At 45.3% G+C, this 69,627-nt stretch overlaps 5 protein-coding genes across 10 annotated transcripts in view; 2 read left to right on the top strand and 3 right to left on the bottom strand.

Moving 5' to 3' along the window:
- Positions 1-7,469, bottom strand: part of LOC143522719 (interferon-induced protein 44-like) — a 9,294-nt gene extending 1,825 nt beyond the window's left edge. Inside the window, exons 1-5 of the mRNA XM_077016481.1 lie at positions 6,775-7,469; positions 6,641-6,689; positions 2,326-2,521; positions 713-865; positions 1-138 (exon numbers count right to left, since the gene is read on the bottom strand). The exon at positions 1-138 is cut by the window's left edge and continues 34 nt beyond it. Coding sequence (XP_076872596.1) covers positions 1-138; positions 713-865; positions 2,326-2,521; positions 6,641-6,689; positions 6,775-7,273 — 1,035 coding nt within the window. The 5' untranslated portion in view covers positions 7,274-7,469. The remainder of the gene's footprint in view (positions 139-712; positions 866-2,325; positions 2,522-6,640; positions 6,690-6,774) is intronic.
- Positions 7,470-7,788: 319 nt separating this feature from the next.
- Positions 7,789-11,018, bottom strand: LOC143522718 (interferon-induced protein 44-like). Its single transcript, XM_077016480.1, has 7 exons — positions 10,505-11,018; positions 10,363-10,414; positions 9,876-10,071; positions 9,595-9,747; positions 9,183-9,354; positions 8,796-8,896; positions 7,789-8,470 (listed from the first exon to the last, which is right to left on the bottom strand). The coding sequence occupies exons 1-7, from the start codon at positions 11,016-11,018 to the stop codon at positions 8,264-8,266; spliced, it is 1,395 nt and encodes a 464-aa protein (XP_076872595.1). The 3' UTR covers positions 7,789-8,263.
- Positions 11,019-31,606: 20,588 nt separating this feature from the next.
- LOC143522717 (interferon-induced protein 44-like) lies at positions 31,607-38,721 on the bottom strand. Its single transcript, XM_077016479.1, has 7 exons — positions 38,040-38,721; positions 37,898-37,949; positions 37,438-37,633; positions 37,157-37,309; positions 36,760-36,931; positions 35,533-35,633; positions 31,607-34,271 (listed from the first exon to the last, which is right to left on the bottom strand). Exons 1-7 carry the CDS (start codon positions 38,602-38,604, stop codon positions 34,050-34,052), a joined length of 1,461 nt encoding a protein of 486 aa, XP_076872594.1. The 5' UTR covers positions 38,605-38,721; the 3' UTR covers positions 31,607-34,049.
- On the top strand, positions 36,827-47,007 carry LOC143522721 (phospholipase ABHD3-like). Of its 6 annotated transcripts, none has more exons than XM_077016485.1 (10): positions 39,363-39,586; positions 39,923-40,134; positions 40,456-40,616; positions 40,867-41,049; positions 41,191-41,236; positions 41,528-41,640; positions 41,915-42,088; positions 42,312-42,360; positions 42,752-42,917; positions 43,948-47,007. In XM_077016485.1, the coding sequence occupies exons 2-10, from the start codon at positions 40,021-40,023 to the stop codon at positions 44,151-44,153; spliced, it is 1,212 nt and encodes a 403-aa protein (XP_076872600.1). In that variant the 5' UTR covers positions 39,363-39,586; positions 39,923-40,020; the 3' UTR covers positions 44,154-47,007. The 6 variants fall into 6 exon arrangements, with proteins under 6 accessions (XP_076872603.1, XP_076872598.1, XP_076872597.1 ...); XM_077016484.1 differs by having other exon boundaries at positions 39,364-39,586; positions 40,016-40,134; XM_077016488.1 differs by lacking the exons at positions 39,363-39,586; positions 39,923-40,134 and adding an exon at positions 36,827-36,957.
- A 3,345-nt stretch (positions 47,008-50,352) lies between these two features.
- prkg3 (protein kinase cGMP-dependent 3) lies at positions 50,353-66,909 on the top strand. The gene is made up of 22 exons (XM_077016478.1): positions 50,353-50,438; positions 51,680-51,775; positions 52,111-52,173; positions 52,503-52,632; positions 52,723-52,889; positions 52,997-53,110; positions 53,422-53,527; positions 53,772-53,835; positions 55,369-55,446; positions 56,896-56,984; positions 57,210-57,275; positions 57,449-57,496; positions 57,684-57,722; positions 58,168-58,279; positions 58,372-58,508; positions 58,593-58,682; positions 59,066-59,207; positions 62,557-62,720; positions 64,237-64,353; positions 65,404-65,466; positions 65,687-65,762; positions 66,510-66,909. Exons 2-22 carry the CDS (start codon positions 51,688-51,690, stop codon positions 66,594-66,596), a joined length of 2,040 nt encoding a protein of 679 aa, XP_076872593.1. The 5' UTR covers positions 50,353-50,438; positions 51,680-51,687; the 3' UTR covers positions 66,597-66,909.
- Positions 66,910-69,627: the final 2,718 nt, after the last annotated feature.

The raw sequence follows: 69,627 nt of genomic DNA, 5'->3' as shown, positions 1-69,627 counted from the left end.
GGTGGAGAGCAGACTGCTGGAGTACGACTCCAACTCAGAGGCATTCAGGACGAAGAGGACGCAGTGGACCTGCTCCTTCAGGGAGGGGGCGGTCCTGTGGCCAGTCACCTTCTCACTGATTGGAGTGTAAAAATTGAACTGCAGTAACACAAAACATCCACCAGCGCTTTATAAATCAACCATAGAACCAAAGAAACCAATGGTAACGCAAGTACTTACCTAAAATGGCTGGTCACTGTATAACTGTACATACGTTTCTCTAAAGCCTTTCATCAAGGATAATGAGGTAAACCACTGGGATCTGTATGGTCAGGACTAGTTCATACGAAGACCTCAGAAACATCAGGTCTCTAACTGGTTTCCTTAACACTAGAATCTGAGGGATTCTTTTAATATTAGCTTTTACTCCTGGGCTAATTTTAGCTTTTAACCAGTGCTGCTGGTTAAAGTTGAGATTTTTCATCTCTCTTAACCTCCTCAACTTATTTTTCTTCCAAACAACCTGTGGTTCATACTAAGCCTGTTAAACAAAAACAGAAATATTCACATTTAATTTAATGTCTTGACAAACTGGTTGTTTTAGGACTCCTTTACCAGGCTCAGACAAGCCTAGAGTAAAATGAATCAGTTAAATCAAAGATTAGGTTTAATCCACATTCAGGAAATGACACATGACCCTTAGATATCAGTGAAGGTTTTCTCTTTGACATGCCTTGTATCCCTCTGGAACATGGCCTTTGATGACGGCAAGTGCGTCGGAGAGAGAAAGTCCAGGTGAGTCTGAGTGTCCTACAGCCATTGCGTCACACAGAGTCAGGACAGTGGGGGCGCCTCCCTTCCTGGTCCCTATCTCATACGTCTTCAGCTGGAGGAGAGAAGATACAGGTTCAAGGTAGACATTACAGCATATTATCACCAGGCAAGACAATGACAATATTCCAGCACACAAACAAACAAACAAATTACATTTTACGTTGTTTTCTTTTAAAATTAAAACAAATATGCAGCCTTAATTTAGGAATACATCCATCCTTGATTGGTCTTATGCTAAACATGGATAACAATCACAAAAAGAGGTCTAGCAAACATTTTTCTCCAACAGAAATCCCCCTTCAATGAGATGAGCAACAGTGTTGATGGTAAAAAAAATGAAATAGTACATATTTAAGAAATGTTGTTGCTATTTTATAGTTTATTACCGTAAATTCAACAAACATTTTTACAGTGTGGTTTCATGCGGCTCCCCAGCCGGTCCGCGCTCTCAGCTGCACAAACGATCTGTGCCGTGGCCCGGTTACCTCATCAGCTCTGAGGGCGACACACTGCTACATCTTTGTTGTGCGCGGTTTGTTTACAAGCCTAGCAAGCCGCTAATACTTTTAAAACCGGCATAGTAGAAAACGTGAGACTAGCGGCATGAAGTATTTGTGCTATTGTGATTGTGCTTTGAGTCTCGTTGATGAGACGCTTCTGTCACACGTTTTGGAATAAACCACATACGAGATGCAGCAAAGGCACCGCACACGACTGAAGGAGGATTCAAAACTACTGACACTGTTCTCTACTTCCTAAAGGTGAGCGCAGGTCAGTGGCGTTGTAAAGAGTGCTGATAACGGACAACAGTTGCGTACATAACAGTTGCGTACATAACAGAGCTCGTAGTGTGCGCCCACCTCCTCCAACCGTGCCAAAGTCCTGAATATCACACTGAATATCAGCATATCACGACTTGTTTATATCGAAGTTTGTGTTTGTTTTTTCAATGTGCTGTTCACTTAGCTTGATTTCACCCCGGTTTTTTCGTCAAATGCGCATGTGCGTGAGATGAAAACACCGCTTCGCTGTCAGGACGAGATCATTTCAATAAACAATTTGTGTCAAGTTTGCTCTCAAAATGGCAGTGAAAAAATGCACAGCAAAACAAAAATATGAATATGAACAGAAGACGTTTTGAACAGAGTTGGCAGCCCCAGCCCGGGGACCTTGTGCCTTACTCAAGGACACCTCAGTCATGGCCTCAGGCCTAGGAATCAAACCCAGGACCCATTGGTCGCAAGACCAGTTCCATACCACCAGACCATAACTGCCCCCACATTGTTTGTGTGTGACATTTATAATAAATATGAGCAGAGGTCTGTGTGTGTGTATGTGAGAGAGAGAGAGGAAGGGATGGATGATGTTCAAACATGCCCATATGTATGATGTGGCTCTTTGCTGTAACACAGTAAAAAAAGTGGCTCTTAGTCTCTGACGGGTTGGACACCCCTGATATATGTATTTGTGTGCATATATGTATTCATGTGCATATATGTTTCCGTGTCTTACTTTCTTGGTGAATCCATTTATTGCCTTGCCTACGATTGGCAGATGAACGACGCGTTTGTTCATGACGGAGCGAGCAGAGACAATGAAGCTGGATTTTCCAGCCCCAGCCGGTCCGAGCAGCAGGGCCCTCACCCGGGGTAAAGCGTCGCCCACACTCTTGAATGACAAAATGTCCTCCAGGATGGAATCGCGTTCGCTGCAAAAATGACACAGTATTTTGTCACCTTTCATTTCATCATGTTTCCATCTTCGTTTCTAATCCATCTGGCGACCAAAACTCCACTAAAATCCACCCGCCCTCTTCTACTTGTTCATGTGGGGAACATGTTTTGTGCCAAGATGAAAAACAAACACCACAAGATTATAAAACGGCTCTCTTAAAAAACAAACACCACAAGATTATAAAACGGCTCTCTTAAAAAACAAACACCACAAGATTATAAAACGGCTCTCTTAAAAAACAAACACCACAAGACTATAAACCGCCTCTTAAAAAACAAACACCACAAGATTTTAAACCGCCTCTTAAAAAACAAACACCACAAACTTTTGAAAAGGCTGTTCAAAACAAACACCACAAACTTCCAAAAAACGTCTATTCAAAAACAAACAACACAAGCTTTCTAAGCTTTCGTCAAGCAGTGTTGTTTTTCTCTAACTGTCACGTCCAGCTCCACCAATCTTCCCAGTCCCATGTTTGTCGACCCTAGCCCCGCCTTGTTTTCCCGTTTCCTAGGTTTCCCTTTGTCTATCACGCCTGATGTTCCTATTCACCTGTGTCTTGTTATTTCCCAGTGTTTCCGTGTATTTATTCTCCGCCGTATCATGTACTCCCTGTCGGTCATTTCCTGGTCGTTGTTAGTCTGTATGTTTTTTCCAAAGGTCCTGTTCTCTCTGTGTCTTCTCCTGTGACATTCCAGCTATATTTCGTTAAGTGGCCTCGTTTCTCCTTTTCCCTGACTTTTGTTGCATGTATGTTTTTCGTAATATTCTGCCCTTACGTTCCGGTTTCCCCGTTGTTCACCGTAGCCTGCTCTCCCTATGTTTCTCCTTGTGTTCAGGTAACGTCATGCTACTCTTAAATTTTATTCCCTCAACGTTAGTCTTAACCTGTTCCCTTGAATATTCCCTATGTGTACAGTTAGATTGTAGAGCCGTTATGTTCAGTTACCTTTATTGTTTATACACTGAAAAAAAGAACTTGTTGGATTTACTCAATTCAATAGTGGACATTGGTTGCACACATTTGTTTTGCTTCAGCAGCAACTTATTCTCTCTGTGTGTTGTGTAGTTTTTACACAATAAAATTGCATGTCTGTTTAAAACATGAGGCAGTTATGTAAGCATTTTGAGTGTATCTAACACAAATCCAAGACATGGCTAGTCTCTTTTTTTCAGTGATAGTAGCCTGCTCCTTTGTGTGTTTTACCCTCGTGTTCTGTTTCTCATGTCTTCGTAGTGCTCCCTCATGACTTATGTAGACCCTCCGTGTGCGGCCCGTTCTAGTACCGTTTACCTGGTTGTCCGTTTCATTTAGATATATAATCTCTAGTCCTGTTACTTGTTCGCAAAGTGTTGCGCTTCCTTGTATTTATGTTGCTGCTCCTGTGTGTTTCTCTTTTCTTTATTAAAGTGGTTAATTTCTTTAAATCAGCCTGCTATCTTGCAACTTTATTCCCATTCGTTACATAAACAGTTAATAGTGGAGTCTTTCAGTTTTCATGATTCGGGACACAGATATTTTTTTTAATCACGTTTTCATTATTTGGGCATGGTAATGTTAATGTTAAATGTAAATTTCATTGTGGATTTGAGTAATTTGAATACTGTCACTGTTAGCCCCGCCCCCACCTGTCACTCACGTCTTGTAGCCATGTGGTTCTGTGGGTCAGTTGTAGTCCCTCCCTGTGCTCTGTAACCCTTCCTCTCGTTATTGTGGTCAGGTCTTCCTTGTTTAGTCTCGTGTATAATAGCCCTGTGTTTTGTCAAGTCTGTGTTGGTCTTTGTTTAAATGTTCAGCTCCGTGTGGTGACGTGTTCTTGTTGGATATTACGGTTTGTTCTTTGTGTTTAGGAATGTCTTTGCATGTTGGTTATGTTTCATGTTCGGACACTCTGTCTGATCTGACAGCTGCCTGTTTGCATGACCCTGAATAAGGAATGCCCTTTATTAAATCTCACTCTTCTCAGAGACAAACTGACGGCAATGAATGTGGACTCACACTTGGCAACCTGGATTACGGATGACCTCACTAATAGACCACAGTATGTCAGGCTGGGGAGCTGCACGTCAGAAACGGTCATTAGTAGCACAGGAGCACCACAGAGAACTGCACTGTCCCCTTTTCTCTTCACACATTACACTTCTGACTTCAGCTACAACTCTGAGACCTGCAGAAGTTCTCACATGACACAGTTGTTCTTGGATGTGTGAGGGATGGACAGGGAGGGGAAGACGGAAACCTAGTGAAGGTGTCAGAAGAACCACCTTCTGCTAAATACTTCAAAGACAAAAGAGACGGTGGTGGACTTCTGTCAGTCTGGACAGCCTCCAAGACGCATCTCAATTGAAGGAAGTGATGTAGAGGTGGTCAGTACCTACAGGTACCTTGGGGGACACTTGAATAATAAACTGGACTGGTCAATCAAAGAAAGAGGAAACACGGCTAAATAATCTGATTAAGTTGGGTCAGTTATCGACACTGAGCTAGAATCACTGGTTATAGTAGCTGAAAAAACTAAACAAACTACAGTGAATACTAGACAACAATAAACACCCAGTACACACTGAACTGGTGAAGCAAACAAGCAGGTGGAGAGGCTGTCCACCAGCTCCACTGATAGACTCAGGAAGTCCTTCAACCTTCGAGACATCAGGCTCTACAACACCACAAAGATCGTGTGTGTGTGTGTACATCTACGTGTAACTATGGATTAGACTGGTCGTGTGTGTGTGTGTGTGTGTGTGTGTGTGTATCTACGTGTAACTATGGATTAGACTGGTCGTGTGTGTGTGTGTATCTACGTGTAACTATGGATTAGACTGTGTGTGTGTGTGTGTGTGTGTGTGTGTGTGTGTGTGTGTGTGTGTGTGTGTGTATCTACATGTAACTATGGAATAGATTCATCATGTGTGTGTGTGTACATCTATCTATGTGCCTGCAGGGCTACGCGTGTGTGTACATCTACGTACCTGCAGGGCTACGTGTGTGTGTACATCTATGTGCAGGGCTACATGTGTGTGTGTGTGTGTGTGTGTGTGTGTGTGTGTGTGTGTGTGTGTACATCTATGTACCTGCAGTGCTGTCACATTATATACCTGCTGTATTACTGAACTCTTTACCACTTTACCACTCTAGCATTTCTATTTAATAACTACTTAATATCTTAATCATAATCCGTAGTCTGTATATACTGTACCTAAAACATTCATCTGTGTCTACATCTGGCTGCTCAGTTATGGTTACACTTATTTCTTTTTCTATTATACCTTCTATTACATTCTCTATATTTTATTTTATACTGTATGAATCTTTCTACTGTGTATATATCCATCACTGTTACATGCTAACAACTGACATTTCCTCCAAGATTAATAAAGTATACCCTATTCTATTCTATTCTAAATGCAATCATGCTTCTGTAGGTATTTATTTAGTTAGTACAATTCTTTGTTGCTGTATCCAGATAAATATTTATTAGTGAAAACAGGCTGTCAAACATGCTCTATTACGCAAGCTGTACCTACCTTGATGTCAGCTAATACCAAAACCCAGAATATGACAGCACATCTCGGACGACGAGATGTCAGCTTAACGTGCACCATGCCCTAGATAAATATTAATTATATTTACTGGAACTTAATTAATGTGATTGCAAACTGATGATGACAACTCCTATCAACCTAAATAGCACGATGAGAGAGAGAGAGAGAGGGGGGGGGGGGGGGTTATCCAGCTTTGGTTCTGATGATCTACATCCTGCAGAGTTCAGTTCTAGATCGGTCAAGCAAAGTCCAGTCATTTGTGATCATTACACTGGGTACTAGTGCTACCTTAGGGAAATAAAAAAACAATGTTTAAAGTGGACCGGGTAGTTAAAATATTAATCAGCATCGTTGTCAGCTCTGGGCATTTCATTGTTTTACGTGAGCAGATCACACAGAAGTTTTGCATCCGTGGTGGAGGTCAGGTACAAAATCAAAGCTAGCTTCGAATCATTATTTTAATTTTGTGATTAATTATCTATGATGAGGTAAACATACTGTTTCCTGCAGGTGAAGAAATTAGCTTTTGATATTTCTAAACACCACTTACCATACTGTCCATGACAAATGCCTCCAGTCGGGTATCAAGTGTCCAACATCTACAAATATAAATAACAGTGAATCTCTCTTACACACACACACACACACACACACTTCAGGGACCTCGAGCTAGGGCAAACTTGCCTTGTACTCGATGCAGTTCAACTTCACAGGTACGAGTATTTTCCGTGGGCCAGCCGGTTGAAGTGTAGATAATGTCACTGGAACAGAAATTGACGATGCGTATGTCTTTAGCATCCAATTCGATCGCGCTTCCGAACTGCAATGTGCTCAATGCGATGCCTTTATTTCCATAGTTGCACGCGAACGCTTTTGATGGATCCAACACTGGATATTTTGCTGCCCCTTGCTTGCTTACATCAAATAAGAACGCGCCCTTGTCCGTAGATCCTTGACTTCCTGTACTTAACTTCTCGTTCACATAAATCCCTCTCACAGCGCCTGAGACCAAATATAATATAATGACACATTTTCCTTCTTCATTGAATTTGTTTAAGAGCGTGTTATACTTATATCCGTGAATACTCCCTTTATACAGGAGGCCAAGTTTCACTGGTTGAGTAAAGAGCTTCAGTAGTTGTTTCTCGCGTTCCAGGTCCAGTTGGGACGCCGCAGAAGACATAGTTTCAGGGAAAACGTCGTTCACTCGTCACAACGAGTGTGTTATCCGTTAGTAAACAAGCTTGAATGTTTCACAATTGCACTTCCTTGAGGAAGAAAACGAACAGCCCAGCAAATATCCGGATATACAATACCACTGAATCCTTACAGTTCCTCGAAAACGAAACTTAAGGCGCGGTTCCTCTCGGGGGTCCAACATCTCCAACTTATTAGCCTACAGCCAATCAAAAAAAACGATGAGAATCCAACAATCGAACAGCGGGGAACAACCTAACGCCTTTTCATTATTCACCACTAGATAAGTTTAATAACACTCGAACAAGATAAAAATGTTGTATGCATGCTTCCTGCACATGTTATAAATGAACATAAAACATTGCTTCAAGCGCCGACGATTTCTGGACAGTTTAGTCAAAAACGGAGTGAAAACGTTACATCTTACTTCACAGTAAATTGCTACAAGTAGCCTACATGTCAAATATGAAAAAAAAACATTTTTTAAGCAAAACTCTAATAGCAAATATAAGTATGAACTTTATTCACATGGCATTTGCAGTACATTTGTGATGAACTCTGTCCAAATATGAATAAAAAAATTTTCTTCTAAATTAAGCAAGCTGCAAATGTCCTGACATCAGCAGTAAACAAACTTTAACTTGGTAGATGATATCACAACCTGAAGTGTACCGTGTCCCAGATTAATAATTATGTGACCATTACATTTTTAACCCAACTAGTTATATTTTAGAGAGAGAGAGGATGGGGTACCCAGCTTTGGTCTTGGTGATATAGACTGGATGGAAATATTTATAACATTTGTATATATACAAAGAATAAAATTATTGATAATTAATTGATTAATTACTATTAATTGATTAATGATTAGAATGATTTGAGGAGTGATGAGTCAGTGGCAGGGGCGCAGATGGCACTGGGGACAGGGGGGACATGTCCCCCCCAGATTTATATTGACCCCATCCGAAATCTAGCATCAAGAGGCGGACCGCGGACCGGATCCGAATAAATTACGTTCGCCACCCCCCCCCCCCCCCCCATCATCCACAGCCTGTAGAATGCTGTCGACTACACTGAGGAGCAGGATGTCGGTGTTGCAGTCTACTGCCAGCTGGGAAATGTAGTTCTTCACTGGCAGCACATAGGACAATGGAAGTCCTACCAATTCTGCTGCATTCTGCATCTGTGTAGGGACCAGAGGCAGAGAGAGGCAGTTTGACTACTACTACACAATCAATCAACCAATCAATCATTCCATCCATCCATCCATCCATCCATATTTCACAAATTTCAGAATATGCTTAATATACTGAGCAGATGTAACTAAGATCAAATATAGCCAGGAACAATACTGCATAATGTACTTTAGACCGCAGTAATGTACTACACAGATAATCAGACATGTCATTTACACATCTGTTCAGAGGCAGTACTGGGTGTATTTTCACATGAATAAAACACCTGCTCCTTTATTCTAACAGAAATATTAACGTCAGCACAGTCATTACCTTCTCCTGCAGAGTTCGGCTGGAGTAGACGTGCTTGACGTCTTCCTCAACGGTGGAGCACACCTGGTCTACATGAGTCAGCAAAATCAACCGAGGCACACCTGTGGTGGGGTGCACATCCACGACAGGATTAACACAATTTAACCGTTAAATGCAGCCTGTTAGTAAGACCCCCTCCTGAACAGAAACCCTAAACCCCCAGCCATATAACAGACTCTCACAATATGAACCAGTAAATGAATAATACATAAAAGCCACTGTGAATCTGAGGGAGATCCGGTCATTGTCACACCAACAACCATAAGGACAAGCACAGCTTGTCTGCTGATGACCTGGCCTTTAAGGTGTTTGATAAAGTGTTGTGATAAGTCTAGGACAACCTCTCACCCAGTTCAGAGACAGCGGTGTGGAGCTCCCTGAGGGTGGAGCGCAGGGTGTTGGAGTACGACTCCACCTCGGAGGCGTCCAGGACGAAGAGGACACAGTGGACCTGCTCCTTCAGGGAGGGGGCGGTCCTGTAGCCAGTCACCTTATCACTGATTGGAGCGTCACTCTGGAACTGCAGAAACACCACCAACACAGATGACAACTGGTCAAACATCAATAATCAGTCTGAACAATGTTATTAATAGCTTGTAAAACAATGTATGCGCAATTACTACTTAAAAGTAACCTGCAAAACCCCAAAAACATGTTTAATTTTCAAAGCCTCCTTTGTTGTGTGATGACACAGCACAATATAGTCATGATTCTGGGCTTTAAAGGTCAAACACATAGCTGAAGAACTCAAACCAAACACCTTGTATCCCTCTGGGACACGGCCTTGAATGACAGCGAGGGCATCAGAGTAAGACAGACCGGCCAAGTCTTGGTCCCCTAACCCCATCACATCACACAGACCCAGAGCAGTGGGGGCACCTCCCTTCTCTGAACGGATATCATACGTTGTCAGCTGCAGGGAGAAGAAAGTTGAGGGGAAGACGAGGGGAAACAGTCATGACATATAGAGTCATGATGACAGTACACAATCCACTATGGAACTACAGTAACGTTCATCTGAATATGAAAGACTCCTCCAACCTTCTTGGTGAAAGCTCTCTCTTTGCTGCCAACAATGGGCAGATGCATGACGCGTTTGTACATGACGGATCGGATGGAGTTGACCAGGCTGGACTTCCCAGAACCCACAGGGCCCAGGAGCAAGGCCTTCACCCGTGACAGAGACTCCAGCTTCACCTTGCAGGACACAAGTTTCGTCCTCATGGTTTGCCTGGTTCTAAACCACAGAGTTGTTTTAACCAGTTAACAGGAACCAAGTCCATTCGTCAATTCTTACAATCTTGTTCTACAATTACTGATCTGTAGTCATACACATCATCACCTTAGCAGTGATACAATTAAGACAACTGGGACGTTTCTGACTACAGTTCTGCTGATTGTGTCATCGTGGCTTCATAGTTGCGCCTACACAGTAATTCTTTAATGGCAACACACCTACAATTGCAGATGAATCTAATAAAATGTCTACTGACTAAATAGTTTTTTTTTGTTCTTATCGCTGACTTACTTCTCTGTCCAGCGCACTTCTCTCCAAGGAGGGAATAGAAAGTCTTCAAGTTCTAAACAAGAAAAAGTGGAGTTAGTAACTGTGATGGTCTTAACGATGCCGCATCTGTCTATTATATTCGCAGGTCTTCGGGTAAACGTACCTTGAACACGGTGCAGCTCCACATCAACACAAAGTTGGTTTTCGTGATCCCACCGGGTGCAGTATGTGATGTCTGAGTTGAAGTTCACGTATAATCTGTTCTTCTCTGAGTATATGTGTATACAGCTTCCAAAGCAGACTGAATCTTGTATTTGAAAGAGTGACTTCCCCTGACCTGTTGTGGGCTTGTGCGTGCTCACGGTGACACCTTTGACAGAACCGGACGCCCCAAAACGTTTCGCTTGGTCCTTGTCTATTTCAAATACAAATGCATCTGTGTCAGCAAACTCGGTTCCATTTCTTAGGTTCTTAGTGGTGTACCCTCCTCTAAGCAGCCCCGAATCTAGAAACACTGCAACGACAAACATCTCATCCTCAAATTTAGAGAGTAGAGTCTGGATGTCGGCTCCATGAAAACTACTCTTGTAGAGAAGATGAAGGCGAACAGGCTTGGTGAAAAAACTCTGTATCCTCCTTTCTTTCTCTTCGTTTAGTGATGATACGACAGAAGGCATTTTAATTCGTTTGATAAAGTTCGTCTTTGTAAATCGCGATCGAGACTGGTGAGTGAATAACGAACTATAACAGTAGTCACGTGACTTTATCGAAACTAACGGGGGGTTTGATTATTTCTGCACATCTTCCTGTTCGGGGGAGTAAAGTTGGTGTTGCTGAGCACTTTACTTTACAGACATGGAGGAATTAAAGGAAGTGAGCGTAAATGTGTTAAACATCGTTTTTTCATCTCGATTTTGCGGGTATTAAATGAGTATTGGCGAGATTTAGCACATTCAGTACTAAACACATCAAAGCATCGGAGCTCGAACAGCGTCTGAGTAAAAACATTTGAAACATTTCCACCGCTCATCATTGGCGCGGGATGCTTATTTCGGCACAAGGGGATAAATTGGAATGTTTGTGGATGCCAGTTTAGATATTTTTATTTAGTCTTAATATTTAATATTTGCTAATAATGCCAAGTGGTTGTTTTTGACCACCAGAGGGACACATCTTCACCACATGAGTTCATATGAGGAGTCATTACTGTACGTTTATCTTTGTTGGGCTGCGTTACCTCCTAGTTTCCTCGAAAACGAAACTTAACGCACTGCGATTCTTCTCGGGGTTCCACCCAACATCTAACCAAAATAGACCCCCCCTTTTTTAAAGCTGTACAGAAAAAAAGGTTATGTACAGCTTAGCCAAAAACATAGTGCAAACGTTACGTCTTACTCCTCAGTAAATTGCTATAAGTGCAATTAATTTTGTACAATTTTATGTTGCTGTATCAAGATCAATAAAATGATTGAAAACAGGCTGTCAAGTGTGAAAAAACTAGCAAATAGGACCATGAACTTTATTCATATGTCCATTGCTTCGGTCCTGGTGATCTAAAATCCTGCAGAATTCAGTTCGAAATCTAGTTAATCAAGTCCTCAGTCACATTTGAACACTTAACATAATGTTGAGCAGAGGCAGTACATTGAGCAGTCCATGTAGTCAAGTCAAATTTATTTATATAGCGCTTTTCACAACACACGTTGTCACAAAGCAGCTTTACAATCGTATGGGCAGTGATGGCTGAGTTACCTTGAAAAAGTAATCCGATTACTGATTACTCCTTTTAAAAGTAACTTAGTTACGTTACTGATTACTTGATTTTAAAAGTAACTACGTTAGATTACAAGTTACTTTCTGTAACAGGTGAAGCCTGTGATGGGCTACGAGTGGGTTACGAGTCGTGACTGCAACTATAGTCAGTGTGAGGTGTTTCCATTCTCCTCCTCCCTTCCCTCTACGTGAGCGCCAGGTGTGTCCAATTAAGAGTGGGTGTTGGCTGTAGCATATATACACACGAATGGTGGTGCTGCGGGTAGGCAATATCCTCACTCTGTTGTGGTCTGCTGTGGCTGCTGGGCTGAGTCATTGAACAGGTGTGCTGTTTGGCTGATTCATGCAAGCTTCTATTTTCCACTCCGTGTTGACGGTGCGTTGGCGCAAAGCTCCCTAAACCGGTGTTCTGTCGGATTTTCCTACTTTGTCGAATTTTCCTACCGTATCAGCTGGCAGCGAGTATTTATAGACTAGTCTGTCGAATTTTCCTACCTTGTCGAATTTTCATACCGTGTCCGTTGGCATCGCGTATTTGTAGACGTATCTCTTAGTTTGTTTACCTTATGGAAACGTCGTAATGTAGCGCAAATCAGCGTTTAAAAACTAGTATTGTATACGTATCTCTGTAGTTCGTTTACCTTGTGGAAACGTCGTAATGTAGCGCAAATCGGCGTTTAAAACGTAGACGTATCTCTGTAGTTTGTTTACCTTATGGAAACGTAATGTAGCGCAAATCAGCGTTTAAAAGTAGTATTGTAGACGTATCTCTGTAGTTTGTTTACCTTGTGGAAACGTCGTAATGTAGCGCAAATCGGCGTTTAAAACGTAGACGTATCTCTGTAGTTTGTTTACCTTATGGAAACGTTGTAATGTAGCGCAAATCAGCGTTTAAAAGTAGTATTGTAGACGTATCTCTGTAGTTTGTTTACCTTGTGGAAACGTCGTAATGTAGCGCAAATCAGCGTTTAAAAAGTAGTATTGTATACGTATCTCTGTAGTTCGTTTACCTTGTGGAAACGTCGTAATGTAGCGCAAATCAGCGTTTAAAAAGTAGTATTGTATACGTATCTCTGTAGTTTGTTTACCTTGTGGAAACGTCGTAATGTAGCGCAAATCAGCGTTTAAAAAGTAGTGTAAAGAACCCTTAATTTAGGAAAAAGGGGCGGGGTCTGGGTTTTAAAAGGAAGTGATTTCGGAGAACGGGGACTCCTGGTATTGGACCGGCTGTGGGTGTCGCGACAGAGAGAAGACGGAGGCTGATGGGTTGCGAACTAATTATGCTGCCTGGCGTTTGAAGAGACGCGCTTAACCGGGAAATGACTGTTTGCACCCGGGGGCGAGGACTTCCCAAATCAAGCCGGGTCAGTTGATCCTTGGTTAGACTTTTTATGGAGATATACTCCCGTGATGATAACCTGGGGTTGGGTTTCAATGTGTGTTTCTCATAGCGGATTTCCCGGATGTTTAGTCTCCGTGTCTGATTTTATTTGATAAATGCCGAGTGACTGCTAGTGTTAACTATGACCATATGCATCTCCCAGGCATCTTATAGCTGTGTAGGAAGGCTGAGCTAGGGCTAGGCAACACATATTATATAATAGTGTGCTCCATATTCAGTGGGTGTGGTGTTGTGTAAGTGGGTGGTTGATCGTAAAGTGGGGGGTTACTTTGTGGTGGTCATTAAAATGACGTGCAGTGTTGATGTGTGGGTTATGCATTGAAGTGTGTGTGTGTGTGTATTACATAGATTCTTAGCCCAAATAGATCCTTAGCAGTCATCCGATAGTGGGTAAGACAACCGGGGATGTGATGGAACTTTTTACTGTGGTATTATAATAAACTGTGTATTTTTATAGTATTAAGGTCCCTTTGAATTATTGTTGAATTATCCTGGCCAGACCTTCCTGGCTTATCAAAGGTGGTGGCAGCGGTTAAACAATTAGATAATTGATACACAGGCAAAAACCACTACATTTGGTGGCAGCGGTGGGATAGTTTTTATTAAGTCCTTTTTTTAGAAGGTTACCCTCCCCCCAGTGAAACGTAGAGATGGACACTTCCAGTAATTCTAATTCTACTATGGGTGTTTCTCGGCCCGCATTTATGCCAGAAGTGTTTGATGGTGTTTCCTGTACGTGGCCTGACTGGCTTGGGCAGTTTGAGTTAGCTTCTGAATTGAATGGTTGGGATGATAATTTAAGGGTGAAGTTTATGACCTTATTACTGAAAGGAAAGGGTCGGGAAGTCTTCTTGGGTTTACCAGCTGAGGCCAGAACTGATTATAGGCAGCTGAAGACTCATCTAGAGAAATACTTAACCCCACCTGCTAATGAGGAAGTTGAGCGGCTCAATTTTCAAAGCTGTAGACGTGAGGGTCGGGAATCAGCTTGTGAGTTTGGGAATAAAGTAAGGAGATTGGCCCAGAGAGCTTATCCCGGGGTGGAAGGTAAGGTCGTAGATATGTTGGCAAAGGACCATTTTATCAGTCAGGTGGGAAGGGGTGATATAAGGGTGCAGTTGAGGGCAGCCAAACTGAAGAGCTTGGAGGAAGCCATTACCTTAGCTACAGAGCTGGAAGTGCTACGGGATTTAGAGAGGGAAGACTATGTGCCAGAGGAATCTAAGGTCCGGAGTGTTCAGGCACGTTGTGAGAAGGGGGATGCTGGCGCTCTTACTGAGGTTCTGAAAGCTATTGACTATTTAACTCAGGAGGTTCGGAAGTTAAAGGAGGAAAGAGCCCACTCACCAAATTTTAATGTGGGGAATAGGGGGTCTAGGTTTAGGAGTGATTCAGACCCATCTAGTCGGCGGTGTTGGTGTTGTGGTGACCTTGGTCATATAAGCAGGAACTGTACAAAGGCAAAGCTGTCGGAAAACTAGAACGGGTGGGTGTTCCGGGCTGCTCACCCACCCACCCGGATTTGTCCAGTCAGCCCCTATTGTGCTTGGAAAGTGCTGGTATGGGATTTTATATCCATGGGAAGGTATTAGAACAGCCTGCCAATTGCCTTATAGACACAGGGGCACAAGTGTCTCTCTTGAGCAGCACATTCCTTTCTGATTTGCAGGTTAATGCCCAAGCAGAATTACAGACTTATAAGGGGAAGGTGCGGGCGGCTAATGGGGCGCTGTTGGACATTCTTGGGATTTGGGAGGGCCCTTGTGTTTTCGACGTGTTACAGGTGAAGCACCAATTCCTAGTTTGTAGAGATATTAACCAATCAGTTTTGTTGGGTACTGATTTCCTGTCCAAGTTTGGGGCCATCATCAATTTAAAATCAAATACCTGCTCACTCTTAGGAAAGAGTCTGCCGTTGCTCGGGGCATTTGAGAGAGGGGAGGTTGGGAAGGTTGTGGTTAAGGAAGGTATAGTCGTTCCCCCCCGGTCAGAAGTAGTGATACCTGGGTTGGTGCCAGGGGTACAGTTGGGTGAGGTTTATGGTCTAGTGGAGCCCAGTGAGATGCTCTTAGAAAGATATGACCTGCTCGTTGCTCGTTCTGTTGGTCAAGTAATTCAGGGGGAGATTCCTGTTAGAATCATGAATATCTCTACCGAACCGATAGAGTTGAAGACAGCCATGTCATTAGGGGTTTTCACGTCAGATATAGAACTTTGTCAATCCCTGGATGCTGCTGGAATAACCCCTGATGACCAAGTAGATAACATCATGAGTAACTTGGGGCTGTCTAATAGAGGCTTCAGCAGGGGGCAGCTAGAGGCCGTTAAAGAACTGGTACAGTCAAATTTGTCTGTTTTCAGTATGGGTCCCCATGACCTTGGTAGAACCCCCCTATGTTCGCATCGGATCGACACTAAAGATGCCCCACCCATTAGAATGGCCCAGAGGAGAGTGCCTATTCATTTCCAGGATGAGATGAACCGAGAAGTCCATGCCATGCTGACTAATGGTATTATCAGTCCCTCCTGTAGTCCTTGGGCAGCGCCAGTGGTGTTGGTGAGAAAGAAGGATGGGACACTGCGCTTCTGCGTTGATTACCGGAAGCTAAATGAGGTTACTGTAAAAGATGCTTACCCCCTTCCACGTATTGATGATGCCTTGGACTCTCTTGCTTCTGCCCAGTGGTTTTCCACTTTGGATTTAGCCAGTGGTTATTGGCAGGTGGAAGTGGATGAAAGGGACAAGGATAAAACTGCTTTCGTGACCAGGACGGGTCTGTACCATTTTAATGTCCTTCCCTTTGGATTGTGTAATGCGCCCAGCACTTTCCAGCGCCTCATGGAGTTGACCCTGGCGGATTTGCAATGGACCTCCTGCCTTATTTACCTTGATGATATCATTATTTTTGGTAGGTCTTTTGAGGAACATCTTAGTCGGTTGCAGACCGTTTTGGGGAGGCTGAGTCAAGCCAACCTCAAGGTTAAGCCCAGCAAGTGCCAGTTATTTGCGAGGCAAGTAAAGTACCTGGGACATGTGATCTCCAAGGATGGGGTCCAGACGGATCCAGAGAAGGTGGCTGCAGTCCAACAGTGGCCTGTTCCAAAGAGCCCCACAGAGGTCAGGAGTTTTCTGGGGTTGGCCTCATATTATAGACGATTCATTAAGGACTTTGCTAAAATAGCTAGGCCATTGCACCGACTCACAGAGCAGGGAGCCAAGATGAGGTGGACGGGCGAGTGTCAAGAGGCTTTTGATGAGCTTAAGAGACTGTTGACAATGGCACCTGTTCTGGCTTTCCCAGACCCAGAGGCGGTTTTCCTGCTGGACACGGATGCAAGTGATACAGGTATCGGAGGAGTCTTGTCGCAAAAGGTTGGAGGAAAAGAACGTGTTATAGCATACGCAAGTCGCTCTATGAGTCGGACAGAGAGGAACTATGCTACTACAAAGAAGGAACTGCTGGCTGTTGTGACTTTTATGAAACAGTTCAGACACTACCTGATGGGGAAGAAGTTCACGCTGAGAACAGATCATAACTCCCTACGGTGGCTTCATAGCTTCGACTGCCCTGAGGGTCAAGTTGCAAGGTGGTTGGAACAGCTGGCATCATTCGAGTATGACATTGTCCACCGCCCTGGAGTTTCCCATCGAAATGCCGACGCTCTGTCCCGACTACCGGTTGCTGAAGTAGAGCAAGTCTGCTTGATGGAAGAATGTGAACCTCCAACTTGGGACTGGAGGGTGGAACAAGATAAAGACGAGATCCTTCGTAAAGTGAAAGCCTGGGTGGAGCAAAGTAGGCACAAGCCTCCCGTAGAAGTGAAGCAAGATCCTCAGCTGCGGGGCTATTGGAATATGTGGAATACCTTGAGTCTGGAAGATGGAGTCTTAAAGAGCACCCAGAGGGGTCTTCAGGGAGTCGATCCATGCGAGCGAGTTGTGGTTCCAAAAGTGTTAGTCCCAGAGGTGTTAGAAAAACTGCATAATACAAAAACAGGGGGACACTTGGGGATTAATAAGGTAAAGGAAAAGGTGAGGATTAGGTTCTTTTGGCCAGGATGGAGTAATAATGTTGCAGAGTGGTGTACGAAATGTGAGCTTTGTGCTGTATATAAATCTAGTGGGCCAGAGCCCCGTGCCCCCCTTCATCCCATGCAAGCTACCTACCCATTTGAGAGGGTGGGGATAGACATTGTAGGCCCCTTGCCTACCACGATCCAGGAGAACCGGTATATACTGGTAATTGCTGATTATTTTAGCAAGTGGTGTGAAGCATTTGCTTTAAAAAATCAAGAAGCTGATACTGTGGCTAGGGTAGTGGTCGAACAGTTCATTCTTAGGTGGGGCACACCAAAGAGTATTCATACAGACCAGGGAAAGAACTTTGAATCTGCTTTATTTAGAGAGATTTGTGATCTCTTGGAGGTCCAGAAAACTAGGACTACTCCCTATCATCCTCAATCAGATGGGTTGGTAGAACGATTAAATCGTACTCTGACAACAATGCTTTCCATGTTTGTACATTCAAATCAGAGGAATTGGGATGAGCTCCTTCCATATGTAATGATGGCTTATCGGAGTAGCACTCAAGCTAGTACAAAGTTATCTCCCTATTATGTACTTTTTGGTAGGGAAATGGTTATGCCCTCGGATTTACTGTTCAATGTGGAGGTGAACAAACCATATACATCAGTAGGAGGCTATGTCCAGGAGGTGGAGAGCAGGCTGCGGTCTGTGCATGAGGCAATTTGTAGACACCAACAAGAAGCCTCACTGAGACAAAAGCAATTTTATGATTTACGGGTGCGTGGGCCAAAATATGAGGTTGGGGATCGAGTGTGGCTTCGGGACAAGGCCAGGAAAAGGGGCCGGTGTCCCAAGTTTCAGGGACATTATACGGGGCCGTATACAATTAAAGAAAAGTTGTCTGAGGAGCTCTTTAAATTGTCTTCCCAGGGTAGACCCTTATTTGTTGCGCATTACAATCGCCTTAAGCTCTGTACGATTCCTTCTCTTCCAAGGGGACGGCGGAACGGCCATCGGGAACCGACTGGCAGGATCCCTGGAGAGAGACTGGATTCCCGTTGGAGAACTGCAGGGGTGGAGGACAATTCTATTGCTCCTGCCTGGGGAATCCGGTACCGGGCCCAAGGACATGCTGGGCCTTTGGAGACTGCTGGGGAAGAAGTTGCAAGTTCCCCCACCACTATAAGGGAGGGGATAGCCGATACAGTAGTAGACCAGCGGCCTTCAGGAGTTTCGGACCCAGATGAACCTCTGGCGCGCATGGAAGGATCAAGCAGGAATCGCGCTGGACCTCAAGGGCCAAGTACTTCAGAAACTGTTGGACAGAACACCTCGGGGGCAGCCGAATCTGATGTTCCTCAGCCACCTTCATCTAGACGGGCTAGAGTCCTTAGGGCTCCAGTGTGGCAAAAGGACTATGTGATTGATTTATGAATGACGTGGGGACACGTCTAGCGGCAAAGTGGGGGTAGTGTAAAGAACCCTTAATTTAGGAAAAAGGGGCGGGGTCTGGGTTTTAAAAGGAAGTGATTTCGGAGAACGGGGACTCCTGGTATTGGACCGGCTGTGGGTGTCGCGACAGAGAGAAGACGGAGGCTGATGGGTTGCGAACTAATTATGCTGCCTGGCGTTTGAAGAGACGCGCTTAACCGGGAAATGACTGTTTGCACCCGGGGGCGAGGACTTCCCAAACCAAGCCGGGTCAGTTGATCCTTGGTTAGACTTTTTATGGAGATATACTCCCGTGATGATAACCTGGGGTTGGGTTTCAATGTGTGTTTCTCATAGCGGATTTCCTGGATGTTTAGTCTCTGTGTCTGATTTTATTTGATAAATGCCGAGTGACTGCTAGTGTTAACTATGACCATATGCATCTCCCAGGCATCTTATAGCTGTGTAGGAAGGCTGAGCTAGGGCTAGGCAACACATATTATATAATAGTGTGCTCCATATTCAGTGGGTGTGGTGTTGTGTAAGTGGGTGGTTGATCGTAAAGTGGGGGGTTACTTTGTGGTGGTCATTAAAATGACGTGCAGTGTTGATGTGTGGGTTATGCATTGAAGTGTGTGTGTGTGTGTATTACATAGATTCTTAGCCCAAATAGATCCTTAGCAGTCATCCGATAGTGGGTAAGACAACCGGGGATGTGATGGAACTTTTTACTGTGGTATTATAATAAACTGTGTATTTTTATAGTATTAAGGTCCCTTTGAATTATTGTTGAATTATCCTGGCCAGACCTTCCTGGCTTATCAAAGGTGGTGGCAGCGGTTAAACAATTAGATAATTGATACACAGGCAAAAACCACTACATTTGGTGGCAGCGGTGGGATAGTTTTTATTAAGTCCTTTTTTTAGAAGGTTACCCTCCCCCCAGTGAAACGTAGAGATGGACTCTTCCAGTAATTCTAATTCTACTATGGGTGTTTCTCGGCCCGCATTTATGCCAGAAGTGTTTGATGGTGTTTCCTGTACGTGGCCTGACTGGCTTGGGCAGTTTGAGTTAGCTTCTGAATTGAATGGTTGGGATGATAATTTAAGGGTGAAGTTTATGACCTTATTACTGAAAGGAAAGGCTCGGGAAGTCTTCTTGGGTTTACCAGCTGAGGCCAGAACTGATTATAGGCAGCTGAAGACTCATCTAGAGAAATACTTAACCCCACCTGCTAATGAGGAAGTTGAGCGGCTCAATTTTCAAAGCTGTAGACGTGAGGGTCGGGAATCAGCTTGTGAGTTTGGGAATAAAGTAAGGAGATTGGCCCAGAGAGCTTATCCCGGGGTGGAAGGTAAGGTCGTAGATATGTTGGCAAAGGACCATTTTATCAGTCAGGTGGGAAGGGGTGATATAAGGGTGCAGTTGAGGGCAGCCAAACTGAAGAGCTTGGAGGAAGCCATTACCTTAGCTACAGAGCTGGAAGTGCTACGGGATTTAGAGAGGGAAGACTATGTGCCAGAGGAATCTAAGGTCCGGAGTGTTCAGGCACGTTGTGAGAAGGGGGATGCTGGCGCTCTTACTGAGGTTCTGAAAGCTATTGACTATTTAACTCAGGAGGTTCGGAAGTTAAAGGAGGAAAGAGCCCACTCACCAAATTTTAATGTGGGGAATAGGGGGTCTAGGTTTAGGAGTGATTCAGACCCATCTAGTCGGCGGTGTTGGTGTTGTGGTGACCTTGGTCATATAAGCAGGAACTGTACAAAGGCAAAGCTGTCGGAAAACTAGAACGGGTGGGTGTTCCGGGCTGCTCACCCACCCACCCGGATTTGTCCAGTCAGCCCCTATTGTGCTTGGAAAGTGCTGGTATGGGATTTTATATCCATGGGAAGGTATTAGAACAGCCTGCCAATTGCCTTATAGACACAGGGGCACAAGTGTCTCTCTTGAGCAGCACATTCCTTTCTGATTTGCAGGTTAATGCCCAAGCAGAATTACAGACTTATAAGGGGAAGGTGCGGGCGGCTAATGGGGCGCTGTTGGACATTCTTGGGATTTGGGAGGGCCCTTGTGTTTTCGACGTGTTACAGGTGAAGCACCAATTCCTAGTTTGTAGAGATATTAACCAATCAGTTTTGTTGGGTACTGATTTCCTGTCCAAGTTTGGGGCCATCATCAATTTAAAATCAAATACCTGCTCACTCTTAGGAAAGAGTCTGCCGTTGCTCGGGGCATTTGGGAGAGGGGAGGTTGGGAAGGTTGTGGTTAAGGAAGGTATAGTCGTTCCCCCCCGGTCAGAAGTAGTGATACCTGGGTTGGTGCCAGGGGTACAGTTGGGTGAGGTTTATGGTCTAGTGGAGCCCAGTGAGATGCTCTTAGAAAGATATGACCTGCTCGTTGCTCGTTCTGTTGGTCAAGTAATTCAGGGGGAGATTCCTGTTAGAATCATGAATATCTCTACCGAACTGATAGAGTTGAAGACAGCCATGTCATTAGGGGTTTTCACGTCAGATATAGAACTTTGTCAATCCCTGGATGCTGCTGGAATAACCCCTGATGACCAAGTAGATAACATCATGAGTAACTTGGGGCTGTCTAATAGAGGCTTCAGCAGGGGGCAGCTAGAGGCCGTTAAAGAACTGGTACAGTCAAATTTGTCTGTTTTCAGTATGGGTCCCCATGACCTTGGTAGAACCCCCCTATGTTCGCATCGGATCGACACTAAAGATGCCCCACCCATTAGAATGGCCCCGAGGAGAGTGCCTATTCATTTCCAGGATGAGATGAACCGAGAAGTCCATGCCATGCTGACTAATGGTATTATCAGTCCCTCCTGTAGTCCTTGGGCAGTGCCAGTGGTGTTGGTGAGAAAGAAGGATGGGACACTGCGCTTCTGCGTTGATTACCGGAAGCTAAATGAGGTTACTGTAAAAGATGCTTACCCCCTTCCACGTATTGATGATGCCTTGGACTCTCTTGCTTCTGCCCAGTGGTTTTCCACTTTGGATTTAGCCAGTGGTTATTGGCAGGTGGAAGTGGATGAAAGGGACAAGGATAAAACTGCTTTCGTGACCAGGACGGGTCTGTACCATTTTAATGTCCTTCCCTTTGGATTGTGTAATGCGCCCAGCACTTTCCAGCGCCTCATGGAGTTGACCCTGGCGGATTTGCAATGGACCTCCTGCCTTATTTACCTTGATGATATCATTATTTTTGGTAGGTCTTTTGAGGAACATCTTAGTCGGTTGCAGACCGTTTTGGGGAGGCTGAGTCAAGCCAACCTCAAGGTTAAGCCCAGCAAGTGCCAGTTATTTGCGAGGCAAGTAAAGTACCTGGGACATGTGATCTCCAAGGATGGGGTCCAGACGGATCCAGAGAAGGTGGCTGCAGTCCAACAGTGGCCTGTTCCAAAGAGCCCCACAGAGGTCAGGAGTTTTCTGGGGTTGGCCTCATATTATAGACGATTCATTAAGGACTTTGCTAAAATAGCTAGGCCATTGCACCGACTCACAGAGCAGGGAGCCAAGATGAGGTGGACGGGCGAGTGTCAAGAGGCTTTTGATGAGCTTAAGAGACTGTTGACAATGGCACCTGTTCTGGCTTTCCCAGACCCAGAGGCGGTTTTCCTGCTGGACACGGATGCAAGTGATACAGGTATCGGAGGAGTCTTGTCGCAAAAGGTTGGAGGAAAAGAACGTGTTATAGCATACGCAAGTCGCTCTATGAGTCGGACAGAGAGGAACTATGCTACTACAAAGAAGGAACTGCTGGCTGTTGTGACTTTTATGAAACAGTTCAGACACTACCTGATGGGGAAGAAGTTCACGCTGAGAACAGATCATAACTCCCTACGGTGGCTTCATAGCTTCGACTGCCCTGAGGGTCAAGTTGCAAGGTGGTTGGAACAGCTGGCATCATTCGAGTATGACATTGTTCACCGCCCTGGAGTTTCCCATCGAAATGCCGACGCTCTGTCCCGACTACCGGTTGCTGAAGTAGAGCAAGTCTGCTTGATGGAAGAATGTGAACCTCCAACTTGGGACTGGAGGGTGGAACAAGATAAAGACGAGATCCTTCGTAAAGTGAAAGCCTGGGTGGAGCAAAGTAGGCACAAGCCTCCCGTAGAAGTGAAGCAAGATCCTCAGCTGCGGGGCTATTGGAATATGTGGAATACCTTGAGTCTGGAAGATGGAGTCTTAAAGAGCACCCAGAGGGGTCTTCAGGGAGTCGATCCATGCGAGCGAGTTGTGGTTCCAAAAGTGTTAGTCCCAGAGGTGTTAGAAAAACTGCATAATACAAAAACAGGGGGACACTTGGGGATTAATAAGGTAAAGGAAAAGGTGAGGATTAGGTTCTTTTGGCCAGGATGGAGTAATAATGTTGCAGAGTGGTGTACGAAATGTGAGCTTTGTGCTGTATATAAATCTAGTGGGCCAGAGCCCCGTGCCCCCCTTCATCCCATGCAAGCTACCTACCCATTTGAGAGGGTGGGGATAGACATTGTAGGCCCCTTGCCTACCACGATCCAGGAGAACCGGTATACACTGGTAATTGCTGATTATTTTAGCAAGTGGTGTGAAGCATTTGCTTTAAAAAATCAAGAAGCTGATACTGTGGCTAGGGTAGTGGTCGAACAGTTCATTCTTAGGTGGGGCACACCAAAGAGTATTCATACAGACCAGGGAAAGAACTTTGAATCTGCTTTATTTAGAGAGATTTGTGATCTCTTGGAGGTCCAGAAAACTAGGACTACTCCCTATCATCCTCAATCAGATGGGTTGGTAGAACGATTAAATCGTACTCTGACAACAATGCTTTCCATGTTTGTACATTCAAATCAGAGGAATTGGGATGAGCTCCTTCCATATGTAATGATGGCTTATCGGAGTAGCACTCAAGCTAGTACAAAGTTATCTCCCTATTATGTACTTTTTGGTAGGGAAATGGTTATGCCCTCGGATTTACTGTTCAATGTGGAGGTGAACAAACCATATACATCAGTAGGAGGCTATGTCCAGGAGGTGGAGAGCAGGCTGCGGTCTGTGCATGAGGCAATTTGTAGACACCAACAAGAAGCCTCACTGAGACAAAAGCAATTTTATGATTTACGGGTGCGTGGGCCAAAATATGAGGTTGGGGATCGAGTGTGGCTTCGGGACAAGGCCAGGAAAAGGGGCCGGTGTCCCAAGTTTCAGGGACATTATACGGGGCCGTATACAATTAAAGAAAAGTTGTCTGAGGAGCTCTTTAAATTGTCTTCCCAGGGTAGACCCTTATTTGTTGCGCATTACAATCGCCTTAAGCTCTGTACGATTCCTTCTCTTCCAAGGGGACGGCGGAACGGCCATCGGGAACCGACTGGCAGGATCCCTGGAGAGAGACTGGATTCCCGTTGGAGAACTGCAGGGGTGGAGGACAATTCTATTGCTCCTGCCTGGGGAATCCGGTACCGGGCCCAAGGACATGCTGGGCCTTTGGAGACTGCTGGGGAAGAAGTTGCAAGTTCCCCCACCACTATAAGGGAGGGGATAGCCGATACAGTAGTAGACCAGCGGCCTTCAGGAGTTTCGGACCCAGATGAACCTCTGGCGCGCATGGAAGGATCAAGCGGGAATCGCGCTGGACCTCAAGGGCCAAGTACTTCAGAAACTGTTGGACAGAACACCTCGGGGGCAGCCGAATCTGATGTTCCTCAGCCACCTTCATCTAGACGGGCTAGAGTCCTTAGGGCTCCAGTGTGGCAAAAGGACTATGTGATTGATTTATGAATGACGTGGGGACACGTCTAGCGGCAAAGTGGGGGTAGTGTAAAGAACCCTTAATTTAGGAAAAAGGGGCGGGGTCTGGGTTTTAAAAGGAAGTGATTTCGGAGAACGGGGACTCCTGGTATTGGACCGGCTGTGGGTGTCGCGACAGAGAGAAGACGGAGGCTGATGGGTTGCGAACTAATTATGCTGCCTGGCGTTTGAAGAGACGCGCTTAACCGGGAAATGACTGTTTGCACCCGGGGGTGAGGACTTCCCAAACCAAGCCGGGTCAGTTGATCCTTGGTTAGACTTTTTATGGAGATATACTCCCGTGATGATAACCTGGGGTTGGGTTTCAATGTGTGTTTCTCATAGCGGATTTCCCGGATGTTTAGTCTCCGTGTCTGATTTTATTTGATAAATGCCGAGTGACTGCTAGTGTTAACTATGACCATATGCATCTCCCAGGCATCTTATAGCTGTGTAGGAAGGCTGAGCTAGGGCTAGGCAACACATATTATATAATAGTGTGCTCCATATTCAGTGGGTGTGGTGTTGTGTAAGTGGGTGGTTGATCGTAAAGTGGGGGGTTACTTTGTGGTGGTCATTAAAATGACGTGCAGTGTTGATGTGTGGGTTATGCATTGAAGTGTGTGTGTGTGTGTATTACATAGATTCTTAGCCCAAATAGATCCTTAGCAGTCATCCGATAGTGGGTAAGACAACCGGGGATGTGATGGAACTTTTTACTGTGGTATTATAATAAACTGTGTATTTTTATAGTATTAAGGTCCCTTTGAATTATTGTTGAATTATCCTGGCCAGACCTTCCTGGCTTATCAAAGGTGGTGGCAGCGGTTAAACAATTAGATAATTGATACACAGGCAAAAACCACTACATTTGGTGGCAGCGGTGGGATAGTTTTTATTAAGTCCTTTTTTTTAGAAGGTTACCCTCCCCCCAGTGAAACGTAGAGATGGACTCTTCCAGTAATTCTAATTCTACTATGGGTGTTTCTCGGCCCGCATTTATGCCAGAAGTGTTTGATGGTGTTTCCTGTACGTGGCCTGACTGGCTTGGGCAGTTTGAGTTAGCTTCTGAATTGAATGGTTGGGATGATAATTTAAGGGTGAAGTTTATGACCTTATTACTGAAAGGAAAGGCTCGGGAAGTCTTCTTGGGTTTACCAGCTGAGGCCAGAACTGATTATAGGCAGCTGAAGACTCATCTAGAGAAATACTTAACCCCACCTGCTAATGAGGAAGTTGAGCGGCTCAATTTTCAAAGCTGTAGACGTGAGGGTCGGGAATCAGCTTGTGAGTTTGGGAATAAAGTAAGGAGATTGGCCCAGAGAGCTTATCCCGGGGTGGAAGGTAAGGTCGTAGATATGTTGGCAAAGGACCATTTTATCAGTCAGGTGGGAAGGGGTGATATAAGGGTGCAGTTGAGGGCAGCCAAACTGAAGAGCTTGGAGGAAGCCATTACCTTAGCTACAGAGCTGGAAGTGCTACGGGATTTAGAGAGGGAAGACTATGTGCCAGAGGAATCTAAGGTCCGGAGTGTTCAGGCACGTTGTGAGAAGGGGGATGCTGGCGCTCTTACTGAGGTTCTGAAAGCTATTGACTATTTAACTCAGGAGGTTCGGAAGTTAAAGGAGGAAAGAGCCCACTCACCAAATTTTAATGTGGGGAATAGGGGGTCTAGGTTTAGGAGTGATTCAGACCCATCTAGTCGGCGGTGTTGGTGTTGTGGTGACCTTGGTCATATAAGCAGGAACTGTACAAAGGCAAAGCTGTCGGAAAACTAGAACGGGTGGGTGTTCCGGGCTGCTCACCCACCCACCCGGATTTGTCCAGTCAGCCCCTATTGTGCTTGGAAAGTGCTGGTATGGGATTTTATATCCATGGGAAGGTATTAGAACAGCCTGCCAATTGCCTTATAGACACAGGGGCACAAGTGTCTCTCTTGAGCAGCACATTCCTTTCTGATTTGCAGGTTAATGCCCAAGCAGAATTACAGACTTATAAGGGGAAGGTGCGGGCGGCTAATGGGGCGCTGTTGGACATTCTTGGGATTTGGGAGGGCCCTTGTGTTTTCGACGTGTTACAGGTGAAGCACCAATTCCTAGTTTGTAGAGATATTAACCAATCAGTTTTGTTGGGTACTGATTTCCTGTCCAAGTTTGGGGCCATCATCAATTTAAAATCAAATACCTGCTCACTCTTAGGAAAGAGTCTGCCGTTGCTCGGGGCATTTGGGAGAGGGGAGGTTGGGAAGGTTGTGGTTAAGGAAGGTATAGTCGTTCCCCCCCGGTCAGAAGTAGTGATACCTGGGTTGGTGCCAGGGGTACAGTTGGGTGAGGTTTATGGTCTAGTGGAGCCCAGTGAGATGCTCTTAGAAAGATATGACCTGCTCGTTGCTCGTTCTGTTGGTCAAGTAATTCAGGGGGAGATTCCTGTTAGAATCATGAATATCTCTACCGAACCGATAGAGTTGAAGACAGCCATGTCATTAGGGGTTTTCACGTCAGATATAGAACTTTGTCAATCCCTGGATGCTGCTGGAATAACCCCTGATGACCAAGTAGATAACATCATGAGTAACTTGGGGCTGTCTAATAGAGGCTTCAGCAGGGGGCAGCTAGAGGCCGTTAAAGAACTGGTACAGTCAAATTTGTCTGTTTTCAGTATGGGTCCCCATGACCTTGGTAGAACCCCCCTATGTTCGCATCGGATCGACACTAAAGATGCCCCACCCATTAGAATGGCCCCGAGGAGAGTGCCTATTCATTTCCAGGATGAGATGAACCGAGAAGTCCATGCCATGCTGACTAATGGTATTATCAGTCCCTCCTGTAGTCCTTGGGCAGCGCCAGTGGTGTTGGTGAGAAAGAAGGATGGGACACTGCGCTTCTGCGTTGATTACCGGAAGCTAAATGAGGTTACTGTAAAAGATGCTTACCCCCTTCCACGTATTGATGATGCCTTGGACTCTCTTGCTTCTGCCCAGTGGTTTTCCACTTTGGATTTAGCCAGTGGTTATTGGCAGGTGGAAGTGGATGAAAGGGACAAGGATAAAACTGCTTTCGTGACCAGGACGGGTCTGTACCATTTTAATGTCCTTCCCTTTGGATTGTGTAATGCGCCCAGCACTTTCCAGCGCCTCATGGAGTTGACCCTGGCGGATTTGCAATGGACCTCCTGCCTTATTTACCTTGATGATATCATTATTTTTGGTAGGTCTTTTGAGGAACATCTTAGTCGGTTGCAGACCGTTTTGGGGAGGCTGAGTCAAGCCAACCTCAAGGTTAAGCCCAGCAAGTGCCAGTTATTTGCGAGGCAAGTAAAGTACCTGGGACATGTGATCTCCAAGGATGGGGTCCAGACGGATCCAGAGAAGGTGGCTGCAGTCCAACAGTGGCCTGTTCCAAAGAGCCCCACAGAGGTCAGGAGTTTTCTGGGGTTGGCCTCATATTATAGACGATTCATTAAGGACTTTGCTAAAATAGCTAGGCCATTGCACCGACTCACAGAGCAGGGAGCCAAGATGAGGTGGACGGGCGAGTGTCAAGAGGCTTTTGATGAGCTTAAGAGACTGTTGACAATGGCACCTGTTCTGGCTTTCCCAGACCCAGAGGCGGTTTTCCTGCTGGACACGGATGCAAGTGATACAGGTATCGGAGGAGTCTTGTCGCAAAAGGTTGGAGGAAAAGAACGTGTTATAGCATACGCAAGTCGCTCTATGAGTCGGACAGAGAGGAACTATGCTACTACAAAGAAGGAACTGCTGGCTGTTGTGACTTTTATGAAACAGTTCAGACACTACCTGATGGGGAAGAAGTTCACGCTGAGAACAGATCATAACTCCCTACGGTGGCTTCATAGCTTCGACTGCCCTGAGGGTCAAGTTGCAAGGTGGTTGGAACAGCTGGCATCATTCGAGTATGACATTGTCCACCGCCCTGGAGTTTCCCATCGAAATGCCGACGCTCTGTCCCGACTACCGGTTGCTGAAGTAGAGCAAGTCTGCTTGATGGAAGAATGTGAACCTCCAACTTGGGACTGGAGGGTGGAACAAGATAAAGACGAGATCCTTCGTAAAGTGAAAGCCTGGGTGGAGCAAAGTAGGCACAAGCCTCCCGTAGAAGTGAAGCAAGATCCTCAGCTGCGGGGCTATTGGAATATGTGGAATACCTTGAGTCTGGAAGATGGAGTCTTAAAGAGCACCCAGAGGGGTCTTCAGGGAGTCGATCCATGCGAGCGAGTTGTGGTTCCAAAAGTGTTAGTCCCAGAGGTGTTAGAAAAACTGCATAATACAAAAACAGGGGGACACTTGGGGATTAATAAGGTAAAGGAAAAGGTGAGGATTAGGTTCTTTTGGCCAGGATGGAGTAATAATGTTGCAGAGTGGTGTACGAAATGTGAGCTTTGTGCTGTATATAAATCTAGTGGGCCAGAGCCCCGTGCCCCCCTTCATCCCATGCAAGCTACCTACCCATTTGAGAGGGTGGGGATAGACATTGTAGGCCCCTTGCCTACCACGATCCAGGAGAACCGGTATATACTGGTAATTGCTGATTATTTTAGCAAGTGGTGTGAAGCATTTGCTTTAAAAAATCAAGAAGCTGATACTGTGGCTAGGGTAGTGGTCGAACAGTTCATTCTTAGGTGGGGCACACCAAAGAGTATTCATACAGACCAGGGAAAGAACTTTGAATCTGCTTTATTTAGAGAGATTTGTGATCTCTTGGAGGTCCAGAAAACTAGGACTACTCCCTATCATCCTCAATCAGATGGGTTGGTAGAACGATTAAATCGTACTCTGACAACAATGCTTTCCATGTTTGTACATTCAAATCAGAGGAATTGGGATGAGCTCCTTCCATATGTAATGATGGCTTATCGGAGTAGCACTCAAGCTAGTACAAAGTTCTCTCCCTATTATGTACTTTTTGGTAGGGAAATGGTTATGCCCTCGGATTTACTGTTCAATGTGGAGGTGAACAAACCATATACATCAGTAGGAGGCTATGTCCAGGAGGTGGAGAGCAGGCTGCGGTCTGTGCATGAGGCAATTTGTAGACACCAACAAGAAGCCTCACTGAGACAAAAGCAATTTTATGATTTACGGGTGCGTGGGCCAAAATATGAGGTTGGGGATCGAGTGTGGCTTCGGGACAAGGCCAGGAAAAGGGGCCGGTGTCCCAAGTTTCAGGGACATTATACGGGGCCGTATACAATTAAAGAAAAGTTGTCTGAGGAGCTCTTTAAATTGTCTTCCCAGGGTAGACCCTTATTTGTTGCGCATTACAATCGCCTTAAGCTCTGTACGATTCCTTCTCTTCCAAGGGGACGGCGGAACGGCCATCGGGAACCGACTGGCAGGATCCCTGGAGAGAGACTGGATTCCCGTTGGAGAACTGCAGGGGTGGAGGACAATTCTATTGCTCCTGCCTGGGGAATCCGGTACCGGGCCCAAGGACATGCTGGGCCTTTGGAGACTGCTGGGGAAGAAGTTGCAAGTTCCCCCACCACTATAAGGGAGGGGATAGCCGATACAGTAGTAGACCAGCGGCCTTCAGGAGTTTCGGACCCAGATGAACCTCTGGCGCGCATGGAAGGATCAAGCGGGAATCGCACTGGACCTCAAGGGCCAAGTACTTCAGAAACTGTTGGACAGAACACCTCGGGGGCAGCCGAATCTGATGTTCCTCAGCCACCTTCATCTAGACGGGCTAGAGTCCTTAGGGCTCCAGTGTGGCAAAAGGACTATGTGATTGATTTATGAATGACGTGGGGACACGTCTAGCGGCAAAGTGGGGGTAGTGTAAAGAACCCTTAATTTAGGAAAAAGGGGCGGGGTCTGGGTTTTAAAAGGAAGTGATTTCGGAGAACGGGGACTCCTGGTATTGGACCGGCTGTGGGTGTCACGACAGAGAGAAGACGGAGGCTGATGGGTTGCGAACTAATTATGCTGCCTGGCGTTTGAAGAGACGCGCTTAACCGGGAAATGACTGTTTGCACCCGGGGGCGAGGACTTCCCAAACCAAGCCGGGTCAGTTGATCCTTGGTTAGACTTTTTATGGAGATATACTCCCGTGATGATAACCTGGGGTTGGGTTTCAATGTGTGTTTCTCATAGCGGATTTCCCGGATGTTTAGTCTCCGTGTCTGATTTTATTTGATAAATGCCGAGTGACTGCTAGTGTTAACTATGACCATATGCATCTCCCAGGCATCTTATAGCTGTGTAGGAAGGCTGAGCTAGGGCTAGGCAACACATATTATATAATAGTGTGCTCCATATTCAGTGGGTGTGGTGTTGTGTAAGTGGGTGGTTGATCGTAAAGTGGGGGGTTACTTTGTGGTGGTCATTAAAATGACGTGCAGTGTTGATGTGTGGGTTATGCATTGAAGTGTGTGTGTGTGTGTATTACATAGATTCTTAGCCCAAATAGATCCTTAGCAGTCATCCGATAGTGGGTAAGACAACCGGGGATGTGATGGAACTTTTTACTGTGGTATTATAATAAACTGTGTATTTTTATAGTATTAAGGTCCCTTTGAATTATTGTTGAATTATCCTGGCCAGACCTTCCTGGCTTATCAAAGGTGGTGGCAGCGGTTAAACAATTAGATAATTGATACACAGGCAAAAACCACTACAGTAGTATTGTAGACGTATCTCTAGTTTGTTTACCTTATGGAAACGTCGTAATGTAGCGCAAATCAGCGTTTCAAAAGTAGGATGAGCTTTAAAATAAAAGTTTTATTTTGCGTATTAGTGTATTATTAATAATAATACACTACACGGCTCAATCATTATCATGCGGAAATATCCAAGTCCCTATAGGTAATAACAGACAGTAAAACGGCGCTGTTTAAAACATTTTAATCAACTAGTTAACTTAATGCACAGTTGAAAACATTGCAACTGCAAACAAAGAAGAAATTATAAACAAGAAATTAACTTACTGCACTATTGAAAGGACTAAATAGTACTGCACTGTTGAAATTCGCTAGCAGGCAGGAAAAATCGATGGGTGTAGTAGGCGGCCACCAAAATAGTGACGTAAAAGCGACTTGCGCATGCGCAGTAAGCCTTGGTATGAATTTTCGATGGGTAGGAAAAATCGACAGAACACCGGCTTTTACATTGTAGCCATTTGTTGTGGCTTCACGGCGGTTTTATTATTTTAACCCGGTTGTGCTGAAGCAGCACTGATCCGGAGGTAGGTACGCGGTATTCCGCACAGTTGTTGGTCATTGGTGGTTCATGCAGCTAATACCTGTTCATTGTATAGGAGTAACGGGGGGGGGTGCAACAACTAACAGGGTGTGAGCTGTGAATTGCAGCGGCCGAAGGTCCTGTGTGAGCGTCGCCAGTGACTGGTCCGGGTTGCGATTGGAACAAGCGGGCCTGGAAGCAGCTATTCAATTCATGTTTTAATGAAATATTTTAATACCTACCTAGTGAAATTGGAGTCGCTGCTGTTTTGTTTTGCTTTGTTTGTGCTGGTTTTGCTTCCTTTTGGCTGCGTTGGATACGCCGTCGGTTAGTTTCCTTGTTTTTTTTTCTATTTTGGTTTTTCTGTGTAATTTTATGTAACGTGTTGTCTAATTCGTTTATTGGTTGTTTTGCTGTACTTGATGTGATATTTTTATTTGATTATTAACTGATGGGTTGATTTTGTTCTGTTAACCGATTATGGTTTATTTTGGCAGCAGTTTCTGGTTTAGTGGTATTGTTTTTAAAGCCTTTTTCTTGTCTTCTGGGAAATATTGACTGTGGGGCGTCCTGTGGGTCTAGAGGTCGGAGCAATTGCATATTCTAATTGTATCTCTTCTTTCTGTAGGACATCTGGATGTCCATTCACTCGTGGTTTGGCACCTTAATTTGCAGTGGTGAGTTCACGTGCATTGCACTTTTGCTTGTGTGTGTGTATTGGAGATTTTAGAATATAGACCGGGCGAGACCGCTAGTTCTTTGACACCCACAGCCAGTTTGTCGGAGCTCCTGTATTTCTTTACCGTTTTCTGCGTTGTTTTTAAAATAATACTAATAAATGAAGTGATTTTATGGATGGGTTGTGAATAAACCTTTGATTACCTCAAATCCACATCTCTGAACATTTTATTTAGGTTTGCCTAGGTGCCTCTATTGGCTTTGGTTAATACATGTCCTGGGGTGAAATTCCCCAGGTGGCGTAGTCGGGTTTGCTCTATTGCTACACGGGCCACATTTGGTAGTTACATTCAGCAGCAAAATAATTTTTTCCAATACTCAATTTATTGGAAGTGCATTTTTAACAGTAACAATGTATTGAAGCAGGTTCGGTAACCGAGGCAGAAACTGCTTAATCCAAAAATCCAGAGGGAAACTTTATTGATAACGCAACCCTGGCGCGCGCAGGCCCCGCCCCCCAGTGTCACTTAAAGGGCCAAGTGTCCGTTAGGGAACTCGCCGTGAGGAGTAGTAGTCGCTGACATTACGTTTGTGTAGCTGCGCGGTATTATTTGTACATTTATTTGGTAACGTAATACAAGCGAACTGTTCAGTCAGACAGCTATTTGTTGTGAAACGAAATACCATTACAATTAGCATTTTAAAGTAGGCTACGTTAGTCTAAATTGCAGCACTTTTCAAATGTGGAAAACAGGGCAACATTAAAATTCTTCAGGTAAATGTTCCTTCCCCTGTTTTTGAGGGGTGTTTCTTTACACTACCACATATCGTTACGGGAGGACACTGCACAGAATGACTTGTAAAACGTGCTCGCGCTCTCACAGGGTCGCGCGCAGCGTGTGAGTCGAGCGCTACGGTCAGACGCAAAAGTAGAACTGAGCCAAGAAGAAAGCTAATATATATTTTTACTAGGGAAAATAAAAATAGTAACGCACAGTTACTTGGATAAGTAACTTTAATCTGATTACTGGACTGGAAATAGTAGCGCGTTATATTACTCGTTACAGAAAACGAGTATACACACACACACACTATGGCGAATATCCTTAAAAATGGATCAATTTCAATGTATCAGTGTGCTGACCACAAAAGCAAAGTTTACAGGGAATAATTTTTTTCTATTAATTCAGGGTACAATCAATCAGGAAAACGCACTTAACAACTGGGAACAAAAACATTTTTGAAATTGTTACATGGAGTTATTACTTGATTTGATTATTACATTTTAAATGTCCCCATGTTCATATTAATAACATTTTCTTTTATGTTATTTATTTTGTTGTAGAAATATTTAATACCCCATAGCACTTTTTATATAGCTACTGACAGAAAAACTATGGTTATTCATGAAGAAAGTGGTACTAATAACCGTAGAGTTCTGAGTCAGTGGTTGAACTGGGAAACTCCATGATGGGACCAGGGTGCTGGTCTTCAAGTGCATCATCCACAGTCTGTAGAATGCTGTCTACTACACTGAGGAGCAGGATGTCGGTGTTGCAGTCCACTGCCAGCTGGGAAATGTAGTTCTTCACTGGCAGCACATAGGACAATGGAAGTCCTACCAATTGTGCTGCATTCTGCATCTGTGTAGGGACCAGAGATGGAGAGAGGCAGTTTGACTACTACTACACAATATCTATCACAAATTTCAGAATTAATATGCTTAATATAGTGAGCAGATGCAACCAGGATCAAATGTAGCCAGGAACAATACTGCAAAATGTACTTTAGATCGCAGTAATGTACTACACAGTAGGGGTGTATTCAACTAAGGATTTTCATAGTCGAATCTGATTCGTCAGCTCTAATAATCTAATAGAACACCTAATACTAATAGTCGAATCGGGTTTTTTAAAAATAGTTTTTTATTTAGAACACCTTAAACGGGATCCCGTTCTCATTCATACTTTTTTCCTCTTCAAAGTAAAAACCTAAAACACTCATAAATGAATAAACACGGTAGGTTGGCTTTATTCAGCTTTTATTTATTTACTTATTTATTTTTTTTATGAAACGTTAGAGAACATTAACCATCAGTGCGCATATCGAACTGTCAGACACTGTGCAAAATGTCAAAAATATTTTAAATAAAATATGCCTGCCTGAAAATATTTAAAAATTGCCACACAACAGCAAAAAATATAAGGAAAGGTTCAAGTAACAGGGTTTTAAAAAAACAACAAAAAATGTTTATAGGCCTACTTGCCGAGACGCACCGCGACGAGATGACACTACCGAAACAACAAACGGCTGAACTGGTTTTTTTTTTCGCCTTACGCTAAAAAATGATGGTATGACGTTGGTTGTTGTCGTGCAAAATGAAAGACGTTGATGACATAACTTGCACTTTGCACTTATCTTTTTCAAAATACTTTTGAAGTTTTTTAGGAGCCATAATAATCTCGGCAGATTCTGCGTATTCTATAGCGTGTTCAGCTCCACTCGTTTGGATTGTGCAACTGCAGGGTGTGATTTATTAATGTGTAGTAAGGAAGATGTCTATTGTTAATGCGCAAACATCATTTAAAAATATTTATTAACAGAAATTAGGATGATTTTATTTGACAAAAGGTTATATATAACGAAAACAAAGACATTTCATGTAACAACTAATGCTTAGCTGCATCCTTGGGCACCCCCATGCAGTTAGAATGGTACATTCGACTATGACGTTCATAGTCGACTATAGTCGAATCAGCGACTATTGCAGGTCACCCCTACTACACAGGTTATTATGTGTAATTTACACATGTTCAGAGATTGCAGTACTGGGTGTATTTTCACATGCATAAAACACCTGCTTCTTTATTCTAACAGAAATATTAACGTCAGCACAGTCATTACCTTCTCCTGCAGAGTTCGGCTGGAGTAGACGTGCTTGACGTCTTCCTCAACGGTGGAGCAGACCTGGTCTACATGAGTCAGCAGAATCAACTGAGACACACCTGTGGTAGGGTGCACATCCACGACAGGATTAACACCGTTTAACCGTTAAACGCAGCCTGTTAGTAAGACCCCTTCCTGAACAGAAACCCTAAACCCCCAGCCATATAATAGACACTGTAAGGAATGCCACTTGATCATCCTTTAACCAGTCTCACCTGCCTCTCATCACTACACCCCCTTTTCTGTCATATTCGTACACCTTCCCACCATGTCTTAGTCGTGAAATATTGTCGACTCATGCCGCATACCGAGCGTTTCCATTACCTGTTTTATCTTCCGTGTTCTGACCCCTGCTCACTCCCCAGACCTCGTCTCCTCCCTACCCCTCCTGTACCTCCTGGATTCTGCTCCCCCGTTACGACCCTGGACCATCCTGACCACCCCAAGAGAACGTTAATGCTACTAAGCTTAATGCTAGTGATCCACCTGTCGTTCTCTGTACACGTGATTTACGTAAATAAAAGCGGTATACTTCCGCAGTTGGATCTCTCTCCGTCCGGTCAATACGTTACAGACTCTCACAATATGAACCAAAAAATGTATAATTAATAAAAGCCACTGTGAATTTGAGGGGGAACCGCTCATTGTCACACCAACAACCATAAGCACAATTCAATTTGGTATTTTCAGACATGGCAGAACAGAGACGAGGGACAGTAAATATGCACAACTGTTCCCTTCCACATCAGCTACTCTGGGCTGTGATGATAACCGTCTTCACGTAATACTGCGGTAATGTGTCTGTGTATATATTTTTTTACATAAAGTGGTAAGAAAAACCTGCATATTGTCACAACCCTACTGTTACTGTCCAAGTGAAGATCTGAACATACAGGGACTTAAATGGGGGCTTTAAAAAGGAGACTGATGGGATGAAAAGATTCTAGAAATGTGATGAAAGCCTCATGAGTTAATTAATGGTATTGGGAATCAAATGTATTGCTGTGGCCAAACCTTTTCCAGTTGTTAAAGCTCACATCAGTGACAAGAAACTGAAAAGAAAGGTGAAGAAAACCTAAATCCACCTTTAATAATATGTTGTCTGAAAGATTTTTGCCTGACAGCTGGAGCGGCTGGCCTGGTTTCTCTATGAAGTTGAGCTGAACGTCTAGGACAACCTCTCACCCAGTTCAGAGACAGCGGTGTGGAGCTCCCTGAGGGTGGAGCGCAGGGTGTTGGAGTACGACTCCACCTCGGAGGCGTCCAGGACGAAAAGGACACAGTGGACCTGCTCCTTCAGGGAGGGGGCGGTCCTGTAGCCAGTCACCTTATCACTGATTGGAGCGTCACTCTGGAACTGCAGAAACACCACCAACACAGATGGTAACTGGTCAAACATCAATAGTCTGAATAATTTTGAACTGTTAAACCATGTATGCACAATTACTACCTAAAAGTAACCTGCAAGACCCCAAAAACATGTTTTATTTTCAAAGCCTCCTTTGTTGTGACACAGCACAATATAGTCATGATTCTGGGCTTTACAGTTCAAACACATAGCTGAAGAACTCAAACCAAACACCTTGTATCCCTCTGGAACACGGCCTTGAATGACAGCGAGGGCATCAGAGTAAGACAGACCGGCCAAGTCTTGGTCCCCTAACCCCATCACATCACACAGACCCAGAGCAGTGGGGGCACCTCCCTTCTCTGAACGGATATCATACGTTGTCAGCTGCAGGGAGAAGAAAGTTGAGGGGAAGACGAGGGGAAACAGTCATGACATATAGAGTCATGATGACAGTACACAATCCACTATGGAACTACAGTAACGTTCATCTGAACATGAAAGACTCCTCCAACCTTCTTGGTGAAAGCTCTCTTTTTGCTGCCAACAATGGGCAGACGCACAACGCGATTGTACATGACGGATCGGATGGAGTTGACCAGGCTGGACTTCCCAGAACCCACAGGGCCCAGGAGCAAGGCCTTCACCCGTGACAGAGACTCCAGCTTCACCTTGCAGGACACAAGTTTCGTCCTCATGGTTTCCCTGGTTCTAAACCACAGAGTTGTTTTAAACAGTTAACAGGAACCAAGTCCATTCGTCAATTCTTCTTGTTCTACAATTACTGATCTGTAGTCATACACATCATCACCTTAGCAGTGATACAATTAAGACAACTGGGACGTTTCTGACTACAGTTCTGCTGATTGTGTCATCGTGGCTTCATAGTTGCGCCTACACAGTAATTCTTTAATGGCAACACACCTACAATGGCAGATGAATCTAAATGGGTTTGTATTCTTATCGCAGACTTACTCCTCTGTCCAGCGCACTTCTCTCCAAGGGCTGACTAGAAACTCTTCCAGTTCTAAACACTAAAAAGTGGAGTTAGTATCTGTGATGGCCTTAACGATGCCGCATCTGTCCGTTATATTCGCAGGTCTTCGGATAAACGTACCTTGAACACGGTGCAGCTCCACATCAACACAACGTTGTTTTTCTTCGGGCCACCCAGTGTTGTATATCACGTCTGTGCCCAAGTTCACGTATAATCTGCTGTTCTCCGAGTATATGTGTATACAGCTTCCAAAATAGACAGAATCTTGACTTTCAGAAACGGGTGGAGCTGGAGCACCGAACAGACCTTGATTTTGATGGACCCTCTGCCTTGAACCAAAGGTCATTGGATTGGGCTGGGACCTGCTCACTCTGACAGATTTGGCAGACTCTAACACCCGGAAACATTTGGCATCGTCCTTGTCTATTTCAAATACAAATGCATCTGTGTCAGCAAACTCGGTTCCATTTCTTAGGTTCTTAGTGGTGTACCCTCCTCTGAGCAGCCCCGAATCTAGAAACACTGCAATGACAAACATCCCATTCTCAAATTTAGAGAGTAGAGTCTGGATGTCGGCTCCATGAAAACTACTCTTGTAGAGAAGATGAAGGCGAACAGGCTTGGTGAAAAAACTCTGTATCCTCCTTTCTTTCTCTTCGTTTAGTGATGATACGACAGAAGGCATTTTAATTCGTTTGATAAAGTTCGTCTTTGTAAATCGCGATCGAGACTGGTGAGTGAATAACGAACTATTACACTAGTCACGTGACTTTATCGAAACTTACGGGAGTTTGATTATTTCTGCACAACTTCCGGGGGGAGGCGTCGCAGTGAAACCATGTGCTATTGCAAATGTACGCACTTCAATATTCATAATAAATCAATTGCATAATACATAGCACCAACACGTGACTGCATAGTTATGACACTGGCATGCCACAGAATAGCAAGAATAGCAAAAACCCTTGATTTAGCAAAAGCCTATAATTTATTTATGTAATGCCCTGCTGGGTCGCAAACACCTGCTCCACCATGGACCGAGTTATTTGTTGATCGATATGGCCTCTTGTGTCAGGTGTCATACAGAAGACTAAGCGCTTGACGGATTTATAATACTCAACGTTTCCCATTTGTTATGCACTGTTGTAGTAATGATTTATTAACACGTTAATTAAACACTCTTTTTATTCTTTGCAAATGCAGCTCAAATATTTAATGTGAGCTGTATGTGAACAAAGGCAGGCTACGCATGCGATACATTAAAATCGGTTTACTAATAATGCCAAGTGGTTGACTTTAACCACCAGAGGGCGCTGTGTCTCTTCAGCACACATGAGTTCATATGAGGAGTCATTATGCCGAGTGGTTATGTCTTTAACCATCAGAGGGCGCTGTGCCTCTTCAGTACAGATGAGTTCATATGAGGAGTCATTATGCCGAGTGGTTATGTCTTTAACCACCAGAGGGCGCTGTGTCTCCAGCACACATGAGTTCATATGAGGAGTCATTACTGTACGTTTAGCTTTGTCGGGCTGCGTTAGCTGCCTTAGCTTTCGAAGAAAGTTAGCAGAAAGAGGACAGTCTATATAAAACATACTCAAAAGGGACAGGACGGCCAGTGGTTAAAGTTGGCATCGTATCATATGGAGTAGATGTACCTTTTTAAGGCAAGTTGTACAGATTTGTGTCCTCCCTCTAATCTAGCTTAGCTGTCGACGCGTTTTTGAAACCTTACACTGCGTGATTTGGCAAATATTGTGCTTGTTTTTACTTTGTTGAGCTAGTTTATAGTAATTTAAATCCCTGCATTCATTTGTTTGGCGTCTAGCCAGCGTTATATAATTGGGTTTGTGTGTTACCTAACATGTCTGAGACGGATAATTCGTCGTTTAGATGAGTTTCTTCACTCGCTCTGTTATTCTCCTTCCGCCATCGTCCTCCCAGCCCTGACCTTTGACCCGTGTAAACTGTTCAGCAGTCTCGTAACGTCCCCTTTACCCCAGATCCTGGGTTTGTTGGTCATTCCTGGGCAGTATTCCCCTGAGAGAGGGCCAGGATCCCCACACTGCCCCCCTGCTAATCCTGCCTCCTCACAGAGACTATGCTGCTGTCCCATCTGGAGCTGTGGAAGGTGGACTACCTGTCCAGACCCTGCACCTTGGTCTTCGGGGCGCTCACTGCCTCACTCTTCTACCTCTGGGGTGTGAAGGGGCAGGTCAGTGCACGGCTTACTGCCCCCCTGCTCTGCGCACGCTCTCCTTAGTGCCCCTGAGGGTCTGTGAGTGGGGGTAGGTGGTGGGACCCGTCATCTCCGTCCTTGGTTTGGGTTCTGGTGGCCCATGAGGTGGCAATGCTGTGTAACGCGATGGTTCTGAGTCTCTGTAGCGCTGTGGGGCGACTGGTTCTTTCATGGCTTCGCTGGGTTACTAATAGCCGCTTGAAAACCAGAACTGTCGTTGTGCTTCGTGGTTGTGAGCATTTGCGTCCTGTCTCTTGCTGTTTTGTTGTTGATGCTCTCTTGATCACCGCGTCTCAGGTACCTGTGTTGGTGTGTGGCGATGGGTTCCGGGCCTTTCTGCAGAAATACTGCCCTGTTGTGACGGAGCGCTTCTGCCCCACGCCGTGGTGCTGGGGAGGCCGTCTGCAGACGCTGGTGCGGGTGCTGGTCAAGTCCAGCCCTGCTGTCGCTTACCGCAAGTACGTCGGCCCGAGGCGTGTGTGTGTGTGTATGAGGAGTGTGTGTGTGTGTGTGTGTGTGTGTGTATATGTGTGTGAGTATATATGTGTATGTATGTGTGAGGAGTGTGTGTGTTTGTGTGGAGGAGGAGGGGCAGGTCAGCCTTGTGGCATTTCTGAACTCCAGACCTGAATAGCCGAATCCAGACCTTTTTCATCCACTTTTCCGGGATTTGTTTTGTTTCAAAGCAACGTTTCTTTCATTTCTCAGTGAGTTAATCAGGACGGGAGACGGGGGTCAGCTCTCGCTGGACTGGGTGGATAACTCTGACAGCGTCGACTACCCACAATGCCCTTCCCGTCCAACGGTGCTCATCCTGCCGGGCCTGACAGGAAACAGCCAGCAGACGTACGTCCTGCACGCGGTGCGACAGGCCACGCAACACGGATACAGGTGGGTGGAGTCACGTGAACCGTACGCCTCACGTGATGAGGCGTGGACGTGTGACGCACTAATGTCAACAGCAGACTTCTGTCACGTTTTGTACGCCACTGTGTGTGGACATAACGTAAAAATGGACGTCTTCTCTCCCAGGTGTGTGGTGATGAATAACAGGGGCTTTGGAGGAGAGGAGCTGTTGGTGAGGAACTTAATACCTGATCTTCCCGTTCCTGCACCTTCAGGGATGGTGCTGTGGCTTTGTGTTCCTGCAGTTCTTGAAGGTGTTCGTGGACCGTGGTGCCTGATTAGTTCTTAGTTTTTGTTTTTTCATGAAGGAACTGGAGGGTGCTCATGAATATAACACACACACACACACACACAAAAGCATGCTTGTCTGATTTCCCTCTACACTCTCTCTCTCTCTCTCTCTCTCTGTCTCTCTCTCTCTCTCTCTCTCTGTCTGTCTCTCTCTCTCTCTCTTTTTTTTCAGACTCCTCTTACATTTTGTGCTGCCTGTACATCAGATGTAGAGACAGTCGTCAATCATGTGAAAGAGCTCTACCCACAAGCCCCTCTGCTTGGAGCTGGGGTGTCTCTTGGAGGGTGAGACGCGCACCACACATTTTCATAATCAACCTTTTGAGGCGTCGTCCTGCAGGAGGCGCTAGTGAGCAGCAGTAGCATTCAGCCCTGGGGCTTCCATTCGCTGTGTTTTCTTCCTGCTCTAAGCCCTTGTTAGCTGGGTTTGTTGGGCTACAGCTACTTACTCATTTTGATTCTTATTTTACGTGTACAGTTGCGGCTTGTGTCAGTGTGGCGAGGTTTTCTGAGATGACTTTTAAAGATTTAAGACGTTCCTGGATTCTGTTGCCCCTAGAATGTTGCTGCTGAATTATCTGGCTCGTAAGGGGCAGGAGGCCAAGGTCATCGCCGCTCTCGTCATGTCTGTGAGCTGGGACTCCTTCGAATCCTCCGCCTCCCTGGAGCAGCCAATCAACAAACTGCTTTTCAATCGCCACCTCACCAGCAACCTATGCCGGGCCATTAACAGGTTAGCCCCGCCCACTCCGTCTGGCGTAATTGGATTACCAACTTGATGAAATAATATCTGAAAGTTTGTGTCTTTGCAAATGTTTCACTAGGTAACAAAAGTGCCATAATTACATTTTCTCTAATGGTTTCTTTGCATTTTTCATGATTATTTTTTTATGGATCGTTCTGTTGGTGTGTGTGTGGCCAAATTGGTACTAATCCACGTGTGTGTCCTTCCTCAGACACAGGAAGATGCTGGAGAAGGTGATCGATGTGGACCATGTTCTCAAGGTATTCACGTCCCTCTCCATATTGACATTCTGGTGGCTGTAATAGTCACAGCTGAGCTGAGCGGTAACGAGCCCTGGTGTAAAATAAACACAGAGATTGCACAACTTCACGGGGACTGGTGAGAACGGACCGTTCACACAGGTGTGGAATAAAACGGGTTTTCTTTTGGGTAATCTCAAAAAACTCCCATCTGCTCATCCCAGCACGTTCGTGTAGACAGATTAAAGATTGAAATGTCCTGCGGAGGTAACAGGTTTCACAGAATTGGATACAAGGTCTTCTCAGGACGTGTGTGACACTGCTCAGCTTTAGTGTCGTTTCTGTTGGGCTCCCATAAAGCACTAATGTGACGGAAGGTTTTTCGCTCCCCACCCCCTCTGGTCCCATCCAGGCCCGCACAATTCGTGAGTTTGACGAGCGCTTCACGTCCGTGATGTTTGGCTACAATTCTTGTTCGGACTATTACCAGGACGCAAGTCCAGGCTACAAGCTGCCCCGGATGGCTGTCCCTGTGCTCTGTCTCAACGCGGCCGACGACCCCTTCTCCCCGAAACACGGTGAGACCACCCGCCTCGACAGCACAGGAACCGGGGGGGGGGCAGATCTCCCACTGCAGTGTCTGGACTGAACATGAACACCGTGGGGATGTGGAGATTCACCGATTCACATCGGTGAATCGGTACACATGTCTGCGATTCGACTGCACCAGTAGATTCAACGTGCATCGGGTTTAATTTGCGGGCGAATTCACGATGCATCGCCTCTAGCTTTTTTGCATCTGCAAATACCATGATTAAATCAGGTTTTTTGTTTTCCAGTATCTATTCCTTATTCTAACATTTTCAGAGGCAACATATTTTTTATTTTTATTGATTTCTTTTTTTTTTTCTCGAGGCAACATAAATGGAGGGAAACGAGAGCATTAGCAACGACAAAGATATTTAATGCACCAAAAAAGACACACAAATCAAACGTGTGGCAATATTTCGGGTTTTTTAAACGATGTGGTCAACTTGACAAGACACGCGCAATCTGAAAACAATGCCGTGGGGCTATCAAATACGTTAGTAGCACAACGAACTTGGCGACACACTTGGTGAAAAGACGGCACGGTGTGGACATCTCTGCGGCCTCTACCACCTCGTAAGTCTAGCAGACAGTAATGTTGCAGATCATAATATTCACTATGTTAATAGAGAGTAAAGTAGAATTGTGCTATTGAGTTAAGAAAACTGATGGGTTAGGCCAATACATCCTCAAACCTCAACTAACTGTATCGAATGATCACTTATCAAACCGAATCCTCATATAATAAGTCATATCGTTACCAATCATTTTTGAATCGCATCATATCGTGAACAGGAGTGATTTGTATCACATCGTATCGACAAGGGGTTTCAGAGTATCACAGTTATATCGCATCGGTGGCAGTGTATCGAGATGTGTATTGAAGTGGTGAAGATATACATCCCTAGAACACAGACATCTGTCAGTCTTGGGATGGCTGCTGTCTGTCTGGCTTGTGTTCACCTTCTGTCTCTCGTTTTGGTCTCACACACACTCACACACTCTCTCTTCTCTCTCCAGCTTTCCCAGTAGCTATTGCACAGCGCCTGCCCAACGTGGCCCTGTTGGTGACGTCACATGGCGGCCACATCGGGTTCCTGGAGGGTCTGTACCCGTCCGGCGCCGGATACATGGACCGCCTGCTCGGCCAGTTCGTGCGGGCCGCGTTTGAGCACCTGGCGGACCTGAGAGAGGCGTGTGGCATCGGCGTCGACGCCACAGAGTGACCGAAACGCCACACTTGAACCTGCTAAACTGCTCTTAACCAATCACCACTCAGCTCAGTGCAATAGGTTCAGGTTAACTAGAAATAGGGGGAACAACCTCAATTACAATCAAGAGAGATTTCACCTAAAATACTTTTATTTTTTATAATATGCGTAGATATCTAGAGGGCACTTCAGACTCACAGATTTGAGTTGGTGTCTCTGCTTAATTTGTCATCAACTCAGACAAACGTGACTTTAACTTTTAGGCGAAATTTCCCTGTGAACAACTAATGATTTGAAAAAATGGCATTAATATTTATTCGAAGTACATAAGCTGGTAGTATGCTTAGAAGGATATTAATTTAACTAAGGATATCAGTTAATGTGTTGATTTTAAAAAAGGTATCATATGAATTGGCCAGTGTTAATTGTCCCTTTTTATGTCCATGTGAGAAATATTTGAAGTTGTTTTTGGATGTTTGAAGTCAATGGTGAACATACATTTGTGCAGCACTTACATAATAAGAGTCCTCTGTGACCTGTCTGCACCCACCTCATTAGCTGGAAAAACTTGACCAGGTGTGTGTGTTTCTGTTCTGAATTTGTTTTTGCACAGTGTTTTAATCGATGGATGAGGTGGAAAGTCTTTTGTGCGTTCTGATGGGAGGAGAGAGGGAGTTGTCATCAGTGTGACAGTCGTGCGTGTTTATATGAAGGCAACACTTGGAATTTCTCAATTTGTACTTGAGAATCAGAGTTGTATTAATTGGTCTGTAGTAATTTTGTTTTAGGTCAGTGACCGTGTTCCTTACTTTTGAATATTAAGGTAATTACTATTCAAGAAATTGTGACGATCTAGAAATTGGGATAGATGAAGTCAATAAGTGAATACTTCATAGGGTCCAACTTTTTCCAGAGAATACACAGAGTAGAAAAGCACTTAAGTGCATGTTTAGAATGACAGTTGGGAAATTTCTGATGTTCTGTTGAGATTATTCGAATTAGCAGTTTGAAACACTAGCACCTATTTTGATTTTACTACTATCCAGAATGTTGAATGTGAGATGTATGTATGTGTGGACATTATCCAGAATGTTGAATGTGAGATGTATGTATGTGTGGACATTATCCAGAATGTTGAATGTGAGATGTATGTATGTGTGGACATTATCCAGAATGTTGAATGTGAGATGTATGTATGTGTGGACATTATCCAGAATGTTGAATGTGAGATGTATGTATGTGTGGACATTATCCAGAATGTTGAATGTGAGATGTATGTATGTGTGGACATTATCCAGAATGTTGAATGTGAGATGTATGTATGTGTGGACATTATCCAGAATGTTGAATGTGAGATGTATGTATGTGTGGACATTATCCAGAATGGTGAATGTGAGATGTATGTATGTGTGGACATTATCCAGAATGGTGAATGTGAGATGTATGTATGTGTGGACATTATCCAGAATGGTGAATGTGAGATGTATGTATGTGTGGACATTATCCAGAATGTTGAATGTGAGATGTATGTATGTATGTGTGGACATTATCCAGAATGGTGAATGTGAGATGTATGTATGTATGTGTGGACATTATCCAGAATGGTGAATGTGAGATGTATGTATGTATGTGTGGACATTATCCAGAATGGTGAATGTAAGATGTATGTATGTATGTGTGGACATTATCCAGAATGGTGAATGTGAGATGTATGTATGTATGTGTGGACATTATCCAGAATGGTGAATGTGAGATGTATGTATGGACATTATCCAGAATGGTGAATGTGAGATGTATGTATGTGTGGACATTATCCAGAATGGTGAATGTGAGATGTATGTATGTGTGGACATTATCCAGAATGGTGAATGTGAGATGTATGTATGTGTGGACATTATCCAGAATGGTGAATGTGAGATGTATGTATGTGTGGACATTAAGAACAAATAGTCACACAGGATGCTGATGTGTCTGATGCAGCTGGATCACGGACGCGTTCTTAATGTTGAGATGAACGTTTGGAAAAGCCCAACCTGCCTAGTGTCCTCCTGCCCCAGTGTCCTCCTGCCCCGTGTCCTCCTGTCCAGTGCCTTCATGTCTTAATGCTCTGCGTGAGGTGGCCTTCCTGATGCTGTTTTCGTCCCTGTCGTACGCACGTGACCGACGTTGTTGTGAAACGCCACGTTTTGTGTGAGAAGTGAGCAAAAACGGTGCTACATCAGCCTTAGCGTTTGTGAGAGGTGCAGGGATAAAGAGGTGCAGGGATAATACTGATCTGAGATCAGTCCCTAGGCACAGCAAATCAAATATATTTGTATAGCAGAATTATTCAAGAAATTTGAATAATTTAACACAGCAGAATTCCACAAGGCAGGAGTTCACAAATGGATTATAATCCCAGCTCTATAATCCCAGGAAAAGCCATTTCTACTGGGCGGCCTTCAGAACTGCTTGATGCAGTGACCTTCAGGCCAACCCACTACAGACAAAATGAAAGACTAACTTTCTTTAAATGTACTGTTTCTAATTTTTTTAAATGAATTGAGTATTATTTGAATATGTGAAAATGTACCACTTTCCTTAAAGTTTAGTGGCTAAACAAATGTATCAATAATGTATCAATAATGTAGAATGTATATGTATTTCTGTTTTACCTTGTGTTTTGATGGGCGGTCCATAGTAACTGCTGACTTTGGTCTGAGTAACTCAATCTACCACTCTTAAGGTGTGACTGTCTGATAATGTCTGATCTGCTGTCCGCCTGAGGCCTTTCCGGTCTGCACTACATGTGTTCTGCGTTTACTGTGGTCTCCACCCTCTTGTGCACTGAAGACTAATCATAAACCATCAATAAAATGCTGAAAATAGGGTGATGTGTACCTCCTTCTTCCTCTTCCTGAGGGAGAGGCTTCTGTTCATTAGAATAACACACACACACACACGTGTGCAGTACACACCCGTAAATCTCATGCCAAGTTAACTTTGAGGAGGGGGTGAATATCCTGGGGTGAATATTCCCTCCCCAGGTTTGTGTTGGTAATCAGGGCCATGCTTGGACATCCATATTAGCTTTGCCAAACGCAGCCTTCAGTGAACAGAGGAAAATCTCCTATCTTCCTCCAGTCTCCCTCTCCTCTCTCTCCCATTTCCCTCCTGTCTCCCTCTCCTCTCTCTCCCATATCCCTCCTGTCTCCCTCTCCTCTCTCTCCCATATCCCTCCTGTCTCCCTCTCCTCTCTCTCCCATATCCCTCCTGTCTCCCTCTCTCTCTCTCCCATATCCCTCCTGTCTCCCTCTCCTCTCTCTCCCATATCCCTCCTGTCTCCCTCTCTCTCTCTCCCATATCCCTCCTGTCTCCCTCTCTCTCTCTCCCATATCCCTCCTGTCTCCCTCTCTCTCTCTCCCATATCCCTCCTGTCTCCCTCTCCTCTCTCTCCCATATCCCTCCTGTCTCCCTCTCCTCTCTCTCCCATATCCCTCCTGTCTCCCTCTCCTCTCTCTCCCATATCCCTCCTGTCTCCCTCTCCTCTCTCTCCCATATCCCTCCTGTCTCCCTCTCTCTCTCTCCCATATCCCTCCTGTCTCCCTCTCTCTCTCTCCCATATCCCTCCTGTCTCCCTCTCTCTCTCTCCCATATCCCTCCTGTCTCCCTCTCCTCTCTCTCCCATATCCCTCCTGTCTCCCTCTCCTCTCTCTCCCATATCCCTCCTGTCTCCCTCTCTCTCTCTCCCATATCCCTCCTGTCTCCCTCTCCTCTCTCTCCCATATCCCTCCTGTCTCCCTCTCTCTCTCTCCCATATCCCTCCTGTCTCCCTCTCCTCTCTCTCCCATATCCCTCCTGTCTCCCTCTCTCTCTCTCCCATATCCCTCCTGTCTCCCTCTCTCTCTCTCCCATATCCCTCCTGTCTCCCTCTCCTCTCTCTCTCTCCCATATCCCATTTCTCTCTTCTCTTTGTCCCATATCCCCTCTCTCACTTCTCTCTCCCATATTCCGTCTCTCTTCTCTCTCCCATATTCCGTCTCTCTTCTCTCTCTCTCTCTCCCATCTCCCGTCTCTCATCTGTTCCGTCTTCGTGTCTTTTTTGCCTTGATAAAACATAAATAAAAAGGAAACATGCTGCTGTCCTTTGCTGTCACATCCTGATCCAGTTACAGTTCAAAGCCGTGACCCAGTGACCTCGTGACCCGTCACGGTCTGTGTGCCCAGCAACCTCTTCGAGCCCTTTGGCCTTCGTTCAACCCCTCCTGACTGATCGGGTGAGCCGTAAATGACGACCCAACATCTTTACAGGAGATACTCTCATTCAGAACCGAGTACGCCTGTCCAAATCCTGAACAACAGTGTACGTGGCGGAGGTGATGAAGTCTGACTGGATATAACTGAACCGCACGCGTCTAACTGGTATCGTGGCCAGTGAGTGTTTCTACAGGTGTGCTCTGTGCTGTGTGTGAGAATGGGAGAATATTAGTTCTATAATCATGTAATGTCTGCATTACAGAAATGTCTGCACACGGTATGTTCTCCAGGGTCTGGAGACAGGCAGATTTTGTTGTTAACCATTAAAATGCGGTTACATTATGTAATACATTGAATTATTAAATGTAAGGCTATTTTCCATTGCAAGGGTACGTAATGGTATTCAGAAGGTGTTTAGAACACATGCCCAAGGATCACGCTCTCTGTTTATGTTACTGTACGGGCTCGTCAACCACGACTGCTTCACATACAGAGTCATCAAAGCAACATCCAGATCATGAACAGCCACGCAAGTGAGGCGATGAAACCAGTCGTCCTCTTTCCATCTGCTCCCTCTCTCCGTTTCTCTCCTCTCTCTCCCCCCCCCCTCTCTCTCTCTCTCTCTCTCTCTCTCTCTCTCTCTCCACCTGTCGGGGGCTGCAGGAGGGCCAGGTTAATGATCAATATTGGAGATGCTGGATCTCCATTGGCTGCCGGAGAGGTCGTGCTGATAAGCTGAGAGAACTTACTGTGGAGCAGGAAAGAGCGAAGAGGACTGAACCCAGCAGGGTGGGACCAACGTTCTGCTAGCACGCGCACACGTGTGTGTGTGTGTGTGTGTGTGTTGCGTGACACGTACAGCGGATCTCACGGAGCTCGGGTCATTTGACTCCAGAAGCGAAGATCTCCCCTACACATGAGCTCGACGTAGGGCACCACCTCCATGTCCACCTCCACCCTCACCTCCACCTCCACCTCCACACCTAGCTCAGGTGAGTCCCCAAGACGCTCTCCTTCTCCCGGCCGTCTCTACCTGTGACCAGGCCTCGCAGAGCAGGGGAGGGTCTGACATCTGATCTTATGCCAAGGAGAAATTAATGAATGAAATGAAATTACTGATTTCAATATTTCATTTTTTGTTAATTAACATTCCTAATGGAGACTGCATAATTGTTTCACTGATAATGGTTTCAAATATTATAGAAATTATACATCAGTGTAATGCAAAAGTTAAAATGGTTCTGATTGAGAGGTAACTTTGACCTCTATAAAAAAAAGCGTGTATGAGTGTGTGTGTGTGTGTGAGAATATGTCATGTTGCTAACATACTTTTATGTGGTTTTCAAAAGGCTGTGACCAAATCATAAGTCATAAAACTTGAAACCAGGGGCAATAATATGTTATTCATTCTTTAAAGGTTAACTTAGGCTTTAAAACTGATCACTATCTCAGAGTTCGCCACAGTTGGCCACAGTTGGACATCCATAAATAAAAGGTTAGTCGTGGTCAGGAAAGCTGGTGAGCGTTCGCTGTGACTGGGGGCCTTCTGGGAGTTTCAGTTGCCCTAATAATTTGCCTGAGGTATTTATTGACATTTATGATTATTTTATATCAGGCTATATAGTTACTTTGCTGATATACGGGCTAGAACGCTTCCTAAAACCCTCTAGATTGGTTTGTTGACTGTATGTTAATGAGACTGAAATTGTTCCAGTAAACCAGTGCACACGGCACTCTGAGATGCATTAAACACACAGTTTGTATGCAAGCTGAGTAACCTTACTGGTGTTAGATTAACCCCTACAGCCACCTCACACACCGTCTGCTGCATACACAATGCGTCAGATTTTATTAAAGTAAAACATTTACAGTGCGCTGTGAATTTACCTAATGTTTGTTAGTCTGCCAGATTAGTTCCCACATATAATGGTACACACACACACACACACACACACACACACACAAGCTGGTTCTCTCGCTGGTGCCAGACTGCAGTCAGAGACGTCTCGCGGGAGGCCTCCATCATCACAACACAGCGCTGGTCAGCCTCTCAGCTTCTCAGAGGTTTGCTTTCCAACTTCCCAGATGGCTCGTGTCCAAGACGCCGATTGAGGACGCTGACACGTTTTCTTGCATTTCCGTTCGGCCGTTTGGATCATTACTGGAATGACACTTAGTGCCCTGATGAGAGTCTTCCACTCCCACGGCCTTCTGGGCCCAGGAGACAGTGGGACTGGGTGAAGGCCTCCATGATTGCAATTATTGTCTAATCGAATGTCTGTTAATGTCCAGGAGATGGAGAAGACAAACAAGATCACCCGTGTGTGTGTGTGTGTGTGTGTGTGTGTGTGTGTGCATGTGTGCGTGTGCGTGTTTATTAGCTTTACTTTTCCTCTCGGAACTTAACTGAAGACACTGATGTTTTATTGTTTTTGGGACAGTTGAAACCTTCATCTTCAAAGGTGGTGGTTTCAACTGAAACCAGACACTGGTGGAATGAGAATGCTGATGTGGACGAGTTGTGTGTTTTAGTGGGAGCGAGGGGTAGATGTTTGAGCTTTATTGGGTTGAGAGGAAACACCAGACCTGTGCTCCTGTGAGTTCTCTCTCAGAGCACACCAGGTTGAGAAGGTTGCTGGAACCGTCTGGTGGTGTGAAGCGGGTGGAGTGATGGCCCAACGTCGATTCCTCTACTGCGAGGGCTCAGTGGCCGTTCTGCAGTCCCGCCGGTCCAGTTGTTCCCGCTCACAGATCAGGTGGTGATGTTCTTATGGTTCTGGACCTCCAGAGTGTGTGCTGCTGTTAAACTCCAAGCCCCGGACGTTCAAAGCTTCAGACGTCCAGAGAATTAGCACCGTCCTGCTGAATACTGGCTCCACATAACGTCTGCTCATAATTTAGCCCCTCGCTTGCTTCTGAATGTGTGGGAGTGAGATTGATACTGACAGCGCCCCCTGCTGTTTTGGAGTATGCATAATTGATGCTCTGCTTCCCGTGTCCTGCTGTTCAAGGATGCTGGTTGTCCTCAGATAAACCTCATAGCTCAGTACTGTGTAGGTCTAGCTGGTGGGCTTCAGGTTTTTATGCTTTTTTAAATGTGTTTTGTTGTATCACGTTTGTGTCGATGTGTATGGTGTAAATATACCGAGTTATTTCAAAATGTGTCCTACTCCATTTTCAAACTGCTAAAAGATAATTCACCTCTGTGAATGTCGCTGAGTCTGACTGTGTGTGTGTTTGTGTGTGTGTTTGTGTGTGTGTGTGTGTGTGTGTGTGTGTGTGTGTGTGTGTGTGTGTGTACACAGGTCCAGTCATGGAGGCTAAACTGAAGGAGCTCCGGCAGAGGCTGGAGAAAGAGTGTCAGATCAACCAAGAGCTTCAGAACTGCAATCGCGACCTGGGTGAGAGTATGCGTCTCGAACTGCCACGCCGTGTGTGCAAGGGAACAAGTGCACAAGGGAACAAGTGCACAAGGGAACAAGTGCACAAGTGCTCTTACCCGAACAAGCACACTAGGGATCATGTGAAACTTCGCAGATTTTTTCATGTGCAGTGCGGTGATTTTACGTGTCTTGAAACTACGCGGAAGCGCTGGCTTGAGGCGTGACATGGTGAAACACGATGTGATCAATGTTTGATGAGCTGCGTTTCCCACTGGACTGTGATCTGTGCTTTTATGGCTAAGGCGTGTGAGTGAGAAACACTGATAATCATCACTCTGTCTCACTGTTTCCAGAGAAGAGACTCATGGAGAAAGAGAGACTCTTGGAAGATCTGCAGACACGTTTGGGTGACCTGGGTGGGTATGAGTGGATCCGTCCCAGTGTGTGTGTGTGTGTGTGTGTGTGTCTGTGGAGTCAGAGAATGGTCAGCAGAGGAAGAGGCAGAGAGTCCTCTGGTGTGACTGGTTTGATTATTGTCATTTTAGCGTAAATTCTTCTTGAGATATATATGATCATGGCTTAAGTGCAAGGGCTTATGGGTAGACTCAAAGTTGGTGTATCCAGGGAGTCTGTCCCTCTGGGACACGTCTCGTCACTCTGGCAAAATTATCAAATAAATGTAAATGAAAATAAAGCTGTGCGTGTGCGTGTGTGTGTGTGTGTGTGTGTGTGTGTGTTTGATCAGATGGTTCATCTCCTAGGGACGACAATGACAGCATACACGAGGTGCGTCAGAGCAGGGCAGCAGTCATGGCTACAGAGCCAATCCCAGAAGAGCCCGACATCCCAGCCACCAGGGTCAAAAAGACCGCCAGGTTAGCGCCCGCTAAATCGATTGATGCGGTGATCCGTTGATCATGGCTTGATGTTAGGAGAGTGTGCAACAGGGTGTTTGTGTGATGCAGCGAGAGAGCTCAGATCATCAAGGCGATGGGAAGAAACGACTTCCTCAGTCGTCTGGACGACGAGCAGATCGGTATGATGGTGGAGATGCTCACTTTGCAGGACCGTTGCCCCGGTGATGAAATCATCAAGGAGGGCACAGAGGGAGACAGCTTGTACATTGTGGCAGGTGTGTGTGTGTGTGTGTGTATTTTCAGTTTCAGGTGTGAGTGTGTGTTTGTGGTGTGTGTGTGGAGTGGGTGTGTACTGTATGCTCAACACACCCTTTATGTCCAGCGGGTGAACTCCAGGTTACTCAAGCCGGGCGGCATCTGCGAACTTTGACCTCAGGAGATGTGTTTGGGGAGCTAGCGATCCTGTACAACTGCAAGCGCACGGCCACAGTCAAAGGTCAGTTCTAAGCAAGGCACTGAGATGCTGACCTTTTGACCTCTGCTGTGCCTGCTCCAGCCTGTAGCCTCGATTTACAGTATGGAGGAAAAAACAGCTACAGCCCAAATACACACACACACACACACACACACACACACACACACACACACACACACACACACACACACAGGTCGCACAAGTAGTTATATATTTTAGCCATTTCAAATGGTCAGTTCTTTCTGTTTAAAATATTTTACAAATGTCTGTCTGGTCGTCTGTCACTCTGCCTGTCGCCTGCCGCGTTACGTGTCCGTCTGTGTTGTGGTCAGCGGTCACAGCCATCAGGTTGTGGTGTATGGAGCGTCAGACCTACAGGAGCATCATGACCAGCAAGTCCAAGAGGAAACGTCAGCAGCTGATGGGCTTCTTGAAGACGTGAGAAGAACCTTCTCCTCCTGTGTTTGCTCGATCTCAGCGTCACAATCGAATATCAATGCCAGTTTGGCCATTTTTAATTGACACTTAATTCTAATAAATACACGTGAGGTTCTGTAAGCGGATGATGGGTGGACCTCCCATGGTAGTGCGGGATGTCTGCAGGAGCCGGAGTGTCTGGCAGTAAGAGGACATGAATAATGAAAGTGGAAGTAACGTGGGCTGAACCTCTTTCCTCCCTCAGTGCTCGGACACTCAAAGGCCTGAGGGACGAACAGCTCTCCAACATCATCGACTCCATGGAAGAGGTCTGCAGCCTTCGCACACACAGCCGTGTTTACCATCAACATTGTTAAGGCCTGTTTATGCTAATGAGCAGGGCGTCTGTCACAGTCCTGAAGGGAGACTCGCTGGTGGACATTTTCCAGTGCGACACTGAGTAAACAGCAGGCTACTGCAGTGAGAGTAGAGTGATAGTACAGTGGTACTGCAGTGAGAGTACAGTGGTACAGCCGTGATAGTGCAATGACAGTACAGTGGTACTGCAGTGAGAGTACAGTGATAGTACTGTGGTACTGCAGTGAGAGTACAGTGATAGTACTGTGGTACTGCATTGAGAGTGCAGTGAAAGTACAGTGGTACTGCAGTGATAGTACAGTGGTACTGCAGTGAGAGTACAGTGATAGTACTGTGGTACTGCATTGAGAGTGCAGCGAGAGTACAGTGGTACTGCAGTGGTACTGAAGTGATAGTACAGTGGTACTGCAGTGAGAGTACAGTGAGAGTACATTGGTACTGCAGTGAGAGTACAGTGATAGTACTGTGGTACTGCATTGAGAGTGCAGTGAGAGTACAGTGGTACTGCAGTGGTACTGAAGTGATAGTACAGTGGTACTGCAGTGATAGTACAGTGGTACTGCAGTGAGAGTATAGTGGTACTGCAGTGAGAGTACAATGATAGTACTGTGGTACTGCATTGAGAGTGCAGTGAGAGTACAGTGGTACTGCAGTGATAGTACAGTGGTACTGCAGTGAGAGTACAGTGATAGTACTGTGGTACTGCATTGAGAGTGCAGTGAGAGTACAGTGGTACTGCAGTGGTACTGAAGTGATAGTACAGTGGTACTGCAGTGAGAGTACAGTGATAGTACTGTGGTACTGCATTGAGAGTGCAGCGAGAGTACAGTGGTACTGAAGTGATAGTACAGTAGTACTGCAGTGATAGTACAGTGGTACTGCAGTGGTACTGAAGTGATAGTACAGTGGTACTGCAGTGATAGTACAGTGGTACTGCAGTGAGAGTACAGTGAGAGTACAGTGGTACTGCAGTGAGAGTACAGTGATAGTACTGTGGTACTGCATTGAGAGTGCAGTGAGAGTACTGTGGTACTGCATTGAGAGTGCAGTGAGAGTACAGTGGTACTGCAGTGGTACTGAAGTGATAGTACAGTGGTACTGCAGTGATAGTACAGTGGTACTGCAGTGAGAGTATAGTGGTACTGCAGTGAGAGTACAATGATAGTACTGTGGTACTGCATTGTGAGTATAGTGGTACTGCAGTGAGAGTACAGTGATAGTACTGTGGTACTGCATTGAGAGTGCAGTGAGATTACAGTGGTACTGCATTGAGAGTGCAGTGAGATTACAGTAGTACTGCAGTGGTACTGAAGTGATAGTGAGAGTAAAGTGGTACTGCAGTGAGAGTACAGTAAGGTAAAACCAGATGAGGCATATATTTAGTCTGCGAGTTAAAACTGAGGACAAATTTGACCTTTATGAAAAATGGGTTGTAAGTGAAGGTTACAAGAAAGATATGGCACATTTACTCTATCCACTTCTAGGTGAAATTTCAAGACAATGAGGTTATCGTCCGAGAAGGTGCTGAGGGGGACACATTTTACATCATCCTCAAAGGAGAGGTGAGTGGGGGTCACATTATACCTCATCCTCAAAGGAGAGGTGAGTGGGGGTCACATTATACCTCATCCTTAAAGGAGAGATGAGTGGGGGACACATACCTCATCCTCAAAGGAGAGGTGAATGGGGGACACATTATACCTCATCCTCAAAGGAGAGGTGAGTGGGGGACACATTATACCTCATCCTCAAAGGAGATGTGAGTGGGGGTCACATTATACCTCATCCTCAAAGGAGAGGTGAGTGGGGGACACATTATACCTTATCCTTAAAGGAGATGTGAGTGGGGGACACATTATACCTCATCCTCAAAGGAGATGTGAGTGGGGGTCACATTATACCTCATCCTTAAAGGAGATGTGAGTGGGGGTCACATTATACCTCATCCTCAAAGGAGATGTGAGTGGGGGTCACATTATACCTCATCCTTAAAGGAGAGGTGAGTGGGGGTCACATTATACCTCATCCTCAAAGGAGAGGTGAGTGGGGGACACATTATACCTCATCCTTAAAGGAGATGTGAGTGGGGGACACATTATACCTCATCCTTAAAGGAGAGATGAGTGGGGGACACATTATACCTCATCCTCAAAGGAGATGTGAGTGGGGGTCACATTATACCTCATCCTCAAAGGAGAGGTGAGTGGGGGACACATTATACCTCATCCTTAAAGGAGAGGTGAGTGGGGGTCACATTATACCTCATCATCAAAGGAGAGGTGAGTGGGGGACACATTATACCTCATCCTTAAAGGAGATGTGAGTGGGGGACACATTATACCTCATCCTTAAAGGAGAGATGAGTGGGGGACACATTATACCTCATCCTCAAAGGAGATGTGAGTGGGGGTCACATTATACCTCATCCTTAAAGGAGAGGTGAGTGGGGGACACATTATACCTCATCCTCAAAGGAGAGGTGAGTGGGGGACACATTATACCTTATCCTTAAAGGAGATGTGAGTGGGGGACACATTATACCTCATCCTCAAAGGAGATGTGAGTGGGGGTCACATTATACCTCATCCTTAAAGGAGATGTGAGTGGGGGTCACATTATACCTCATCCTTAAAGGAGAGGTGAGTGGGGGTCACATTATACCTCATCCTCAAAGGAGAGGTGAGTGGGAGACACATTATACCTCATCCTTAAAGGAGATGTGAGTGGGGGACACATTATACCTCATCCTTAAAGGAGAGATGAGTGGGGGACACATTATACCTCATCCTCAAAGGAGATGTGAGTGGGTTCACATTATACCTCATCCTCAAAGGAGAGGTGAGTGGGGGACACATTATACCTCATCCTCAAAGGAGAGGTGAGTGGGGGACACATTATACCTCATCCTCAAAGGAGAGGTGAGTGGGGGACACATTATACCTCATCCTCAAAGGAGAGGTGAGTGGGGGACACATTTTAACATTTTCAATTTATTATTTTTTTCTCCTCAGGTCTTAGTTACCAAAAAGGTCAATGGTCAACAGAAGGTGATCCGTAAGATGGTGGAGGGGCAGCACTTTGGGGAGTTGGCCCTCATGCGGTATGACCATCACGACGGGGCCCACACAGACCTCGTGGCCTTCGCGTTCACATTCACTTCACCACGCCCATCCATCTTAGTAGTTGAGATGGATCCATGAGATCCTGTGTGTATCTGCTGTGTTTGCAGTGAGATCTGATGCTAATCTGCTGTGTTTGCAGTGAGATCTGATGCTAATCTGCTGTGTTTGCAGTGAGATCTGATGCTAATCTGCTGTGTTTGCAGTGAGATCTTGAGGACGGCCACCTGCACTGCTGTGGGCCCGGTTACCTGCTTCTCTATTGACAAGGAGTGAGTTGCACTCAGTCTTTTTCAAATCCACAGTGAAGCACATCCACCCACGCCCACACCTCCTGCTGGCGCCCCCTGCTGGCTAACCAAGCTATTAGCCCAGTCTTCCTGAACGGTGCCTGAAGGATCGTTACGGACTCCTGCTTCAGTGAAATGTATGGTTTTCTGTGCAGGGTGTTTGAGGAGACCATCCCTATAGAAAGCTTGGAGATACATGATGAGTATGATGGCATTTCAACACACACACACACACACACACACACACACACACACACACACACACACACACACACACAAGTCCTGATATATTTCATCAGTATTGATCAGGGTGAAAGTTGTAGGGAGCCAGTATTCTACAGCCACTAGAGGACAACTCTTCATTCTGGACTTTATATTTTGCATTCTCAGTTCAGATCTGGAGAGCGTCAGCACGTCTGAAAAAGAGAGGTAAGATCATTCTTCTATGTAACCAGATTTGTACTGTTGAATTACAAGACCATTTTTATATATTTTGCTTATTCAGATGGCTGCGTGAGGCAATGCTGAGTCAATGGTAATCATTTTAGATCAATGGTAATCATTTTAGATCTTGCAAGATTTAGAGAAGGAGGAATTCTTTTGTAACAAAAATGGTATTCAGAAGTATGTTTGCTTGTTGTTATGCTGCATTTGATTGGTTAGTTACTGATTTGCTGTATTTGATTGGTTGGTTTGCCACATTGCTGTATTTAATTGGTTGGTTTGCCCCATTGCTGTATTTGATTGTATGGTTTGCCCCATTGCTGTATTTGATTGGATGGTTTGCCCCATTGCTGTATTTGATTGGACGGTTTGCCCCATTGCTGTATTTGATTGGTTGATTCAATCCATTCTGCCTTGGCTCCCCTTTCAGGCCCGACTCCACGCTAAAGCTCAAGGATCTGATCCCTGTTCTGTACCAAGAGGGCCGTTACCAGAGCGACCCTGTAACCCTGGGACTCGGGGGGTTCGGGCGTGTGGAACTGGTACAGCGTGATGGTCCTACGCCCACCTGACAGTGCAGCTCACATGTCTGTCCCTGTCCACGGAGTGACCTGTGGCCTCGTTTGCTTCCTAGGTGACTACACTGCATCATGGGAAATACTACGCTATGAAGAAGGTGAGCAAAAAACTCATTGTGGAGAAGAGGCAGAGTGCACACGTCCTGTTTGAGAAGAGGATCCTGCAAGAGATCCAGAGTGATTTTATCGTCAGGTGAGCTTGTTACCTGCCTGGCCGGCCCCCTGACCTTTCACCTTTCCCCTCTGACCTTCACCTGTGCCCTATACCCTCCTTTAGGCTCTATGCTGCCTTCAAAGACACGCGCTACATCTATATGGTTATGGAATTCTGTGCTGGGGGCGAAATCTGGACCAAACTGAAGGAAGCGTAAGCTTTGACAATCTATTTCAGTGCAGTTTTTAATATTTGAGTATAATTTTTAATATTTGAGGGCAGTTTTAAAATGAGAGCAAATACGCTACATTAAACAGTTGTATTTATATTTTACTGGATGTAGTGTTCATACTGTACGCTGTTGGTTTACATGGACATTAGTTGTTGAAGACCAGCTAGATCATGCTCACATAGGACATGATCACATGACTTCAGTCCAATGGATGCGAAGTGCTTGTGCTATAGATGTTGTCAAAGTCTCTCACAGGTGTAGCAGAGCACACCAGCAGGAATGCTTCTAAATTAATTAATTGTAAAGTAATGCTTCTTTATTATGTGTGTGTGTGTGTGTGTGTGTGTGTGTGTGTGTGTGACAGAGGTCGCTTTGAGGAGCACACAGCTGTGTTTGTAGTAGCATGTGTGGTGGAGGCGTATGCGTATCTGCATAAGAAAAGTATCATGTACCGGGACCTGAAGCCAGAGAACCTCATGCTGGACGCTAAAGGATACGTCAAACTTGTACATACCCCCCCACACTCGTACATACCGCCCACACTCATACATACCCCCCCACACTCGTATATACCCCCCACACTCGTATATACCCCCCACACTCGTACATACCCCCCCACACTCGTACATACCCCCCACACTTGTACATACCCCCCTACACTCGTACATACCCCCCCACACTCATACATACGCCCTCCCACTAGTGCATACCCCCTCACACTGGTAAATAAACAGGCCTGATAGTTTTCAGGCGCCACGCCAGAATTCAGGCGTACCAACATGTCCGCGAGAAAAAAAAAAATTTGAGGGGGGGGGGGAAATACGTCAAATCATAATGATAAACCACACGGCCTCTGTTTTGAGGCCGAAATATGATCCTTATGATCATATTCCCAAGTTACGATTTTTCGTGGTTACTATACACCAGGCATCAAACATAAATATGGCTTTGCAGTGTTGTCCGAAACGATACGTTAACAAATACGAGCCTCTTGTAATTCCAGGGCGAAACATGAGAGAACGTGAAGACGTTAAGATTGGGCGTTTTGAAAATAAACAACCATAAACTAATGTGATAAAAAAATGCGAATTATTTCAATTCATTTCGAGTATATGTATAAATATTTAACTTAATTAAGTTTAACGTGCTGGGAAATATTGAAATGGACCTTTAAAGTGACGTACAAGTGCTTTAATTCCACCTTGTATAGGTGTATGAACCCGGCAAACATGACTTTGTCCATCGCGCTGAAGCGCGGCGCGCGCGCGATTCGAGAGGTGCACGGGCGGAGCCACAGCGATTACGTCATTTTCGCCGCGCGGACCCTCGCGCCGCGTCGAGTATAAACTAGGCTTATGTCATTTTCGCCATGCGGACCCTCGCGACGTGTCAAGTATACTTTCGCGAGCGACCGTAGCGCGCGACTCCGCCCACCTCGCGCGACCCTGCGCGAGCGGTGTAGGCGTTTATACTTTCGCGAACGTCGCGAGCCACGCTGCAGTGTTCTCCGAAACGATAGGTGGCGATAGGTGGCAGTGGAGAATAAAAAACCTCTGCAAAACCGGGGAAAGAACATTTTTACCTGACCAGAGACCGTATATATACACATCAGGCATCAAACGTAATTACGGCTTTGCAGTGTTGTCCGAAACGATACGTTAATAAATACGAGCCTCTTGTAATTCCAGAGCGAAACATGAGAGAACGTGAAGACGTTAAGATTGGGCGTTTTGAAAATAAACAACCATAAACTAATGTGATAAAAAAGCGAATTATTTTGATTCATTTCGAGTATATGTATAAATATTTAACTTAATTAAGTTTAACGTGCTGGGAAATATTGAAATGGACCTTTAAAGTGACGTACAAGTGCTTTAATTCCACCTTGTATAGGTGTATGAACCCGGCAAACATGACTTTGTTCATCGCGCTGAAGCGCGGCGCGCGCGCGAAGTTACAAAATTCGAGAGGTGCACGACGCGCGAGGCACTCGCGCACGGGCGGAGCCGAGTATAAACTAGGCTTATGTCATTTTCGCCATGCGGACCCTCGCGCCGCTCGCGACGTGTCAAGTATATTTTCGCGAGCGACCGTAGCGCGACTTCGCCCACCTCGCGCGACCCTGCGCGAACGGTGTAGGCGTTTATACTTTCGCGAACGTCGCTGCAGTGTTCTCCGAAACGATAGGTGGCAATAGGTGGCAGTGGAGAATAAAAAACCTGCAAAAACGGGGAAAGAACATTTTTACCTGACCAGAGACCGTATATACACATCTCCCATTTACTGTATACTGTAAAGCCTCGTTTGGACCCAAGTGGTTCTGCGTCGTAAACGGAACTTGGTGTTTGGTGTGTGCGGCGTCAGGATTAGTTAAACGCAGCTATGGATAAAGGTATTTGCCAAAAGGCTAGCTTTAGGATAGGATAACTGCGTATAGTATGTTATTTATGTACAGTATGTACGTATGTTCCGATTTACACCGAAAATCGATTTACGACGGATCAACGTCGTAACCCGGGGACCGCCTGTATTTCAGACATCGGAAGAGCTGCAGAGGTAGATACAAGATAAATTCAGTATTTTATCTTTATTCTGATTAGGTTAAAATTTTATCAAATATAAGAGTGTTTTTTTTTTGAGTGGGTACAGGTGGTCAGACGATCTGGTTCATCCTGGCCGCCTTACGGCGTAAGGTGTAATACATGAACAAAAGCACAAAATGTATGTCCTAATAAACAAACACAAAATATTTATTAAATTTTATATATAAAAACTAACTATAATCATTATACTTGTAATTCTTTTAAACTTTATTTGCATAATTTCTTTGAGTTGTCTGGTATCCTATAATTTACTAACAGTAATGAATAAATAATTACATAACATATTGTGTCTAATCTAAATCTTTAGGTTACAGCATTTTCTCAGTGTGACGTTCGGGCGCAGCCAAGGACAAGACACGGAATCCTCGCTTTCGTAGCCAACGTTACGTTTAATAATAACAAATCTTGCGCAATAGCGCACGAGAACACTGAAGCACATACACACAACGTGTAGACTTAGACAACGACGAGCACAGGACACTGCGTGAGCGCACATTAAATAGACAAACCACATTAGCCCCACGTGATTACGAGACGATTCACAGGTGAGACACATTATTCACACGACATAGCCATCACCACAGAATTCCACTGACGCAGACAAAGCACGTGGACTACGTATACACACGCCCAAAGGGGAGGGGCCGGGGTCCTCAACGTGACACTCATAATATTAATAGAAATTAGTTTTTTATTTCACTATAATGATTACCTGACTTATTTATTATTATTAATTTATCTAAAGATTAATTATTAAATATTCTAAATATGGTACACTAACACTCCAAACGCCCCCTCCCCCCCCCGCTCAGAAAAAGTTCAGGCTCAGGAATTTTTCCCACTATCACCCCTGAATACTCCCTCACACTCGTACATACCCCCCACACTCGTACATACGCCCTCACACTGGTAAATACTCCCTCACACTCGTACATACCCCCTCACACTAATACATACTCCCTCACGCTCGTAAATACCCCGTTTACACTCACACATACCCTGTCTCACTAGTATACCCCCTCACTCATATTCACCTCACTCAAATACACCCGTCACACTCACACCGCACACTCATACACACCCCTCACACTCATACACACTACTCACACCTGTACATGGCTCTTTAGCTTTGCTGTCCCTACAGTTTGACTGCTCTGAGGATATAAAGTCTGATCTCTGTGTCTGTTTCTCTCTCTCTCTCTCTCTCTCTCTCTCTGCCTCTGTATCTCTTGCTCTCTTCCGCCACCTCCAGGTAGATTTTGGTTTTGCTAAAGAGCTGAAGAGAGGACAGAAGACATATTCGTTCTGTGGAACTCCCGAGTACATGGCTCCTGAGATCATAAAGAACCAAGGCCATGACTTCACTGCCGACTTCTGGTCGCTGGGCATTCTGGTCTACGAGCTCCTGGTGGGCAGGTACACTAAAGCTGGGCGTACACTGTGCGATTTTTGGCCCATTTTCAGCCGATTTTTCACTCGTGCGACTATTTTTGCGATCGGGCCGAGTTTCGGCTCAATCGCGTGTCGTGCATCGTATAGTTTACACAGGTAAACGAGGAGCGATTCACACCTCACGACCAACTCCCGATCAGAAATCGCAGCGTCGCAAGAATATCAAACATGTTTGAAATTCAAATCGCTCCTCGTGAGATCGCATGAGAGCGTCGGGTCGTATAGTGTGAGTATATGAATCGTGAGCTGTGAACTTTTAAACCCTGCGATTTAGTCGTACAGTTTGAGCTGGAGCTGAGTACACGATTTAAAATATCGTACAGTGTACGCCCAGCTTAACCCTGCTGTGGCTACCACAATGGACAGTGGACTCCCACCATCTAAAGCCCGGTTCACACTACACGATTTTAGGCTGGTCTTTCAGTCGCCGACTGATCGCCGACAAAAACTGTGGTCGGAGGCTAATCGGCGATCACTCGTCGCTCGCTCAGTCGTGTAGTGTGAACTGCTGAAAGACGCTCGCCGAGCCGTCGCCGACTGGTCGCAGACGACTGGCAGATATCTAGCATGTTTAATATAGCAGTCGGCGACTGAAATTCGGCAGCAGCGTCTAGCTACAGCCAATGGGAACGCGGAGAGAGAACCGCGGCACCGCTGAAGATATCTCTGAAGAATGTAAAAAACTTTCAAGAATGCTTTCAAAACAGTAACCCAGCAAACACACAAAATCCTCACCTTTCTTACAACTTTACTACAACACTGTGTTTGTTATTGTGACAGCACTGGAGAAATAGTGCGATTGATTATATGTTCACTGCAACGGAGAGATGAAATAATTCTGGCAACTTGGGACTATGGAGTGTATAAACGGTAAAAAAAATAACAATAACGAAAATGTGGAGTAGCCTACATGGACATTGTTTTTTTCTTCTACGTGGTGTTGCTGGTTCTGGGAGAGTTTCGTTTTCGTGTTCTCGTGTTTTTGGACGGCAGCCAGATGAGTCGGCGATTACCCAGTCGTTCCCCAGTCGTAATTCGTGAGCCCGCGTCGCCGATTAGTCATGTAGTGTGAACGCCACAACAACTGAAAGACTCGCGATTACAGCACGACCAGTCGTGTAGTGCGGACGGCACAAAAACCTGACGACTGAAAAGTCGTGTAGTGTGAACCAGGCTTAACTTACATGTTGGCTGAAATTATGGAACTCACCACAAGATGGCAGTGTTATTTTAAGCTAAAAAGACTCGGCCTTTTGTTTCAGCCTGTTCAGTGGCAGTGCTGACGTTCAGCACAGAGGTTCATGGTTCAACTGTTGATTTAGATTCAAATTCTGTGTATGCATGTGCATAATTAAATAATATATGTGTAGTAGCTCTGTAGAATGGGTTAGAAGTTCTGCTTGGGCACACGTGAAACCCTTTACACGTGAGACGCCGAACCCTTCTAGCCGACTGACGCCTTACGTGACCTGTGTTCCAGCCCCCCTTTCTCAAGCTCAGAGCCACAGAAGATCTACAGCAAAATTCTGGACGGTGTCATACGCTTCCCTCCACATATGGGGGAGGCTGCACGCTCTCTAACCAACAAGCTGTGCAGGTAGGAGCAACCCCACACGTCACCGCCAGTCACGCATGGAGCAACCCCACACGTCACTGCCAGCCCCACACGTCACCGCCAGTCACGCATGGAGCAACCCCACATGTCACTGCCAGCCCCACACGTCCTCGCCAGTCACGTTACACACGTCACCTCCAGTCACCTTACACTTTATGACAGTCCCAGCCCCAATAAACATGCTGGCATTGAAGTGTGTCCCTTTTGAAGTATTAATAGTAAACCTGTAGTAAATCTCAAACGTTTTCTGATACACTGATTGAAAATACTGAATTAAGTTGCATGTGAAAAGCATGTATGAGTTTAGTTTCACTCATAGACGTGTGCCGTGCAGTGTTTTCCTTTTTGAGTCGTCCTGCTCTGCCACACATTACTGGTGTAGACTGATCAGAGAGCTGATTTCCTGAGGCTCTGTCAGGTGTGTGACATCATGGCTACCCGCTGTTTGAGTGTCCACTGCTGAGCTCTGGTCACATCCTGCTTGATTACACACAACGCGGTGCGCTTCTCTATCCAGTTACGCTACCGCAGAGTGACACACTAGCACACATCTCCAACACTAACCTTAACTCTAATCCTATCTCTAACCCTAACTCTTACTCTAACTCTATCTCCAACTCTAACACTATCTTTTAAAGATTTTCATCTTCAGAAAAGATTACTTTGGTTAATGTGAAAGCAGAGAAACAATTTCAATGGAAAGAGGGGTTTTTGGCTTTGGAACCAAACAGAGATAGAGAGAAATAGAAGGAGAGAGAAAAAAGAGATATAGATAAAGAGAGAGAGAGAGAGAGAGAGAGAGAGAGAGAGAGAGAGAGAAAGAACCGCTCCAAGGGGAATAAAAGGGCCATGTGTCATTATGAAGCATCGAGCGTGGATCACTCTTACACACTTCAGTGTTTTGTGTGCACGTTTCAAAGAGCTGCTGTAAGTGCAAGGCCAGTTTGCTTAAGTGCCGACACAGAGGACGTGAACCCTGTGAGAACGTTTAGCTGGAAGAAAACTAAGAAGCTGTTGTGTTCTGTTCTGCAGACCACGTCCTGGTCAGAGGTTAGGGAACACCAAAAACGGAATCAAAGACATCCGCAATCACAGGTCAGATTTGTAATATCAACACCAAGCAACCATCTTATCTGTGTATGTCCTGTCTGTCTGTCTGTACCTCTGTTTGGCTGGCTGATTGGTCCACTGGCTGTCTGGCTGGTCCACTGAAGAATTGACTATCTAGTAATTGTAGCTGATGATTGTATAGTTATCATTCATTGAATACATACATTTATCACATCTACGTTATATATGTGTCCCGACCCATCAGGTGGTTTAACAGTATAAACTGGCACAAACTGCGGATGGGCCAGACCGTGGCTCCAACCGTCAAGCTGATCCGGAAGGTCAGTACAAACGCCTGGAACAGTGGCTTAAACGCTGAACATATGTATTATTCATGAGTATTCATGATTCATAATGATTATTCATTAGTCAAGAATCTTCTGAAATGTGAGGGTGCACGTTTCAGCTGTAACACCCTTGATTTAGCTGACCAAGCAGGACCTGTAGTGAACCGTGTGGTGAACCGTGTGGTGAACCATGACGATTGGCTGGAATGGGAATTGAATCGTGTGGTGAACCGTGATGATTGGCTGTATTGAGAACTTGGGGGCTCGGTGACCCTTGACATGCTCAGGGTCAGCGGCACTCCGCACGGTACCCTGCAGGCGACTTGGCACTTTAGCTTATGACATGCTAAAAACTGGCAGGCAGGCACATAGGCATTTCTGCCTGTAACTAAGCGCCCTCTGCTGGTCTCAGTGAGAAAAGCATGATTCTTGCTTTTTGGCATTAAGCGCCACTATTTAGGTCATTATTTAATCAGCAGTTTTTTCCAGACATTTTTAGCTACATGGTGTTCTTAGAGGAACTTTCTAATGATCATCTAATAAGTAACTATGTAGTTTGTACGTTGTTCTCGTAGTGCTCATGGCAATACACCAAAGCCCTTCCATATACCGTGTGTCAGTGCTTCTGATAATTTGCTAATAAACAACATTCATCTTTCTATACTTGTTAACACCCTCAAATATGTCTTCAGATGTCACAGGAGTTGTGCACATGTGTGTGTGTGTGTGTTTCTATGACAGGGTCCCTGCTACATAAACTTTGACCGGTTCCCATTTGATAAGAGCCTAGCAGAGGAGGAATTTTCTGACTGGGATCGGGATTTCTGAGGATCTGAAGCAGGAATAGTCAGACGCTGTGTGCTGCAATGGATCTGTGATTACGGATATCATGCCCTGCTGCAAATGCCTTTCCTGTGGACTTTAGGCTATTGTTCTTTCTAGAACATTCTGAAATCATATATGGGACTGTTGGTGCTTGATTCTGAAACATATCAGTTGAGTGGAAATCATAATGGCAGATTACACACAAATTACATCACACTGTCTGAGTGTAGAGACCACTAAATGTTTTTTGCAAAGGTTCTTGACATTATTCTGTTAATCCACCCTGGAGAGGTTGTGTGTGTATGTGATGAGTAAAAGCTGAACAAAAAATTAATTAAATGTGTATATGAACGGGTGATGTCTGTATGTTTTTTGACATGTGCCAAATGGAATGGCTTTGAAAAAGTTAAAACATAGAAAAAAGACAACAAACCCAGCTCCTGAGAGACGGGTTTCAAGGTTTGTACAAAACTGAACTTAAGAAGTGTTTTAATGAGCAAGTCTGCCAAAAAACTTTACTGAGATCACTAGGCCAATCATTTAATTAAAGCTGTGTAATGCCACGAAGCCTCATCTCCCAGACAGCCTGAAACTTGGAGACATGGAAACTTGGAGACATGGGAACGTAGAGACATGGGAACGTAGAGACATGGGAACATAGAGACATGGAAACGTGGAGACATGAACTCATATCTGCCATCTGCAACAGATGCTCTCTATCCTGCAGTGGTACCATTAGTTTGTTTTTGATGTCTTTCCCACATATGATTGGATATGCTTCCGATTTTTTTTTTCAGATTCTTTGTTGCGAAAAAATTGTGGCAGACATCCAGAAGAATGAAGGATGTAAACAATGTTTGGGTCTTGGAGACAGAGGGTAAATGTTGGAATATTAGGAAGAATCTTCCGAGTGTGAGGGATTCTGTTAGTCTCTGACAGTCCTCATATGGTGCTGTGTGTGAACACACGGGGACTGTCGCTCAGAGATGTGTGTGTGTCTGTCTGCCTTACCCTTCATATGTGTGTGTGCATGGGTGAGGAGTGTGTGTAGTGTTGTGTTTGGGGAACGACAGCAACTCAGCCATGAAGTGTTACACCACCTAAACTGATGGAGTGGGGTCAGCGGATGCTGAAGCGTATAGTGCGAAGAGGTCGCCAACTTTCTGCAAAGTCAATTACTACAGACATCCAAACTTCATGTGGCCTTCAGATTAGCTCAAGAACAGTGTGCAGAGAGCTTCATGGAATGGGTTTCCATGGTCGAGCAGCTGCATCCAAGCCAAACATCACCAAGTGCAATGCAAAGCGTTGGATACAGTGGTGTAAAGCACGCCACCACTGGACTAGAGCAGTGGAGACACGTTCTCTGGAGTGACAAATCACACTTCTCTATCTGTCAATCTGATGGACGAGTCTGGGTTTGGTGGTTGCCAGGAGAACGGTACTTGTCTGACTGCATTGTGCCAAGTGTAAAGTTTGGTGGAGGGGGATTATGGTGTGGGGTTGTTTTTCAGGAGCTGGGCTTGACCCCTTAGTTCCAGTGAAAGGAACTCTGAATGATTCAGCATACCAAGACATTTTGGACAGTTCCATGCTCACAACTTTGTGAGGACAGTTTGGAGCGGTGTGTTTTGTGTCACTGTGTGTTTTGTGTCACTGTGTTTCGTGTCATGTAGAAGGAACCTCCCATCACTTCACTGTGTTTAGTGTCACTAGATGTTGTCACTGTGTTTAGTATCATTGTGTTTAGTGGCACTTTGCATTTAGTGTCACTATGTGTTGAGTGTCACTGTGTTTAGTATCACTATATTTAGTGTCAATGTGTTTAGTATCATTGTGTTTAGTGGCACTTTGCGTTTAGTGTCACTATGTGTTGAGTGTCACTGTGTGTTTAGTGTCACTAGATGTTGTCACTGTGTGTTGAGTGTCACTGTGTTTAGTATCATTGTGTTTAGTGGCACTTTGCATTTAGTGTCACTGTGTGTTGAGTGTCACTGTGTTTAGTGTCATGTAAGAAGGAACCTCTTTCATGCCGAGCCGTGGTTCTTCTAGGCAGTTCCCTGGCTCAGCTGAAGATGGTTGCTGTCATCAGTAGCTTTACCAGAGAGAGAGTCCTTACACCTCAACTCTCACATTCACATCATCGCACATGAATCACGTGTCCTGTGGGGAGACGGTCTCAGAATGGTCAGGCAGGATCACAGCCATTTTCGTTTCTTGTCTTTGAGTTGCGTGTTGCGGTGTGTCTGGGTCTTGTGTACTGATAAACGCTGGCGTGACCTCCGTGCCCTGCAGCTCTCCGCGGTGTTCGTAAGAGCTTTTAGACTTCAGCTGTGTCATTTATTAGGTTACAGAGGCAAACAGCACACATGTATAAACATGAGGATACCGCACGGTTCCGCCTCGCTGCCCTTAACTGATTTAGTGCAAGTACATTCGAGCTGAAACCGAGGCCGAAAGCGACAGCCTGCAGAATAGAAACCGGGAGGGAGATAACGACTTTCATTAACGGGGAACATTTCCGGAGACATTATCATTCATCAAGGAGAAAAGTTGCTTACGAAGTTCCCGGCGTAACGCAGAGCCGAAAGCCCGCAGGAGAGAGTGCTGGCCAAACCCTTCGATCGTTTCTGTGGTTATTTTTGGCTTATTTCAGCGCTTGTATCGTGGCACGCTGTTGCTCGAGTTGCGGGAGTCCACGAGAGCCACCGAACCGGAGGAGCCGTCAACCCAGCACGCGCGGAGCACGCGAGTGTGACACGTGCTGGTCCTTAAATGAGCAGTTTCTATAGCAACGACACAGTTCTGCCTCCCTGGTTAAAAAAGAAACTTGACAACAGATAAACCGATCAAACACAGAGTGCTGAGCACACGTATACTGCTGTTTGTGAATGCTGATGTCTACGATCTACGTCTAGAGACGCTTTCTAAACCTAACACGTGTGAGCTACATGCTGTAGCAATGTGCCACACTGAAACGACGGCTCGCTCCTGGGATTTGTAGTCTACAGCTCACAGGCCGCACGCGTCTGAG

This window comes from Brachyhypopomus gauderio, chromosome 9, assembly GCF_052324685.1.
Source record: "Brachyhypopomus gauderio isolate BG-103 chromosome 9, BGAUD_0.2, whole genome shotgun sequence".
NCBI classification, from domain to species: Eukaryota; Metazoa; Chordata; class Actinopteri; order Gymnotiformes; family Hypopomidae; genus Brachyhypopomus; species Brachyhypopomus gauderio.
This window is presented reverse-complemented; position numbering and strand designations above follow the sequence as displayed.

Bases quoted from the DNA above. Each gene is read 5' to 3' on its own strand.
- LOC143522718 (XM_077016480.1), bottom strand. From the start codon at position 11,018: ATGCCTTCTGTCGTATCATCACTAAACGAAGAGAAAGAAAGGAGGATA. The intron at 10,415-10,504 runs GTACGTTTACCC...TTTCTTGTTTAG, and splicing joins GGAGCTGCACCGTGTTCAAG to AACTTGAAGACTTTCTATTC. The intron at 9,748-9,875 runs GTTGGAGGAGTC...TTCTCCCTGCAG, and splicing joins AGAGAGCTTTCACCAAGAAG to CTGACAACGTATGATATCCG.
- LOC143522717 (XM_077016479.1), bottom strand. From the start codon at position 38,604: ATGCCTTCTGTCGTATCATCACTAAACGAAGAGAAAGAAAGGAGGATA. The intron at 35,634-36,759 runs GTGAGAGGTTGT...ACCCTACCACAG, and splicing joins CACCGCTGTCTCTGAACTGG to GTGTGTCTCAGTTGATTCTG. The intron at 34,272-35,532 runs GTAATGACTGTG...GTCCCTACACAG, and splicing joins GCCGAACTCTGCAGGAGAAG to ATGCAGAATGCAGCACAATT.
- LOC143522721 (XM_077016483.1), top strand. From the start codon at position 40,270: ATGCTGTGTAACGCGATGGTTCTGAGTCTCTGTAGCGCTGTGGGGCGA. The intron at 40,617-40,866 runs GTACGTCGGCCC...TTCATTTCTCAG, and splicing joins CCTGCTGTCGCTTACCGCAA to TGAGTTAATCAGGACGGGAG. The intron at 41,641-41,914 runs GTGAGACGCGCA...TGTTGCCCCTAG, and splicing joins GCTGGGGTGTCTCTTGGAGG to AATGTTGCTGCTGAATTATC.
- prkg3 (XM_077016478.1), top strand. From the start codon at position 51,688: ATGGAGGCTAAACTGAAGGAGCTCCGGCAGAGGCTGGAGAAAGAGTGT. The intron at 52,890-52,996 runs GTGTGTGTGTGT...CTTTATGTCCAG, and splicing joins CAGCTTGTACATTGTGGCAG to CGGGTGAACTCCAGGTTACT. The intron at 57,276-57,448 runs GTGAGTTGCACT...TTTTCTGTGCAG, and splicing joins TGCTTCTCTATTGACAAGGA to GGTGTTTGAGGAGACCATCC.